This window comes from Prunus mume, linkage group LG5, assembly GCF_029339155.1.
Source record: "Prunus mume cultivar Tortuosa linkage group LG5, ASM2933915v1, whole genome shotgun sequence".
NCBI lineage: Eukaryota > Viridiplantae > Streptophyta > Magnoliopsida > Rosales > Rosaceae > Prunus > Prunus mume.
In genome coordinates, this window is record NC_142702.1 from 2,719,585 (window position 1) to 2,780,532 (window position 60,948).

Below are 60,948 nucleotides of genomic sequence, written 5' to 3' on the forward strand. Positions count from 1 at the left end.
GCGTCACCACCGAGGCTTAATTCCAGAAGTGACGCCCAAACGGATGGTGTGGCTCGTACGGACCCAAATGTTCCTGATGCGAGGATCATCATGTTCTGGCCATTCTACTTCTCTGTGGGCTTTCTATTTTCGATGTCGAGGTTTTTCAAGAGAGTGTTCCACGCCATGGAGTGTGCTCCTAGTTAGTGTACTCCAAATGTCTACCGAGCAGTCATATGCTTTGACAACCTAAATCGCTTCTTTAAGTTGGGCTTGACCTTGTGGGAGTTTTTCTACTTCTTCAAGGTGTAACGTTGTGAGAAATATGCCCACCTTCGTGCGCAAGGAGAATCTATTCGACAACCTTAGCTCTGATGACCTTGTGTGGAGTACTGATGTGCTAGTAGTCAGCAAAAAATGGGAAGACGAAGGAGATAACTATCAATGAGTTCCCATCAACTACTTCCATAGTATTTCATTTGAATTCTTTAATGTGTAGCTAATTGACTTATGCCTTTTGCCTGCAGAGGATGATATCAGCAAAAAACTTGATCTCGAACCGAACATAGTTAACTAAGCCATGAACATCCATACGAAGATTTGTGAATGGCGTTGGTTATTGAGCGAGTACCGAAGGAAAACAGGTGGTCTGCCCCCAACAAAAGATATTGAGAGGTGGAAACTGCATGGCCCCGACTCGGATGATTTGCTTGACGAATAGGAGAAGTCTTCAGTCGAACTCCTTGGAAAGAGGAAGGTTGCTCCCAAGCTTTCCAAAGATGAAGTTGCCACCTCATAAGCAAGAAATGTGTCTCTATTAAGAAAGAAGTGTAGAGTTCCTTTTATTGTGATCAAGTATTCTTCAAAAGAGATCATGCCTACTTAGAAGACTAAAGCGAGAACTGCTTATTCATCATTTGCAACGATTAAGCACCTCGTAGGTGCAGACAACAATAAGATTGGTGGCATACAGAATATTCGGGACATTCTGCAAAGACATTTGATCAAGACCTTGTTCATTTACAGAGAAGCAAAGGGCTACTGACTTTCCTCATAGGAGTTCGAGTTGCCTACATCAATCAAGGGATGAGGATCTAACTAGGAAGGCTACTCGTCTATCTAGCAAGTGTGTGTCATCCGTTGAGTTATGAGAAGTCAAGCATGGATTTGATCCAACGTCATTGACTCCCCTATAAGCGAGGTTGGATGTGGCTAAGAAAATGAATGAGTCGTCTCATCATGGAAAAGATTCAACAACTGCATGAGTTGCTGGTCCAAAGGTTGACAAGCCTGGCTCTGCTGGGGATGCGTGTATGTCTGATCTTCTTAGGACGAAATTTTTATTGAGGTCGTCAGCTTGCACCAAACTAGTCGATCATATACATCAGGCTAGTGATCTTGCTGCATTCTTGACCTTTTCTCCAGAGAAGTAGAAGGAAACAACTACCGTTTTGCTTCAAAAAGGAGTGATTTTTGTTGTGAAGGCTATCTGGAGCTCATTGTTGTTGCCCCTTCTTCTGCTCAGCTCGAGGAGTTGGAAAAGAAGAATGCTGATTTGATTGGCATGCTCTCAGCCTAGTAGACTCCCCATGAGATGAAGATGTCTGTCTTGAAGAGGGACATTTCCCTGATGAAGAGTTCGTTTGGTAAAAAAGATTGTGAACTCGACTCTTCTGCTACTGCCCTTCATGAGCGAAAAAATGACTATCTTTGTCTTGAGTGCGAGTTTGATGAAATGACCCATAATTATGATAAGTTGTTGGCCAAGTTCGACTACTTTCACAAAGTTGCTAAAGAATCCAAGTTTGAGGTCGTCGTTGATGCGTACAAGTTGGGCTACTTGGATTACAAGAGTGTAGCCACTTCTTGTCATTCTATCGAAGATGAAGATGTCGAGCTATTCTGCCCTGAGATGCCCCCTGCTCAAGATGAGCAGATTAATACTATGGACATAGAGCCAGTTGAAGAGTAGGTAACTAATGAGACTGCGCCTGATGAACTTGATATTAAGGAGGACAACGCCACGAAAGGCGTAGCTAGTGAAGTGGCGGCTGAGTCCGTGGAGCAGATGGCTGCAACATGTAAGAAGACGCCTACAACTGATGAGCTAGTGACCGCAACTGATGAGCAAGTAATCAAGCTAGATGGAGTCGCGGAGGGCATAGCTAACTAGGCTGAAGTTGAAGATGGTGCTGACCTTAAGTCACCTACTGGAGTCTTACAGTAGATTAAGACTTGTTTATCTTTTCATGCTTTGTAGGTTTTTTTTTTCTTTTCAATAATTAGTCTTGGTTGACCATCTTCTTTTTGTTGAACTCTGGCTAGTTGGTCATTTTGCTATGAAAATTTCAGTTTTTTCTTTAACCAAAATTTGTGATAAGTTTTGTGAACTGCTTGAGTGGCCTGCTGGAGTCTTGGTTGGGCATCTCCCTTAGGATGCTTGAATGTTTACCCACTACTTACTTAAAGGGTGATCTTTTGCATTTCCCTTAGGAAGCTTTGGATGTTGGCCAACTTGGCTTGCTTCTCCCTTATGATGCTTTGGCTATGTCTTGTGTCTCCCTTAAGACGTTTTGGACGTTAGTATATGTCTCCCTTAGGACGTTTTAGATGTTGGCATGTGTCTCAATTAGGACGCTTTGGCTGTTGTCATACGTCTCCCTTAGGACGATTGGGATATTGACCTGCGTCTCCCTTATGAAGCATTGGTCACTTTCCTGCATCTCCCTTAGGATGCTTTGGATTTTCTTTTTCTCAAACACTTCTTTGGATGAGAAACTGAACTTGCATTGATGCTTTTGTGATTACATCGCTTTATTGAATGAAATAACTGGATGAACTACTTGCAAAACATCAAAAGTAATCATTCTTCTAACCGAAGTGGAGAGGGCTTAGTTGCCTGCTGGGAACTAAGTTGGAAGCTTCACAGGTAAGACCTTCAGAGGCGATAAGCATTCCACTATCTTGGGACTTTTCTCCCCCCAGGGTGTCAAGTGTATAGCTTCATTTGCCCCTAGATCAGCTGATCATGTAAGGGCCTTCCTAATTGGGCTTCATCTTCTTCGACCCCTGACTTTGTGTTGAAATGAAGGCTTTTATAAGCACAAGGTCCCCAAGTTGGAATGGGTTAATTACAATTTTGGTCACTAGGCTTTGCCCGATTTTAATTTAGGTCACCATACTTCTAATTTTTCGATTTTGGTCATCACATTTTGCTTTGTTAACAAATCAAGTCCAATTGGAAACTTCGTCTGTTAAGATGCACTTAGTGCATGTGTGCATGGATATTATTGCCTTTTTACCTTAGCCCCTTAATCAAATGACGTTCTCGCGGGTGATTCTCCCTAAAAAATATCTAGGGTTCTGGGATTGGGGGAAAAGGGTGGTTGATTTCGAGGTGGGAAGGTTCAATTCAAATTCGCAAGTAAGAAGCGTACAATTTCTAGAATATTTAGGAGTTGAATTGGGTTTGATTCGGCTCTGTTGCTGTCGGAGAGTGTCGTGAAGAAGCATACATGGTAGGTTCTAACGGTGTGGACCCAAAGAAAACTTCAATTCATCCAGGTCAGTTTCTAAGTTAATATACAATTTTATTGGTGTTGTGGGGTTGGTGTATTGCTGTATTTGGTGTGATGTGGTAGTACTTTATATGCATTCATCACGTTTGAAATGGACTGAGCATGGTGGATGAATAGTTTATGGTGGAAAAAGGATGTTGCTTTTAGAGACTGTTGTCTGGTAGTGCTTTAGGAATATAATATGAATTTTTTTTTTGTCAGAATATAATATGTCTGCTATTTTTAATTATATGTCAAAAATGTAAATTTTTTCAGATGATGGATGCTTTATTATGGAGTTAAGATATGCTGGTAAATTCATGAACAATGGAAATGATTATAAAGGAGGCACAATAGATATTTATGATAATATTGATCCAGATAGGTTGTCTACAACATAATTAAAGGATATTGTGAAGCAAAGTGGCATTCAAAATTGCATAGGATTTTGTTACGCTTTTCTTTATAAGGGAGTACATGAAGGGGTATTAGGGTTGAATTCAGATGCTGAAATTTTAGATATGTTATTTGTTAATGTGCCTGACATTATTGAGGACAATTACAGCTAATCACAACAAACAGAATATGAGCAATTCTTTAATGATATTCCAGATGAATGCTTCAGTCAAGTTGATGAGAATTTTGTTAAAACACAATGTAAAATGATGTGAATGACGGAGGTAAAGCTGCTAAAGGGAAAGGACCCATGTATGGTTTAGATTTTGTTGAGGTTGTTGATGTTGATGATGATGAGGAAGATGATGTTGATGTTGATGGGTATGAAGAAGATGATGTTGTTGAGGCTAGTGGTGAGGCTTCACTTCATAGTGTTCCCATATATGAAGACAGTGGTGACGAGTCTAACAAAGAAATTTATGATGAGGAAAATGATGCAGCTCTTGAGGATGATACTATGTTTATGCACAATATGTTAGAAATATGCCTTTAAAGCCAACTAATTATGTAATAGTTATAGTTAAGGGCATCTTCTATAAAATACATATTATGTTATCAATGGGCAAGAAAGGTTGTTTTATACATTAAATCATCTTATATTATTTTTCAATATGTAGAACAACCATAGTCCAAGGAAGACACAAGTGGATTTGAGAGCTATGTAATGAGATCGCATACATGGAGACTCATCATCCCTAAATCCTGAATATGTTCCTGGTCAAAGGAATATTGATTGGGCGTCAATATTCTGCAAAGACCAGTACGCACAGTATCGTCTCTATATGTGGGAAATGGCAAGGTCTCAAGTCATTAAGTGTGAAAACACATTGATATGTGTGTAGGTGTTTGTAAAAGAATAAGTACACTGAACGTGATCCAACACATGAGTTACAGCATGAAAGTCTTTACTCACAAGTCAAAATGGAACTCATAAATTGCAATGGTGCAATCTAATCCTTAGACATGAGGTATCATAGATGTTTTGTAGCACGTTGTTAATCTTTAAGGGCACTATACGGTCATGCTAAATTAGGCATAACTTAAAGGTGCTCATCAGGATTCTCAATAGAGTCATGGGAGCAAATGAATGTACAACAAAGAATCTCTACTCTCAGTAAAGGAGAGAGAATACTTCAAGATATGATTGATCAAATCTCTGCGCAGAGTAGTGGATAAAACTTGAAAGAAGAAGTCTTCAAATCTTATAAGGATAATCATATAAAAGGAATGATTCACATAGGATATTGACAATCTGATTCCATAATCTAATAATGTGAATAAGGAGTATTGACATAAGAGAAGGATTCAATTGCACGGTCATTCCAATTTGAATAAGTTTTTTCACAACGTCTCATTTAGCTCGGATAACCGTGACCTGGTGCTAGGTTACAACCATGGTTTGTGGATGTCCTAAAAGGCTTCAATTAACCTTTATTAATATGAAGAACTAATTGTGGAATTTAATTCGTATATCATCTCTGAAGAGTTGAGTCAACCCACTACCTTGCTAAAGGGAACCTACGGATTTGCATACCTAAAGAATGTGATTAGAGGTACAAATGAGGAGAAATGAAATGAGGAGACACAAGTCAATGGTTGATAATCAAATGTCAAACTCAACGGTCAAAAGTCAACATGTTGACCGGAGCAATTGACCAAAGTCAAATAGTTCGACCAGGTCAATTAAGTAAGACTATAAGTATAATTTAATAGTTAAATTGTAATTAAAAGATTAATTATAGAATTAATATTGACATATATAATTATTAGATTGGGCTTTTAAATATGATTTGAAAGGAAAGGGACAAAATAGCCCAAAAGGCTATTGGGTCCAAGGGATAAGTGGCATAGGATGACATGACCCATGGACCAAATAGAGCCCCAAATACCCACCCAATTACCTTTTGTGTTGTCCTATATAAGCTAAGTGTTGGAGAAAATCTAGCTAGGGTTTTTGGTTTCCTACTTTGGTTGATGAGTGATTATCTTTGTATTTTATCTTCCATAAACCAAAATTTGTTCCAATCAAGAAGTAGCCTAGCATCCATACTTCTTGGTTGCCTTCTCTTCATCTCTAGGAGCATTTGGTGTGGTAAGGTAAAGGACTCCAATCTTGGAGCCTTAAGGTAAAGAAGTCAAAATCAAGACAAAGAAAAGGCATTTCCAACAAAGTTGTTCATTCTTGAGAAATCAAGAAAAGCTCATCAAGGGTCAAGACCTATTCCCTTTTTCCCTTTTCCATTTGTGTTCAAAGAGATGAGGCTAAGATACTTGGTTCAAAAAGCAGAATTGGGAGATGATGTTATTCTAGACGAATCTTTCCACGTTAGCTTCTTTAGTAGATGATAAAGCTTCGACCTCGATCCATGTAGTAAAGTAGTTGGTGGTGAGGATCATCATGCCTTTTTTAGCAAGTGTTGACAGCATGGGACCCACCAAGTCAATGACCTATTGCATGAATGACCATGGGCTATTTTGCAGATGATATACTTCAACTGGTAAACTTGGAACTGGCTTGTAGCGTTGGCATCAATCCCATCTTAGGACATACTCCATAGAGTCATGGCGCATAGTAGAGCAGAAGTAGCCTATATTGAGGGCCTTCAGGGTGAGTGACTTGCCCCAGCATGATTTTCACATTCGCCATCATGGATTTTACAAAGCACTTCGAGAGTTTGCTGGTACTTTATGCATGTGAGATGAAGACCAGAACATGAACAAGTTTGTTGTCCTTCATGTAATATCTTGCAACTTTCTGCTTGATTTTTCTAGCCTTGGACTTCTCTTTTGGCAATTTTTCATTCACCAAGTAGTCGAAGATCGGATCTTGCCAGCAGGGATCCTCATCGATCTTCATTGAGTCGGTCTGTTCTACATCTTCAATTCTTGGCTGATCAAGGTGCTCAATCGGGATTGAGCTCCTAAATTTGGTGTCCAACGATGATCCTAGGCTTGCCGGTGTATCTGCATGTGTATTCTCTGCTGGGGAAACTTGTTGGACGGTGAAGATGGGGAATGCCTTCAAAAGCTTTTGGACTTTATCGAGGTACTGGATTATTCTTGGGTGTTTTGCCATGTACTCTCCTGAAGCTTGATTGGTGATTAGTTGGAAATCTGAATAGATGGCCAAGCCCTTGATTGACAGTTCTTTTGCTAAGCACAATCGAGCGAGTAATGCCTCGACTCTACTTCGTTGTTTGAGGTTGGAAAGCCCAGTGTAATGGCTTGCTCAAACAAAGTTTCGTTCGCGGTAATTATGACGAGGCCCGCTCCAGCTCCCTTGTAATTTGACACTCTGTCTACGTGCAACCGCCACATGTCCTTGGGTAGGTCAGGTTCCGAAGAGAAGGTCTAGTGTACTCTCGAACTTTCCTTGTTTATATTGACCCGATTCCCTTCTTTGGCTAAAGATGAAATGAATTATGCAACGAATCCACTAAAGTGTAAGCTTTTATAGCAATATTTGGCAAGTAGAGGAGGTCATACCAACTTAATTTGATAGCCCATTTCATGAGTCGCTCAGAAGCACTGGGACTATGAAGAATCTATCTCAAAGGAAATTCTATCATGACGGTGATCCGATGAGCTTGGTAGTGGGGTCTTAACTTGCTTGGGGAGGAGACTACAATGGCCAAAATAAGCTTCTCCATCTTTGGATAGCGAGTCTTTGCATTGAGGACAACTTTGAAAGTGTAGAATATCGAGATTTTGGGCCCTCAATTCTTCTCGGATGAGAGCTGAGCTGACCGTTGATTTGGACATTGCCAAATAGATGAACAAGTCTTCGCCTGGCAATGGCTTTAACAATAAGGGAGGTGAAGTGAGGTATGACTTCAAGTCTTGGAAGGTTGCTTCACACTCTTCATCCCACTTGTCCTTTTATCATTTCTCCTTTGTTGTGGCATGCGACTTCATGTTAAGGATGACCTTGATTTGATTTGGATGTGCCTTAATGCCCCTTTGGATGACTAAGTATCCCAAAATCGGCCAGATGAGACTCCAAATGTACACTTGCTCAGATTCAACTTCATGCGGTATCATGCGGTATTTTCAAGGCATGCCAAAGGCTTCAGCGAGGTTCTTGACGTGATCTGCTCATTTGGGAGCTTTGACCAGCATGTTATCTACATAAACCTCTATAGTCTTACCAATTTTCTCCTGAAAATCTTATTCACAAGCCTCTAATAGGTTGCTTCGGTGTTCTTCAGCCCAAAGAGCATGACTTTGTAGCAATATGTGCCTCTTTCAATTATGAAAGAAGTCTTCGCTTTGTCGTCCTCATGCATCATAATCCGATTGTAGTTGGAGTTGGCATCCATAAGGCTGAGTAGCTGGCTGCCGGAAGTTGAATATACGAGTTGATCAATTCTTGGTAATGGAAAGTTGTCATTTGGGTATGGCTTGTTAAGATCGGTGTAGTTAATGCACACTTTCCACTTGTCTTGGTCTTTCTTTGCCACTAGAACAATGTTGGCCAGCGATTTTGAGTATGAGACTTCTTCGATGAAGTAAGCAGCTAGAAGCTTGTCAATCTCGACTTCAATAATGGCAACTCTCTCGGGAGCGAAGTTGCATCTTTTCTGCGATATTGGTTTATTGGCTAGGTTTACATGAAGCCTATGACAGATGATCTGCGGGTCAATGCCAAACATATCATAAGGTGACTATGCAAACATGTCTTTGTTGTTCTAGAGGAAGTTGGTCAGCCCCACTTTCCATTTTGGGCTTAGGCGTGAGCCGATCTAGGTTTTTCTTTATAGCTTGTCAGGATAAAGGGGTACTAGCTCGACATCCTTTTTGGGCTTCCATCCTTTTTTTGAAGAGGCCTCCAGGCAGATTCCCTTATCTCGATTCTGGCTCTTTGATTGCTATTAAGGAATGACAATATTTTTTCTCTTCTGCTTTGTTAGGCTTACGATAGTGAAATGGGTTTGCTTGCTTTTTTTCAACTCTTGGCTGAACATCTTCTCCCCATCGCCGATCACTGTTGATCGCCTGACACCGCCATAGGGAGTGGTAGCAGATTTTCTGATGTGTGGCAATCCATGGTCTGCCTAGGATGTCATTGTAGGGGAGACTTCATCGATGATCATGAAGGTTTGCGAGCTGATCACCGATGGAGAATAGACATGCCCATCTGCTAGATAACTGAAAGTTGTAGGATATTGGATACGCTACCCTCGTCCACGTGAATTCGGCCTATCACTACTTGCGCGATTTGGATTTTGATGACGAGGGCGTCATTGTGCAGTAGATTAAGCATGATCATGTCTTTCTTTTGGAAGTCGATTACGGGATCGTTTTCATTTGTTGGACAACTGGTTAAGACTTGGTTGTTTAATCTTCCTCTTTATCTCTTTGCTGGTCAACCCAGATTTAGCAGAGTCAGCCAGGATTGTATTAATCCTTACGACTTTCTGTATAGGTTTCTTAGTTGCATTGCAATCCTTAATCTGCTAGATAGCTTTCTTTTGCCGCAAACTTTGTGCAGTGGCCTTCTCTTACAAGCTTTTTGAGGTGTATCTTCCAAGACCGACAGTTAGCCGTGTTATGCCCATGTGCCCATGTATCCCTCTTATCATGATTTTCCTTCAAAGGTGGTGGCCTCCTAAGCCAAAGTTTGTCTTTCACGTGGGCCAGGATTTAAGGTGTCGAGATTGTGAACTTTGTATAGCTCTAATATGTTGGAGCGCCTATTTGGGTTGCGCCTTGTGTTTTCCCCTATGGTTTCTACTCATGGATCTATCATTCCTTTAACCTGCTTCCTTTGGCGGTTGGTCGTCTTGCTTGGTAGATTTTTTGGCGGTGATCTGATTGTCATCCCATAGAGTGTAGAGTTCTGCAGTTGCGAAGATCTCGCGAGTCCGGTGGGAGAGATGGTCAGCTCTTGGCATAGGTCGTGCTCGGCTGACAAGTCCTTCTTGAAAGTAGAGGATTCGATCTGATAATTGCATCCCACAATGTTAGCTTTTTCCGCCTTGAATCTTTTGATGTAGTCTTGGAGAGACTCATCATGTTTCTTGCGCATGTTAAATAGATGGTCAGAGTTCTTCTTGATCCTCCGGTATGTGTTGTACTCTTTTGTGAAGACGAGTGCTATCTCTCACAAAATGTTGATTGACTTGGACTGTAAGGTATGGAACCAATCTTGAGCTACTCTTAGCAAGGTCATTACAAACATCTTGCACATGAGCGCATCTTCAGCGTTATAGAGGATTATGGCACTCTTAAAGTGCTTGAGATGGCTCTCGAGATAGGAATCCCTTTTGAAATGCATGAAAGATGGAATTGAGAATCGCTTTGGCAGCGCCGCCTGCTCAATCTTGTTAGTGAACGGTGAGGAGTACAACTGGTCTACCTCTTTACGTAAAGCATCTTCCAAATATCCTCCAATCTTCAACCTTCGAAGTTGGTCATTCACGAGGTTCTCGACATCCTCTACCTGTAACGCTCACAATCCCTGTTGATGTTGTCCATAAAGCGGGCGTCACTAGTCTACTTCCTTATTACCCCTAGTGCAGACCTCCTCGGTTGTCTTGCCTATGTGGCGTATTGGTGGATTGAGCTTGCAAGGGACTTCTTGTGGCTTGTTGTCATATACTGGCTCTTCCAGAGCGGGCCAGTAAGTGTCTTTCTTTGCTTACTTCCTGAGGAGGGTAGTGAGGCTGATCTCCTTGAGGGCCCAGGTGGGCATGAAAATCTGATCGCGGGTCCAACCTCGTGTGTACATTGCTCTTTGGAGCTAATCTTGAATCGAGACTCGATCTACTTTTGCCTGGGCTCGCAAATGCTTAAGGTCTCGGACCATGAGGTGCTGTCCAACCAAGTTGTTTTGGTCATCTACTCTTTAGGTCAATTGGTTGAATCTGAGACTGAGGTCTGCTTGACTACTAGGATCAATATGAGATAATTGTGTGGAGCCCAATTGTACGTTGCTTAGGGTTTCGTTAAAGGTGTGCGTGGAAGCAAATATCAAGCGGAGTAGGAAATGAGGGAATGGTTGCACTTGCTCTAAGATCACGCTATAGTCGGCTGCGTTGCCAAGATGGATGTAAGTGGCAACATCAACGTGGGTTGTGGTAATGTCATGGTGGTGTGCATCAGATCCGTGAAGCCGTATGGATGACGGCTACTAGAACTGGCCGCAAGGCGATATGAAAGGATCGACTGTGGATGGAGCCACACCTACGGCTTTGGGGCCGTGGAGAGGAAGTGTGGTCCTGGCCGTGGGGATGTGCGGAGGAGGAATGGTGCTGTAATGACCCGGTCCTAAATAATTTGGCGAATATTAATTTATTCAAATAAAAGGATCATTTTGCCCCTAGAATATTTTAGGAGGTTTAAAGTTGACTTTTTGACCGGGAAGGAATTTGGAAATTTCGGAAGTACTGTTGCGTAGAGCATGGTGAGATGAGTCTGTAGACACGTAGTGGGCTTGAATCGGAGTTGTAACGAGAGAGATACGATCAAAATACCCTCAGTGGCATAACCATAAATATTGCGAAAAGGGTTTAATAAAATTGACTTCTCTCTCTCTCTCTCTCTCTCTCTCTCTCTCTCTCTGCGTCCCTATCTCTCTCCTCTAGTTCGACACCACCATAGCCGCCAGGTTTTGGCGGCGTTCGCTCATCCAGCCACTAAAGTTGACGGGGCCAGTACCAAAATGATCGGGCAGCCGTCCTCTTCCTACCCCTGCCCGGTCCCATCGCTAGCAGATTGAGATTTTGCCGGAAAATCGAAGAGAAAAGCTCGATTTCACCCGATACTTCGCCGGCTTCGTTCTCCGTCGTCCGACCTCCATTTTTGGCGATCAAGGTATGGAAATTCATCCCTTCTGAATGATCTAGGTGATGATTAGGTAGGATTGCATCGATTTTGAGTAGGTAGCTTGATTTTCGATTTAGGGTTCGGTCGGTTTTGGGATCGCGATTCCGGCCACTTCCGGTCAGTTTTTGGGGTATGCCCGAGAACAAAAGTGACTCCAAATAGGGTGTTCTACCTAGGGTAGGAGTCTTGAGCCATGATTATGTGTTTTTCCAGCGATGGGTTATCAATTTGGACACCCACGCGATACCGGCGCGTGTGGCGGCACGTGGGCAATGTAGAAAAAGGGGCTTTGGGTCCCGATGTGGTCTCCTGGTTTTCATGAGCGCGTGGGTTCTTTCGGATTCTAATTCGGTTGACGTTTGAACCCCGAACGGATTACGCATATTGTGGGTTATCCGGATTCGATAGGTTCGGACCGTTGGATTGACTCCAATTTAATATATGTTGATCTAGGTATTCCTAGGCTCATGTAGGATTCGACGGATCAAGAAACGGAGTCCCGGATATTCTGGAAATGCCAACCCTAGGGCTAGGGTTTCAGTGACCGTCCGATCATGAGATCGTGAGCGATTCGACCGTCCGATCTGAACCAGACTTGCAGGACATGTGTCCTAGACCCTGTAGAACCTATAGGAACATTCAGATCGGAATTTGGAGGTCGTGGGCCCCGCGGGCTCGTTTGACCTAGGGTGGGTAGTTTGACCCCGGGATTGACCGTGAGACTTCCTAGGTAGTGTTACCTTCCTAGGAAGATTAAAATGACCGTAGTGATATGTCTTGACCGTTAATCGAGTTATGTAGATATTGTGGATTTAGGATATTAATTGATGAATTTAAATGGGGGAGTTTATGGGATGCTATATTGATTGAGGTTTATATAAGATTAGAAATTAGATATATATTTAATTGTGTGGATGTATATTTAAAGGTATAAAAGAGTATAGAATGTCAGTTTGGAGTGCTATATGCACTACCCTATGTACCTCCCTGGCGTGTTGATAGACCCCATACGTGGCCGGGGGCGTCCCACGTATGAGGAGATATGTGATATTGTGTTGAGGTCGCACGTGTCGTAGGAGTAGTCGGCGTTGTTGCACCCCATACGTGGCCGGTGCGTCCCGACGTATGAGGGGAGATATGTGATATTGTGTTGAGGTGTCGAGGAGTAGCCGGCGTGTTGACAGACCCTATATGTGGCCGGGTGCGTCCGACGTATGAGGGGAGATATGTGATTGTGTTGAGGTCGCACGTGTCGAGGAGTAGCCGGCGTGTTGATGCACCCCATACGTGACCGGGTGCGCCCCGGACGTATGAGGAGATATGTGATATTGTGTTGAGGTCGCACGTGTCGTAGGAGTAGCGGCGTGTTGACATACCCCATACGTGGCCGGGTGCGTCCCGACGTATGAGGGGAGATATGTGATTGTGTTGAGGTCTCACGTGTCGAGGAGTAACCGGCGTGTTGCGGACCCCACGTGGCCGGGTGCGTCCCGACGATGAGGAGATATGTGATATTGTGTTGAGGTCGCACGTGTCGTAGGAGTAGCCGGCGTGTTGACATACCCCATACGTGGTCGGGTACGTCCCGACATATGAGGGGTGATATTGTGATATTGTGATGAGGTCACACGTGTCGTAGGAGAAGTCGGCGTGTTGATGACCCTATACTTGGCCGAGTGCGTCCCGACGTATGAGGGGATTATGTGATATGCTTGTGAGGTCACACGTGTCGTAGGAGTAGCCGGCGTGTTGACAGACCCTATACGTGGCCGGGTGCGTCCCGACGTATGAGGAGATTATGTGATATGCTTGTGAGGTCACAAGTGCCGTAGGAGTAGCCGGCGTGTTGAGCCACATACGTGACTTTGGATGTTCTGGCGTATGGGGAGGTTTTTTGAGTTGTGTTTGAGAGAAAAAGGGGTTTTAGAGAAAGAACTACGTGTGGCTTGATCCTCAAGAAGGATACGAGGCAGCCTGAGTTACTAGGTGCAGAGCGAGCCTAAACTTTAGCCTCGTATAGTGAGATTTGTTCGGACCTCGTTGCTGGTCCGGGAACTTGGTTGAATTGAGGCTTGTTCGGTGGACTAAGTGAACGGATTAGATTTGGTTAGGTACTTTGTCAAGTTTGGTTCGGACCTTGTCGTTGGTCCCGAAATTTGGATGAAAGTGAGATGCAGTCGTGTTAGGAGGTTGGAGCCTCGTATGCTAATTGATTTGGAAAAATTAAATGATATAAATTATTTTTGGCTTGCATAAGTGCATTTGATTATATTATTGGGCTTAAGGAATGTGTTGGTAAATTGTTTTGAAGTATTTGAAGGCCAGAGGCGAAGTAGCTGAATTGCATGTTGTTATCTTGTGCATGCTGCCGGATGGGATATATAAATTGTGATTTTATGCAGGTTGAACATTTGGGTAATGTTCAATTTACGGAGACTCGAATTTTCGCAGAAAGTCTCGTGCCCTACTCCTTTTGTAAAAGGAAGTTACAATCTAGTGAGTGGGCCCGACATTGGGGTGATGTCGGGATTTTCACAGGATTCGTCTCTAGTTCCGGAAATTCGGGCAGGTCCTGTGTGCTCACGACTAGGGGTCGTGAGGTGGAGCTATAGCATTGACCCTGAGGCCGTGGGGACGTGTGGAGGAGGGCTGGTGCTCACGACCAGAGGGCCGTGAGGTGGAGCTATAGTGTTGACCCTGAGGCCGTGAGAAAGATGGCTTTGGCTCGTAGCAGATTGAGTCACCACGAAGGCCTTGCTTCTCGTGCGCATTCTTCTGGCCATGGTTGTTTGGAAGGCTTTAGTTGAGTGATGAACGGAAGGAAACAAATTCTCTAATCTGAGAAAAAAAAGTCTGAAGATGAGTGACAACTTATTGGAAGTTGGTGTTGTACTACACCAAACAACTTCTTAAAATTCAATCATATCCCAATTAGTCAGTGTAATATAAAAAGGTTAATTCAATCCAATCCAGTCTAGCTTACCAAACAGAACCGTAGTTCTTTCTTTGTTGTTTATATAGTGCCTCTTTAAGTGGGCTATTTTAAAATAAAAGTTGTGAAAAAGGACAAAAATAACTCTAGATTGGAACAGATGAATTAAAAAACTTAATAGAAGGGGGCACATTGACACGTTTTAGAAGATTAGGGGCCCTCAAAATCAATTTGAAAATTTGGAGGGTAAAGTGGAATTAGGATAGTTTAGGGGGTATTGCTTAAACAAACCATAAAATTTTCAATTTCTTTTTCAGTCAGATTTTTTTTTATAATCAATTATATAAAGCTGGGACAAGTTTGCTCGTTAAGAAAATGATACAAAGTATATATTTTTAACAATTATCAGATAGGCAAATAAGGTCTAACCAAGTGGCAAATGGCCTTAACTTGTAGACCAGAGGTCTCATGTTCGAATCCCTACGAAATTATAGTTGTGTGTGTGAGAAATTCCTCTCCCTTGTGATTTAAACCGTCTCTTGTACTGAAAAAACAATTATCATATACAAACTCCACAGCTTGGCTCACAGATACAACATATAGTATACTTCCAAATCCACATAATCCCCCAACAAATCGCCGCCCTCTCATTCCCATCCCATCCATCTCTCAAATCTTTTTTCTACGCCTTCCCCATCTGATTCATATCATATCAGTCAAAAAGAAAATGAAAAAATTTGGACCCTTCTTCTTCTGCTACGTGGTTTCGCTTCAGCCATCAACAACATGGACAGTGAGGAAATATATGACGCTGCTGGAGTTTTCATTGGAGTCCTCGCCATAATCTTACTCATAGTCTTGATCTTTTGCTGCAACCGAAGGCAATCTCCCGTTGACCCGTCTGACCAGGACGAAAGCTCTGCAACCATTGAACAAGGCCTTGATGAAGCCACAATCTGCATTGATTCCCTATCTAAATTCTCTGATTCATAGTAATAAGACAAAAATATACCGACCACATATCCATAGCCCTCCATTAATTAAACCCATTCTCATATATAAGACAGGTCGACTCCTCAAGCAAGGTTAAACCCATTAATTAAACCCATTCTCATTTATTTTGAATGATAAATAAGAATTAAGTTTTGTTGGTACGTATTGCTTGTGGTGCTATCAGGGGATTGTAAGCCCAAGGGAACATGCAGTATCCAAGCTGCTTTCGTCGGGAGTCTCTTCCAATTAGAAAAAAAAAAAAAAAAAGTTAGGTCACCTACGTCCTTTCTCTCTTCTACATTGTGTTTAGCCATTGTACGAGTTCCCTAGCTTACAGGTTTATTTATACTAATTTCTGAAATTTTTGGTTTTTTCTTTTCTTTTCTTTTTTCAATTTTTTGTTGTTTAAATTGCATGTTGACGTCACAACGACGTCAGCATTGGTTAGCTTACTCAGGCAACAGCCTAGGCAAGTCTTGCCTTTGGGCTTATCCCGGTTGGTGGAGCCCAGCTCTTACCCTGGCAAGACTTGGGTGCAGGAAATCGGATTGGGGGCCTAGTGGGCCTCTTGCCTAGGCTTGGGCCTCCCAGTGGAACTGCTCTTAGTTGAACTCTTCGAACTTCATTCATGTGGTCAGAAATTCGAAACATCTATGCACCTAATGAATATTTATGTAAACTCCCCTCCACAATTGATTGTACTTATAAAAAAAATAATAATAATAATAACAAAAAGCATGTTAGAGGCATATATTGATTGATGAGTCTCCAAAACATCATAACTGAGAAAGGTTCTATTATCACCAACCCCAACTCATGCAACTATAAATCCCCCTTCAAGTTGTAGTGTCTTTGTGTCACCCTCCTGGCGTTAATTCTCAAGAGCTCACATTTTAGCTTAATCAACATTTGAGCACTTCATTTGGTATATGAGTTAAATTGAGCTTAGTTTGTGATAGAACCCCACACTATTAGCAAAATTGATATTGTCCTCAATTTAATCATCTACAAAGCATAGAAGGTGTGGAGTTTTATCACAAAAAGTCACCGGTGATATTAGTAGAGGAACCATTCATTATATGTTGTATTTTAGTTGCAAGTAAGTAAGCTTCGTACTCAAACAATCTTTGTGTCATTGTCCCCTGCTCTTTAGGGTATTCTAGCATGTGCATTTGCTGAGAAAGACTACAAGAAGGCCGCAGCTACCGCAACCAGGGTATTACAGGTACTTCAGTTTGTACACATAGCAGCAGAGGCTATTTATCTATAAACCATTCATGACTTGAGGTTTATAATTAACCTACTATTTCTTTTTAACAATTTCGTTACGTTCCACATTTGCGAAAACAATCAGCATTTTAATTTGTGAAAGAATATTTGTGCAGATGAGCTTTATCCTTGGTGTGGGGCTTACTTTTGTTGTCGGAATTGGTTTGTACTTTGGAGCTGGAATCTTTTCTAGGGATGTCAATGTTTTGCACCTTATAAGGATTGGCCTCCCGGTATGTAATTTTAGCTCATCTAAAAGCTTTCTCTTTCTCAATATATGTTTTTGAATGATGAAAGAATCTTAAAACTAAATTGTTTTCTTTCCATCAGTTTGTTGCAGCCACACAACCGATCAATTCACTGTCTTTTGTCTTTGATGGAGTGAACTTTGGAGCATCCGACTTTGCGTATTGTGCATACTCCTTGGCAAGTCTCTTGTAAACCATTTTCCACACTAAAAATGATACTACAAGTTTTGCAATTGATGTTTCTAAATTCTCTTTTCACATATTGTGTTACTAATTCTTCAAACCAAATTCTCTGTTCCTTCTCAGGTTCTGGTGGCCATAGCAAGCATTGTATCCTTGTTCCTTCTCTCCAAATCCCATGGTTTCATTGGAATTTGGATTGCTTTAACCATCTATATGGCGCTGCGTACATTTGCTGGTGTATGGAGGTAATTATCTGTTATGAACTTACTTTTCTTTTATCAACAGGAGAGAGATTCGAATTTGAAACCTCTTCCAACACTCGGCACATAATTAGTATCATCACTAGATTAGAATGTAGTTGGTAATTAGAAAATTGATTTTGGACCTTACACACTTGCAGGATGGGGACTGGAACAGGGCCTTGGCGCTTCCTCAAGGGTCGATCACCACCAAAGGTTTCACGAGTCTAGTAATACAGGAATATTTAAGACAGTGTACTCCCATGATTAATTTTTTGCCTTATCATCTTTTCCTTACTGTTATTAGTATACAGGCATAAAAACTCAACTTTCAGTCTGCAATTTTTCCTCCTTTTTGTATCATGGTGGTGACCTGTCCAGGATGTTTGGTGGTTACATATTATTGTACTATATAGTCTATAATTTCACATAGTCATTGTATTGTTTGGTGGTTACATATTGTTGTACTATATAGTCCATAATTTCACATAGTCATTGTATTTGCTGCCCCTCCTCTTTCTTTGGGGTAGATGGATTGATAGGAATGAAATGACAACCCCCAGTTTTTACTCTATGCTTTACCAATGGAAAAAAAGGAAGCAAATATATAGTTCCTTCCTTCCTCCATCTCGGTATATCATTTATATCATCACTAACTCCGAAAACAATTCTCCCTTGGAGATGCTCTGATGGAACTTTTGGCATTCCAACCAGATTCAGTTCTAAAATGAAATTCAAGCTATTATTACCCATAAAAACTTATTAAAATGAGATTTGGCTCCTCACTTTGGTTGCTATCAAAAATAACGTCAAGGTGCCAGCCTTCAAATCCTTGTCAGCATTAACTCTTGGATCGTAACATTATATGATGTCAAATTTTACCATTAAAACTCCACCTAGCTTTTTAACATCTCGGTTGGAGATGTTTACCTATTATTTCTACACACCTATATTCCTGACTTTCCCACCTATATCCCTAACCCTAATCGGGATTTTTTTTCCTTCATTTCTTTGGATAGTTAGAGATGATAATGGCTATGCCTGCCACCTGCCAGCATCACCTGTCTCAAGTTTAGGTCTTACCTCCTTCATACACTACTAAAGAACAATAATAATAATAGAGTTGAGGCAATCGAGTCTCTTTCATCACGTGATAAATTTTACTTCCTTGATTACTTTGACCAACTGATCTCTTGGGAGAGAGAGAAGCAGAATCATATCTACGAGGAAGGATCCTAGCTACAAATCATATTGAAAGGACCATTAATTCTTTCTTTATGACTTTTGCTGAGACTTGAGAAGACATATGCTCCTGCGCTTATATTTGATGATCAAGACACTACCGGGGCATTGTAGAACCAAGGGAGGTTCATGCAGCCGGTTTCACAGGGGACCACAATTGGTACAAAAGTACAACAGATTACGTAATCAAAGGTCTTGCAAGTACAATCAAATAATATATCGGAGTTGAAAACACCAGTTTCTTCTTCTATATGTACTTTGTTATGACTCGTTTACGGTAGCTGGTTCAACTTTGAACTCCTCGAATGGCTGGCTTTCGGGTTTTAATAAGAAAAAAATACTGAAGTTTCACCGACTTTGGAAGGTTCTGTATATATTATCACCGACTTTGTTTAACAAAATGGCGTGACACTAATTTGTCTCAATCTATCACAATCTGTCACGTAAATTTCTTTTGTGTCATGTTGACCACCTAAACTATTTTCTAATTAATATGAGATGGATTTGGTGGAATAATCCGATAATCTGGTTAGGTTCCGAATCCGTTAACCCGTTAAGTTAACGAAACAAATCTAGATCTGTTTGGGCATAAATTCCACACGCTAGCCCAATTTATTATTGGCCCATATCAAAAAGCAGGGATTTGGGTTTTGTTTAAAAAATCAGAGATCAGCCCAGACGTTTTTTAAGAAGCCCATGCTTTTTGCGAAAACAATTAGCAAGGATTAATATCATAGGTTAAAGATTAATTGCCATTAAATGGTGATTTAATCTGGACAAATTAGTTTATAATTGATTTCAGGATTAGGCCCAGCTTCTAATCTCTCCAAAAAAACACAAAATTGGATATTCACCGTTGATCTCAATTCCAGAGTTCAAATCAGCAAGTTTTTATGGAAAGATCTTTTTCTATCTGAAAAAACCCACGTGAAGCTGACAGTCAAAGTTTTCAACTAGGCAGAGGAAGTGATGGGGAGTTAATGAAAAACAGGTTAACCAGAAGAACACTCTCCACAAACCATTTAAAGTACCAGAAAAGAAAGGGTGGCCAAGTTTCCTTTCTATGCTCATGAAAGCTCTGTATCAGAGAGGATGTGCTTTTCAAGAAATAAACAAGAAACAGGAGAGTGGTTTGCCAGAAAAAGCAAATAGACCATCATAAGAAACTGACTGTTGATGGTTCTTTTTTGCCAAAATAATAACTCCCCTTTTTTTAGAATTGGAAAAGGAAAATCCTTTTAAAAGATATGCCCATTAAATATTAAAGATTAAAACCCTCATTCAAAGTTCTCTATAAATATGAGAGGAGGTGAACAGGTTTAAGGCCAAAAAATCAATTAAAACAAAAACTCTCAAGTTATATTGACAAACTCAAAGCAAGATCATTCGATCTTAAAAGTCTTTAGACTCTGAAGCAACCAAGTCATTTGGTTTGAAAATTCCCCCAGCTCCTAAACAAAACAAATAGAACTCAGACTGACTCAGTTCAGTTCAGAGAAGCAATTCACAAAGGAAACGAGACTTCTTTCGTTACATAAATTTGGTTCAAGATAAGCCAAATCAAGCAAAATAGGTAGTGTAGTGCAGCTGTGTCAGCAATCATCAATCCAGCCACTTCCACCTCTGCAAATCTCAAACATTAGTATCAATTGCCAACCAAACCCATCAGTTGAAGGTGCTGATGTTCAATCCAAAGATAGATACATCCAATCCAAACCTAAGTCACAGCGTGTACCCAAGCATAAATCAAGACGTAACATTCTGTTGTCCTTTCGGACGTGGCAGTTCTTTTTTAAGTTGTGTAATAGGCAATTCTTCTTAAACAGTTTGATTTCTTCTTAATATTCATTTTGGTCAGAACTACTAGTTTTTACTGTGAAAAATTCAGAAGTGCTCACCAGTCTAAGGCAAGAAAAAAACTTACTTGGGAGATATTCTTCACCCAAATTCACAATCACTTGTTTAGAGTCGGTAACTTAGGGCGCAAGTTGTCTAGTTTTTATAAGTCTGTTAGGGTTTTTAATCGCTAATAAAGGGCACGCTCGCACACCAAAGAAATTGACTTGTTGACCACCAATGGTTTTCAAGTCAATGGGGAATTTTACCTTATCATCACAGGACTAAATCAAAACGGATGAACAAGATCTTACCTAATCTGATTCGATTTGATATAATAAATATTTTATTTTTACTTACTTAATATATATGCATGAACGTTTTGTAAATAAATAAAAAATATTTTTCAACTATTTGGATATATGACATAAAAGAATTCGGATTGGATTATGATATTAGATAATCCAACAAATCATATGTGGATCTAGTTGTGAGTGATCCGTCGAATTTTCAGATCGGATCGGGTTGAATATTTTTTGAAATCGAGTCGGATTTCAAGTGCTCCGCTTCAACTCCGACCTATTTACAAGGTAACTACTTTAGCTAAAAGCCCCTTGCTAATTCTTACCAATTTAATGAAGTGACACACCAACAAATATTTTAATTAATTTAATTGAAAAGCAACTTATAAGAGTGATTTGATTTCTCATTTACTCAAACATTCAAATATTTTATAGAAGAGTAATGCTATTTAGACACACAAGATTGATCATATTAGCTGACCACCTTATGTGGCAGCTAATGTGTATATGCCACGTCAATTAAATGTGGCGAACTATGTTTTTCTTTTTTCCTTTTTAAATTAAGTAATTTATATTTTCAACTTTTCTTCTTCTTCGTTGTATCTCTTTGGCTGCCCTTCTCCTTCCCTTTTGGCCTTTGCTCATCCTCTTGCAATCTCTATGACAACTCTGCCTCCAAAAAGTGACGTGGCACAAACAACTTATATCAATGGCAGCTGATGTGTAGTTGCGATCTCTATGACCACCTTATATCATGGGCAACATTACCAAGTGGTCATATGGGCATGTCTGAAATTCTTAAATGGGTCAACCTTGTCGGTTGTATACCTCTAATTCAAATTCCCATTTTATTCATGGAGTCGTTCTATGGTGAGAGTGTTATAGATGGACCATAGATGTGGACCTTCATATTAGTCACGTGATTAATCTAAATAGTAACTCCACTTAAATTTAATGAAATGATCATGTGGCTATGTTTTTGTTACTCTTACAATTGGGTCTTAAACAACCCATCTTCTTGTTGTTTGGGTCGATCATTTAAGCTCAGTGCACTTATATTTGGTTCTTTCCTCTCTTCATGGGTCAATAGCTCTTCGACTTCAAAAGTTCTATCTTACTTCATGAGTGCGACTTATGCTTTGACCTGCCCCAGCCCAATTACATGAATTATTGACCTGCCCCAGCCCAATTACATGAATAAGTACTTTACAATAATTCATGAATTGAAGACTCTATAACATCATTAAACTTGGATATAATGCATGAAACCCTTCTCTTGGTTCTACAAATTCAAGTTGATTAATTGAATTTAAAGCAACCAAAAATATAAACATTTAAAAAAACAGTGGAAAACTTAGAATGGTTTTGTTTTGTTTTTAAAAAAAATAAGGAAAATGGAAATTTATATAATAAATCAAGATTACAAAACTTAATGCTAATGGATATGCAGTTTTGATTGTTTGTTAATCAGTGTATTCTTACAGAAAATTTGGGATAAATCCAAAATTTAGAACATAAGTTGGGACGTCTAATCCTCGTATTTGTTGTCATTGATATAAGTTGTTTGTGCAAATATCTCACGGGAGAATATTCTCAAGATTCTTCCACCATTCAAGCTTCCTTCTCTTTCTTCTTCCTCAATTCCTGTAAAATAGATTGGAGTCAACGGACCACACCCGATGGATGTTGGCCAAAGGCCCTCCGATGCCTAAGTCATTTAAATGAGCTTTAGGAAGATACGAAAATAATGGAAAGGTTGGAGTTTTCTCTCACGGAGAGAGCCGAGTGGTCGGAGCAGTGTGTGTGGTGGCAGGTGGCCGTGAAGGAGAGAGAAAGAGATGAATTTTGCTAGGGTTTCAGAATTACCTCTTGTGTGTTGTGTAGCCATCTATTTATAGACTCCTTGCTTGGCTAAGGTTTGAAGAATAATCCTTTATTTAATTAGGATTATTCTTACCAAAAAATAAATTATAGGAATAATCAAGGAGATTTGGTGGATTGATTTGGGAAGATAATTCTATCTTAAATTAGGGTAATTAAGTTGACCTAAGGAATTTCCTTTTTCCACGTGTAACCATTCATTGGTTGCCGAAATATGTGTTCCCAAATATGTGCTTGGACTTCCTTAGTAGGTTGAGCTGCTTATGTGAGTTGGGCTCCTAATTGGAGTAGGCCTTTGATTCCTTCTTGACCAAGGATGCCTAACCATCATATATACAAGGCTCCTCTTCATATCACAAAACTTTTCTTCCTCTCCTTCCTTGCTTGTGAGAAAGATCTTGGAGGAGAGAATTGCTTGTCGAGGAGACAAATTTCCGTGCACACCAAGATAGGTCACACTTGGTTTTTTTAATTTTTCCTTTGATTTTCTTCACGATTAGGATCGGTTGACCTTGGTTGGTCGGTTGTTGTCATTATGCCGCAGCCCCTTTTTTATTTATTTATGTTGTGCTGCGTCGTGGGCCAAGCCTAGTGGCTGGATAAGGTGGAATGGTGCTAGCGTGGGCCAGGCTGCACTAGTGCCGCTTCAAAGGCCTTACTTCTTAAGTGGTGGCATTGTCTCGTGCTGTGAAGGTGCTTCAGCTTGGGCCGTGCTGGCTACTAAGGCCCCGTAGGCCATTGATGTTTTTTTTACCGCAAACTAAGGTTTTTGATATAACCATTATTTTATACATTTTTATTATCTTTATCTTAGATTCTTGCTATGTTCTTGAGTGAGTTTAGTCAATTTTTACTTAGTTTTGTATTTTACTAGGTTTGAAGAGTAAAGATGGAAAAGCAAGCAAAAGGAGCAATTTTGGGATTGAAATATAATGTGCTGTGCAGAACAGTCAACTTGACAGAATATACTGTACTTCCTCAGAGCTAACCAGATGTTGAGCCTTATATTGTTGGAAATATACGGATGTTAGCTTTCTGTAGAATTTTACGGTTCGTGATTTGGACTTGTGTGGAGAGAGTTGTGGCCGTTTTAGTACAGACAGTTCGGGCAGAATGTGTTCTGCGGGTTTTGCAAAATAATCCCTTTGAAGTCCAATCCTTGGAGTTTAATTTGTGTCATTTACACTTGGGAAGTGTCTACAAGGATGTGAAGTTATTTTCTGAAGTCTGATCCTATATTTAGTAGGATTTTGGATGCCAACTCATCAAAGACAATTGAAGCCAAACTAGGAAAACATAGTTACCAAGTCAAAAGAGGATTTGTTCCTTATTTAAAGAAGACTAGAAAATAGGGTTCTTTTAGGCTGGAAATTGAGAAGAGTCAAAGAGTCACTGCCATCGTCAAGTTCTCAAGCATCGTCACAATCCATAAGCTTTATTTTATGTTTTCTAGTTTTTCAATTATGTTTTCTTTGAACATGAGTAACTAAATTATTCTTTATGGCGAGGATGACGCCCGAGCATGGATAGTTATGATGTTTAATGATATTTAATGGATTCTAAGTTTCTTTTAGATGAATGTTTAATCACTATTTTAATTGTTGCTATTTGTTTAAGTTCTTTGATTGATCACCTTAGGGCTTTGCATCTAGTAAATTGGAAGATGAATTTGAGGCAGAACTCGCAATATAATTCAATTAGCTTCTTGTGATTAAGTGTGGTGAATTACATTATTGCTTGACGAAGAATAATGGTTTGCATGGTTCCCTTGTTTTCTAGAACGTAATGAATTCAACTTGTTAAATTTATGTCTTAACCAAGATAGATTGCAGGATTAGGTATATGATCTTTGTCTGAACTAGAAAAGAATCTTACACTTAAGGAAAACTATGGTTTAAGTGCCTGAAAAGGACTTAGATACGGGAATTATCATCTAAAGAATCGAAGGAATCTGTTGAATGCATTGAAATCTAACTTGGATTGCTTGTGGTTGATTCTGAAACCCTAGACCTTCATCATCCTTTTTCAATCTTTAAAAGTCAACATTTTAATTCTTAATTGCCTTGATTAATTTCTTGTTTGTTTCATAAACCTTCACAACAACAATCTCTACAAATTTACTTGCGTGTTAGTTAGATTTAATTTAGGTATTCGAGCATTAGATTAATTTGGAATCCTCGTGGGAACGATATTTGGACTTGTCAAACGCTATACTACATCAATCTTGTGCACTTGCAAGGCTAGACCAGTTTTTAATTTGCATTTTGACTGGTGAATTTCTTCCTTTTGCCGTTGTTCAACCATCATGTCATCTAACAAGGGAAGCCGGTCATCAAGTTCACAAGTGCCTATGTATTTGTGGGGCAGTTCTCGTTTTCATAAGAGGAATTTTGTGGCGAACTTGCATCTCGTCACTACCAAGGCTCAGTTCTAGAAGTGGCACACTAATTTTTCTTTTGCCATACACAATAACATGCATGTCAAGTTGGTGGAGCCTTCAATGGACGGTGCGACTCGTATGGACCGAAATGATCCTGATGCGAGGATCATCACATTCCGGCCATTCTACTTCTCTTTGGGCTTCCGATTCCTAATGTTGAGGTTTTTCAAGATAGTGTTCCATGCCATGGAGTGTGCTCCTAGTCAATGTATTCCAAATGTCTACAGGGTGGTCATCTGCTTTGACCACCTGAATCGCTTCTTTAAGTTAGGATTGACCTTGTGGGAGTTTTTCTACTTCTCCGAGGTGAGATGCTACGAGAATATGCCCAAAATGGGAAGGCTTGATCATGTGTGGAGAACTAACGTACTAGTGTTAGCAGAAAATAGGAAGGCAAAGCAGATAACGATTCGCAAGTCCCCACCACCTATTGCCCTGGTATGTCATGATCTATTGATCTGCTTCAATTTCATTTGAATTATTTAATGTGTGGCTAATTGACTTATGTCTTCTACTTGGAGAGCATGAAATCAGCAAAAAACTCAATCTCGAACCAGACATGGTGAAGGTCCACAAAGCCATGAACATCCTTGCAAAGTTTAGTGACTGACGTTGTCTATTAAGTGAACACCGAAGGAAAGCAGGTTGTTTACTCTCGGCTGAAGATATTGAGAGGTGGAAACTGCATGGCCCCAACTCGGATGATCTACCTAACTAATAGGAGGAGTCCTTGACCAAACTCCCAGGAAAGAGGAAGGATGCTCCCAAACTTTCCAAAGATGAAGTTGCGACCTCACGAGCAAGAGATGTGTCTCTGTTAAGAAAGAAGGGTAGACTTCATTTTGCTGTGATCAAGTCTTCTTTGAAAAAGATCTCGAATGCTGAGAAGACTAAAGTAGGAACTGCTTCTTCGTCATCTGCTAGGGTTAAGCACCTCATAGGCAAGAAGATTGGTGGCATACGGAACATTCGGGATATTCTGCTCATATCTTCAATTGAAAAGCTCAAGACCCAGTACATTGGTGGCAAAGATGTCTGCCCAAGACCTGGTTCATTTGCCGATTTCGAGTCGCCTGCATCGGTCAAAGAATGAAGATCGAATCGAAGGCTGCTCCTCTGCTTGGAAAGCGTGCGCCATTCGCCGAGTTACGAGAAGTCAAGCATAGAGCTGATCCAACGTCATTGATTCCCTTGAGGCAAAGATGGCTAGTCGCCTAGCTCTGCTATGAATGCACGCATGTCTGATCTTCTCAAGAGGAACTTTTATAAAGCCCGTCTGCTTGCGCCATATTGGTTGATCATATACATCAGGCTAGTGATCTTAGCTCATTTTTGACCCTTTCTCCTGAGAAGCAAAAGGAAACGGCTACCGCTTTGCTTCAAAAATGAGTGATTTTTTATGTTGAGGCTATCCGTAGCCCATCTGTTGTTGCCCCCTCTTCTGCTCAGCTAAAGGAGTTGGATAAGAAGAACACGTATTTGACTGGCATGCTCAGCTAAGTAGACTCGCCATGAGACGAAGATGTCTTTCTTGAAAAGGGACATGTCCTTGCTGAAAAGTTCGCTTACTCAAAAAGATAGTGAACTCGACTCCCACAGTTATGTGAAGACCCGTATTTTAAAATATATATAAATATATATTGGTTATATTTTTAATTATCTTGGTACATATATGTAAATATTGTTGTTGTAATTTTATACTAATTATTATACTACTACAATAATAACTTATATATATATATAATTGTTTTTACGTGTTATACTTTTAGATTTTCTTCTTAGTTATTAAAAAATAGTAGTAATATTAGAAATAAGTATATGTATTGCTTTTAAACTTTATCTCTTTGTTTCTTGTTGACTAAGTTGAATGGCCTAGATAATTTGTACAAACACACTTTAGACTCCAAATGTCATTCTATTGAGGTGACTAAGCTTTATTTAGCATGAGGTGTTGGCAATTTGATGACAGCTATCCTAAGCTTAGAGATCAAGTTCCCACGTGGTCATCACCTCTCCACTGATTAGAACAATTTGAAACCTCTTGAGTATTACTATAAATAGGACACTTCCTTTGTTTTTTGAAAGCATTTTTACCTTGCATGAAAGTTCATACAAAGAGAGAAAAACGTAGAGGGAGAGAGCAGTGAGGAAATTCTTGGAGGAGGTACTTAGCTTGTGTTTTCTTAATTTGGAGCTAGCTTTGAAAACAAGGTAGGGGTTTCTTGGGGGGCCTTTTTACAGAGATTGATTTAATTAAATTTTGTGAACATTATATTATGCATGGTACTGTTTGATCTACGTTCCTTGTATTTGGTGTTTATGTACTCTTAACTGCTTGAACAATGTGAGCATGATTATATGTACATTTATGATATTTAAATGAATACATTGTTTTTATGAGGTATGTGAACAGAAGAACTATATAATGTCATGGAAATTATTTGGAGTTCTTGGGTTAAAAAAATAATGGTGGAAAAAGAGGGTAATGGGAATATTCTTTTGTGTAGTTGAGTCTAACTCTTGTGTACCTGTGTCTCGGGATCCCACAGTGCACATGGTTTTTATTGGGTGATTCGAGATTGGCAAAAGGGAGTTAGACAAGATGACTAACAAAAGGGGAATTACGGGATAATTGAGATGGATGTTAGTTCATATAAATGGGCATTCGGGACCAAGTGATATAGGCATGGTATGGAACGTGCAGGTCTGCTTGTCCAGTTATATGAATTAACGGGATTAGATGAAGAGCATTCATGCATTGTTATTATTAATGTGAAAAGGTTTATGTCCCTACTGAGCTGTGGTTTCGCTCACCCCCTAATAGATTTTGCAGGTACCGAACCTGAAATCTAGAGCTTGTGATGATTTTTGGCATGTCTATAGAGTGTATTATAGTTTGTGGATGAATAACGAGCTAATCTTTTAGTGAACTCTCAAGTAGTTCTAACTTGTAAAATAATGTAAAATTTTTACGGTTTCAGATGTTATCATTTCTGCGTTTCTGCTAAATATTCTATGTGAAATATTTATTTTATTTATTTAAATGTTTTCTTCACATTTTAGTTATAGTTTTTATTAAATTCTATAATTAAGGTTGAATCACGATTTAACCCAAGGTTTTTGTAAATCCGAGGGTTGGGACGTGACAAGTTATGATAAGCTGTTGGCCAAGTTTGACTCATCTTGCAAAGCTACTGAAGGATCCAAGTTTGAGGCCATCTTTGATGCATACAAGCTGGGCTACTTGGATTACAAGAGTGGAGCCGCTCCTTGTCATTTTATCGAAGATGAAGATGTTGAGTTATTTTGCCCTAAGATGTCCCCTGCTCAAGATGAGCAAATTAATACTGCGGACATAAAGGTAGTTGAAGAGCAAGTACCTAACGAGGCTGCAACTGATGAGCTTGCAGTTGAGAATGATGACTCCATGGAAGGTGCAGTTGGTGAAGTGGCGGTTGAGTCCATGGAGCAGATGGCGAAGCAAGTGAGCAGACGATCGCAACCGATGAGTTGGTAACTGCAACTAATGAGCAGGTGATCGAGCTAGATGAAGTAAGGCATAGCTGACTAGGCTGAAGTTGATAAGGGTGCTGACCTTGAGTCACCTGTTGAAGTCTCAGAGTAGATGAAGACCTGTTTATCTTTTCATGTTTTGCAGCTTTGTTTTTCTTTTCAATAATTGGTCTCGGTTGACCATCTCATTTTTGTTGAACTTTGGCCAGTTGGTCACTTTTCCATATTCGCCATCATGAATTTTGCAGAGCACTTCGAGAGTTGACGGTTACTTTATGCATGTGAGATGAGGACAGGAATATGATCTATGAACAAGTTTGTTGTCCTTCATGTAGTATATTGCAACTTTCTACTTCATTTTTCTAGCTTCGGACTTCTCTCTTAACAAATTTTCATTCACCAAGCAGTCGATGATAAGATCTTGCCAGCTGGGATCCTCATCGATCTTTATTGAGTCGATATACTCTACCTCGTAGATGCTTGGTTGATCAAGGTGCTTGACCGGGTTTAAGTGCCTGAATTGGGTTTCTAGAGCTGATCCTACGCTTGCCAGCACATCTGCATGTTCGTTCTCTGCTCGGGGAACTTGTTTGATGGTGAAGGTGGGGAATGCCTTCAAAAGCTCTTAAACTTTATCATTCTTGGGTGTTTTTCCATGTACTCCCATGAAGCCTGATTCGTGATCAACTGGGAATCTGAATAGATGGCCAACCTCTTGATCGACAGTTCTTTTCCTAAGCATAGTCGAGTAAGAAATGCCTCGTACTCTACTTCGTTGTTTGCGGCTGGAAAGCCTAGTGTGATGGCTTGCTCTAACATGGTTCTATTTGGGGTGATTATGACAATGCATGCCCTTGTGATTTGACGCTCCGTCTAAGCGCAACTGCCACATGTCCTTGGGTGGGTTAGGTTCGACGGGGAGGTCTCGTCGCTCTCAAACTTTCTTTTATGTTGACCCACTTCCTTTCTCTCTGATGATGGAGTGAATTCTGGAACAAAATATGTTAAAGCCTGAGCTTTATATAACATCTTCACCAGTAGAACTGGTCATATTGACTCAATTTGATAGCCATTTTGCGAAGTTACTGAGAAGTATCAGGATTATGAAGAATTGACCTCAAAGGAAATTATGTCATGACGATGATCCGATGAGCTTAGTAGTAAGGTTTTAACTTTCTTGTGGATTCTACAAGGGCCAAAATGAGCTTCTCCATCTTCGGATAGCGAGTCTCCATAGTATTGCCAATCTACTCCTTGAAATCTTGTTCACAAGCTTTTGGTGAGGTGTTCCAGCGTTCTTCAGCCCAAAGGGCATGACTTTGTAGCAATACATGCCTTTTTGGATTATGAAAGAAGTCTTCACCCTTTCATCTTCATGCATCATAATCTAATTATAGCCGAAGTAGGAGTACATGAAGCTGAGTAGCTAGTTGATGGAAGTTGAATCTACGAGCGGATCAATTCTTGGCAGTGGAAAGTTGTCCTTTGGGCATGCCTTATTGAGGTCGGTGTAGTCGACATAAATTCTCCACTTGCCTTGGTCTTTCTTTGCCACCCGAACAACATTGACCAGCCACTTTGAGTAGGAGAATTCTTCGATGAAGTCGGCAGCTAGGAGCCTGCCAGCTCCATTTTCTCTTTTGGGTTTAAGCGCGAGCTTATCCATATTTTTCTCTCTCGCTTATTAGGATTAAGAAGTACTAGCTCAACGTCCTCTTTGGACCTCAATCATTCTTCAGGATAGGCCTTTTGAAGGATTCCCTCGTTGCGATCCTAGCTCTTTGATTGCTATTAAGGAATGATAATCTCTTTTCCCTTTTGCTCTACTAAGCTTATGAGAATGAAATGGGCTTGCTTGCTTTCTTCAACTCTTGGGCTGAACATCGTTTCGTCATCGCCTGATCATTGTTGATCTGCCTAACAATGCCCACGGGGATTGGTAGCGAATTTTTTGATGTGTGACAGAAGTGATGGGGTTGATCTTGTCAATCCATGGTCTGCCCAGGATGCCATTATAGAAGGAGACTTTATTGATGATCATGAAGGTTCGCGAGTTGATCACTAGTGAAGAATAGACATCGAGATTTACTATTTCCACGGTAACCGAGGTTGCGTCGTCGAAGCCGGTTAGTGACCTTGCTGATTTTTTGTTCTTGGTCAATATGCCCATTTGATGGACAATCGAAAGTTGCAGGATATTGGATGCGCTGCACTCGTCCACGTGAATTCAGTTGATCACGGCTTGCACGATTTGGATGCTCATGATGAGGGCGTCATTGTGCGGTAGATCAAGCTTGATCATGTCTTTCTTCTAGAAGTCGATTGCGGGATTGTTTAAAATTGCTAGACAGCTGGTTAAGACTTGAGTGACCTTAGTTGCCTGCTTAATCGTCCTCTTTTTCTCTTTGTTGGTTAGCCCATAGTCCTCGGGGTCGGCCAAGATTGTATTAATCCTTATGACTTTCTATGAAGGTTCATTAGCTGCATCGCGGTCCTCAATCTGCTGGAAGCCTTCTTCGCCACAAACTCTATGCAGTGGTCTTCTCTTGTAAGCTCCTCGAGGTGCATCTTCGACCGGCAGTTGGCCGTCTCATGCTCATGTGTCCCATAGAAGGCGCAATACTTGTTGGTATCCTTCTTATCAGAATACCCTTCAAAGGCAGCAGCCTCCTCAGCAAGGGTTTGTATTTTACTTGGGCCAGGATTTGATGTATCGGGATTGTGAACTTTGTATAGCTCTGATCAGCTGGAGCACCTACTTAGGGTTATGTCTTGCGTTTTGCCCCATGGTTCCTATTGTTGGATCTCTCATTCCTCTAACCTACTTTTCTAGGCGGTTGGTTGGCTTGCTTGACAGACTTTTTGGTGGCGATTCGATTATCATCCTAGTGCGAGTGTTGTTCCGCGGTCAGAAAGACCTCTGCAAGAGTCTGGCTAAAAGGGATGGTCAGCTCGGGGGTCGTGCTCGGCTGACACACCCTTCTTGAAAGTAGAGGATACGATCCAATCATCGCATCCCACAATGTTAGCTTTTTCCGCCTTGAATCTTTTGATGTAGTCTTGGAGAGACTTATCACGTTTCTTGCACATGTTGAATAGATGGTCAGGGTTATTCTTAATCATCCTGTATGAGGTGTACTCCTTTGTGAAGACGAGTGCTAACTCTCTAAAGTTGTTGATCGACCAGGACGGTAAGGTATGGAACCAATCTTGAGATGCTCCTCGTAAGGTCATTGCAAATACCTTGCACATTAACGCGTCTTCAGCCTTATAAAGGATCATGGCACTCTTGAAGTGCTTGAGCTAACTCTCAAGGTCGGAATCCCCTTTGAAAGGTGTGAAAGATGTTGTGAAATTGGTGTATCTCATTACTTAGAGCGTCTTCCAAATCTCATCCAATATTCAAGTCTCAAAGCTAGTCATTCATGAGATTCTCGACATCTTCTGCCCGTAACACTTGCTATCCCTATTGATGTTGTCTATGACGTGAGCGTTGCTGGTCTACTTCCTCATTTCCTCTAGGAAGCCGACCTCTTCGGTTGTCTTGCCTATGTGACATATGGGTGGACTGAGCTTGCCAGGGACTTCCTATGGTTTGTCGTCGTGTACTGGCTCTTCCTGAGTAGGCCGGTAAGTGTCTTTCTTCACGTATTTCAATAGCAGGATCGTGAGATTAATCTCTTTGGACCTAATCTCAAACCGAGACTCGATCTGCTCTGGCCAGGGCTTGCAGAAGATTGTGACATGCCTGCCATCGAGCAGCTCGCGCTTGTCCTTCTCCCTACTTGCTAGCTCTTGCTCTACCTGACTGGGACCTCTCGAACCCCTTACTGGTGCGTTCGTCCATCCTTCTATCTACACCATTCAATCCAAGGCCAAGGTCTCAGACCAAGTTGATCAGCCTGAGGAAATGTCCAACCAAGTTGTTTTGGTAGTCTACTCTTTGTGTCAACTGGTTGACTCTAAGACTAAGGTGTGCTTGGCTGCTAGGATCAATGGGAGAGAATTAGGTAAATCCCAATTGCAAGCGACCTAGGGTTTCGTTGGAGGTGTACACATGAGCAAACATAAAGCGCAGTGACAAGGGAGGGAATGGTCGCACTTGCTCCAAGATCACGCCGTAGTCCGCATCATTGACAAGATGGCCATGAGTGGCAGTATCAACGTGGGTTGCGGCATAGACATGGTGGTGTGCATTGGATCCAACCGTGAGGCCGTATGGATGATGGCTACTAAAATCGGCTGCAAGGCTGTGTGGCTGTAAGGTTGGGGTGGCCACGAGGCTATGAGGCGGTGCGGCGGGATCAACTATGGATGAAGCCACGCCTACGGCCATGGGGCCGTAGAGAGGAAGTGTGGTCCTGGCCATGGGGTCGTGCATAGGATGACCGATGCTCATGGCCAAGGGGTCATGAGTTGGAGCCGTAGTCTCGATCGTGAGACCGTGAGGCGGATTGAGTCGTCGTGGCTGCCTTGCTTCTCTTGTGCATGCTTCCAGCATAGTTGTTTGGAAGGCTTTGGTTGAGTGATGAACAGAAGGAAACAGATTCTCTATTCTTAGAAAAAGAAGTCTGAAGATGAGCGACTACTTATTAGAAGTCTGAAAATTATTTTTTTATTATTATTGTACATCGATTTTGTTGTAATTAATTTGGGAATGAGAATATTAAAAAAAAAATTAAAAAAATGGTAGTCTAGGCTAATCTCAATTTTGGTGTTATACTACACCAAACAACTACTTAAATCCAATCATATCCCAACCAGTCTAGTATAATATAAAAAGGTTAATCTAATCCAATCCAATCTAGCTTACCAAACGAGACCATAATTCCTTTCTTGTTGTCCATATAGTGCCTCTTTAATGCAAGTGGACTATTTTAGAATAGAAGTTGTGAAACGGGCAGTTTTAGCCAATTTCATTTGAATGAATTACGGTTGAAGTGGGTCAAACAAAATCCTAACTTGAATGGACAAATATACCCCTCAATTGGAATGGATGAATTAAAAAACTTGATGGAAGAGGGCACATTGACACGTTTTAAAAAATTAGGGGCCTTCAAAATCAAATTGAAAGTTCAGAGGGCAAAGTGGAATAAGGATGATCCTTCGATAAAAAGATTCATTCCCTTTTTATGTGGAAAAGGCCCGTATCAATAATTATGATTTTACGTATGGACAATTCCTCAATATTTTGTTCATTCGCAAGAAAATATTTTCTTTGTGTGGCGGTAAAAAAAAAATGCTTTTTTGGAGACAGATACTATTTCACAGTTATTGGGAGAACCCAAGTACTCTCTTTCGAATCCAGGAAATAGCTCTCAGAGATACCATAAATTTTTCCATTTCTTTTTCAGTCAGAATTTTTTTTATTATCAATTTATATAAAGCTAGGACATGTTTCCTTGTTAAGAAAATGATAGAAAGTAGGGGTGGTATTTTAAACCGAAAAATCGCAAAACCAACCTACAATTTACCGCAATGAAACCGCAATCACGGTAAACCGAACCGCATTTGTGGTTGCGGTATTTGATTTTCAAAACTTGCAGTTACCGCAAACCGCAAAGTATAGCCGCACGGATGATGAGGTTGAATTCTACAAGGAAATGGAACATATGACAACTTGTAAGTAATTAGTTTATTTATGCTAATGTTATTTATGCTTCTTCTTATAATAAAATGTACTAAACTATGTTGTTTTATTTGTAGATAACATTGGTGCTTAAACAATACAACGGGGTTCTTCAAATCCACTCACCATCAATACTTGAGTTTGTAACATTGGTGCATTGCATTTTTCTTTTAGTTTGTAACTTTAATTAACTTTGAATTGGATTTTTCTTTTTTGTTGTAACTTTAATTCATTTTGATTTGCATTTTCCTTTTGGTTTGTAACCTTAAAGGATTTGGAATTGGAATGCTTGAGAAGTTTAACTTTAATTGGAATGCTTGGAATTGTAACTTTAATTTTCTTAGGTTGTGAATGCTTGAGAAGTTGAGGACATTGTGAATTTATATATGCTTGAGAAATTGAGGTTGTGTATTTATTTATTTTGGTTGTGAATATATATTTTTGTGAATGCTTGAGAACTTACGGTTTTAAACCGCTAATTCGCAATAACCGACCGCATTTTGCGGTTTACCTCAATGCGTAAACTGCAAAACGCGGTCGGTTTGCGGTTTCAAAAATCACCAAATCGCAAATAGTCGGTCGGTTTGCGGTTTGAGTAAAAATTCGCGGTTACCGAACCGCAATCACCCCTAATAGAAAGTATATATTTTTAATAATTATCAAGTAGGCAAAGCGGGTCTAGCCCAGTGGAAAATGGCCTTGACTTGCATACCAAAGGTCTCAAGTTCCAGTGGAGAAATCCTCTCCCAGTGATTTAGACTATTGCTTGTACTGAAAAAGAAAAAAAAAAACAATTATCAGATACAAACTCCCCAGATACCAGCTAGGTCAATTACCAGATACAATATACAGTATACTTCCAAATCCACATAATCCCCACAAATCGCCTCCCTCTCATTCCCATCCCATCCATCTCTCAATTATTTTTTCTAGGCCTTCCCCCAGTCAAAAAGAAAATGAAAAAATTTGGACCCTTCTTCTTCTTCTGCTACATGGTTTAGCTTCAGCCATCAACAACATGGACAGTGATGAAATATATGACGCTGCTGGAGTTTTCATTGGCGTCCTCACCATAATCTTACTCATAGTCTTGATCTTTTGCTGCAACCGAAGGCAATCTCCCATTGATCCGTCTTACCACGACGAAAGCTCTGCAACCATTGAACAAGGCCTTGATGAAGCCACAATCTGCAGCTACCCGAAGCTGCTTTACTCTGAGGCCAAGCGGCGAATGGTTGGCTCGGTTTCAGCTCCTTCTTGCTGTTGCATATGCTTGGCAGACTTTGAAGACAAAGACGTCTTGCGATCTGTACCTAATTGTGGCCATTTCTTTCACCAAATTTGTGTAGACACATGGCTGCAGCTACATCCGACGTGCCCAATTTGCAGAAACTCGCCTCTGGATCCATCTGCAGTTTTGGTGACTTCTGTTGAGATATAAATAATAGTGGATTGTTGATTAGATGAATTGGAGTTTTGGTTGGTTTTCTGTGAAAATTCGATACCCATGTATTAGTTGTAAACATTTATTTCTTGTTTAAGAATATTTTTGTGAACACACTGATAAACAATTGACTTGTCCATTGGCGTTGATCAAATTACATCTCTCCTGTTCTAGTTTTTTGACAAATTTATAAATAAACCCAATTCTAGACATGTATTTATAAAAAAACCCTAACACTATTTAAACATAGAAACACACCCAAAATCAACCCCAAAATCAACAATTGTATATTTTTTGGGTGTGTTTATAAATGGGTTTTGAATGTGTGTAATGATGGGTTTTGGGTGTGTTTATAAAGTGTTTTGGGTGTTGGGTTTTTTTATAATTTCAGCCCCCATTTTGGGTGTTTTAGTTAAACCCCCTAGTTTTTTCGACCCCAATGTAGATTTGACGGATATTTCATGATTTGCTGTTTTTTTTTTTTAGGATCAGTAAGTGAAGTTGAAATTTTCATTTGGGGATTTGCATCTTATCCCTTCAATTATTTATTTATTTTATTTATTTTTTTATCAAATAGATACTTCATTAGATAAACTTCACCAATAGTAGGGCGTGGGCTCGGTGTGATTTGGTTCCCAACAGCCCACCAAAGGCATTGAGAGTTTTCCGGCACCAACGCCAAACCACCAACTCTGGTTAACCAGAGTCCTCGATTAACCAATCGAACAGTTTGGGTTGGCTTGGTTTAGGTGTCGATCAACGACGTCGCTGCTACACCCTCCGCACGACAAGGTGGTGAGAACCAGACGACGAGGCGGTGAGAACCAGACAGCGATGAAGTCGAGGCAGAGAAGCGGTGATGAAGTAGAGGGAGACACAGGCCAGATCGAGGCTTCAGATCTCCTAAGATGGAGAGAGGCAATGAGACAGAGTGACAGAGGAGAGAAGAAGAAGAAGAAGGTGAGAAGAAAAAGAAACAATAATAAATAAAGAAGGAAGAAAAAGACGAAGAGAGAGAGGGAAGTGAAACTTTGATGAAGAATGAGGAAGATAAGTTAGGGTTTGAGTTGTGCACTTTTGTTTTTTTTGTTTTTTTTTTTTTTATTACTTCCTTGGAACTATATACCGTTATATACATTTGTTATATGGAATTAACACAACCAAGTTTTGTACTTCAGTGGTTTGAGGACTTCACTCCAACATGGAAGTACGGGGTAATCGGTGACTTGGAAAATCTTAAATCATGTTAGGTGATTTGCAGCAACCTCTGTCAAAGATGTAGATCGAAAATTGTACAAAACTTTAGAAAAATATTTTTTTTAATCAATAACTTCAAAAAAATATTGGATAAAAAATACTTGTTTTCCCATGTTTGATAAGTCCATGCATGAGAAATGGTTGAATGAAAGTGGTACATGGGAAAATAAGGGGAAAATGTAACCCTCATCCCCCCTTGGGTTTCATTTTCCCTTCTCATGAGAAAGTTTGGGAAAACAAGCCAACATTAAATGGACACTTTTCATGACCATTTGGTCCCTATTAGAGCACTTCCACCAGTTGTGCCATGGCGAAGGGCAAGGGCAAGTAAGGGCAGACGCTATTCATGTTTTGTTTTTGTTTTTGTTTTTGTTTTTTATTATTTAATTTTTTTGTATTTAAATTGGTCGCTGACGTCAACTTGCTCAAGCAAGTCTTGCCTTCGCGCTTGCCCTGTTTCATGGCCCACTTCTTGCCTAGTGAAATCTAAAAGTTCCATAAAATTATATTTGTATGGACTTTTTAAAAGTTAATATAAGTCTGAATTGAATACACCCAAACTTGTAGAAACTCTTTTAAAGTTCGTATAAATCCAAATTTGTTATAAAACTAGAGGAAGAAAATATAGAGAGAAGTGATATGCTAAAGATAAAGTTTCACCATGTTTTTCTTCACTTAATCTTTGGTAGAACCACCAATTTATAGGCTTACAAGATAGGAGATTGAATACCATCATTTACAATATACCTATAGGTTACAAGCACTAATTACAAATACTTAGTGCATAGGTTACATAAAATCCAACGGTGGAATACTAAGAGGTATGGTGGTCATCCACCAACTCATGCATTTACAACAAAATTGAATACACCTGAATTTTTAAAATATCTTTAAACTCTCTATAATCCTAATTGAATACACCCTCTAAGGAGAGTAGTTGATATGATTCCAATACATTGATTCCCAATATAAATTCTATGATTCATAGTAATAGGACAAAAATATACCGACCGCGTATGTATAGCCCTCCATTAATTAAACCCATTCTCATATATAAGACAGGTCGACTCTTCAAGCAAGGTTCACGCACCTACGTCCTTTCTCTCTTCTACATTGTGTTTAGCCATTGTACGAGTTCCCTAGCTTACAGGTTTATTTATACTAATTTTTTTTCCTTGCCTAACCGGTACTAGATTCAACTTTTAAGTCTTGCAACTACAAATTTGTTTCACCCATTTATTATATGTGGATTACGTGCCATTTTTAATATATAATTGGCAAGGAATCTTTGCTATATCAGGAACCTTTGTTTGATCTTTCAATAGGACCTAAACTATGCTGTGGTTATTGTATATCAGCAACCTTTGTTTGCTCTTTTTTTCAAAAAAATTTGGTATTTAAATTGGTCGTTGACGTCAACGTGTCCAAACAAGTCTTGCTTTCGTGCTTGCCCAGTTTCAATGGTGTCCACTTCTTCCCAAACATCCATCTAAACCACCTTATTTCGTTTCTCCTTTTTATGAACATGGTTTTTTTTTTTTTCCTTTTTATTTTGTCGATATATTGGTTATTAGTTTTATATAAAGTAAGTTCTTTAATTCTCAAGACATTTAATTATCACAAGACACGTATCCTGTATGCACTCTCTAATTCGCCTAAACTTTGTTTGATTCTGACTTGTTAAAAGTATCCCACCTGAAATGACGAAATCTAATTATATATATAAACTATGCTGCGGTTATTGTATAGTCCTATAGGGAATATAAAATCACAGATTAGGCATTTTAAGCATTGGATGTTTTCCTTTTCCAAGACATTTGGAATGTTACTTGCCAGCTTCTCAATTTTTGTCTAGATTGGAAGGTTCAGATTTACAGTCTGCAAAATTACATACCAAACTTAATTTTTGTCTAGATGTGGAGCCACTTGAGGACGCCCCCCTTCTCCCTTCTCCCTTCTCCCTTCTCCCTCCTCCCTCTCACTTTTCTTCATTCCTGGCACCACTTGAGAACGGGGCATGTGTAAATTATAGCTTCTGAAGTATCATTATATATATGTCTCTTTTTTTTTTGTCTGTAACTTTGGTTTTCAATATATGTACGCATCCGGACATGGATTCTCCTTTTTTTTTTTCTTTTTTTTTGGGGTTGGTTGAGTATATTCATTCATCCATTTATATTCATTCATCCATTTACGAATGTGAAGATTGAAGAACGAATGTTAATTACGTCTCGAAAGTTAAGTGAGAAAAAGAAACATTCATTTTGCTTTTTTCTTTTCTTAATCTTGTAATTAATAGTATAATCCAGATATAGATTTAGAGGAAACAATTACCAATTGAATGAAGCTTCAAATATGTGAAATTGTTACAACTATATTTATCAAGTCAAGGAAATAGAGGGATTTTTATATTTTTTTGGTCAGGAAGTCAAGGAAATAGAAGATATTAATGCATTAATGCACACAAATGGGGTTGAAGGCTTGAAGCATGCTTTGAATGAAAAGCAAGGGGCATGCTGGATATTAATGCATTAATGCATACTAAGGGGGTGTCTTTGGGGAATGTATATTTTTTTTCCTGGAATTGGGATTGAAGAAGAAGAATAGAAAGAGGTTGTTGGGTTTGTTTATCTTTTTTAACTTTTTGCTTGATTTTTGAATCTTGATTGAATTAATAATTAATGGGTATTTTAGGAATAATGGTCCTAAATAGTGCATGTCATAGCAAGTTTTGTGTTGGTTTTCCACCCGTTGTCATGACAACACAAGGGCAACCACTATTCACATGAAATATGAGGAGAGGAATTTGTATAGAGTTTTGGTGTGGGAAGTGAAGAATATGACTATGTCAACATTAGGTCAACTTGCCCAAGCAGCATCCCAAACAAGCCTTTGTTCGAGTTGGTGGAGCCCAGCTCTTGCCCTGGCAAGACTTAAGAGCTGAAAACCAAATTGGGGGCCTAGGGGGCTTCTTGCCCGGGCTGAGACCTCCCGGTGAAACTGCTCTCGGGTGAGCTCTTCCATCTCTACTCATGTGGTCAGAGGTTCGAAACGCCCAGGCACCTAATGAGTATTGTGTAAACTCCCCCCTCCCACAATTGATTGTACTTATTAAAAAATTTATAAAAAAAAATTTTAAAAACGAAGCATGTTAGAGGCTTGTATGTAATGATGAGTCTACAAAACATCATAACTCAGGAAGGTATCACCGACCCAACTCATGCAACTATAAATACCCCTTCAAGTTGTAGTGTCTTTGTGTCACCTTCTAGGAGTTAATTCTCAGGCGCTCACCTTTTAGCTTCTTCAACATTTGAGCACTTCATTTGGTATATGAGTTAAATTGAGCTTAGTTTGTGATAAAATCATCATACACCACTAGCAACACTGATATTGTCCTCAACTTAACTATCTATAAAGCCTAATAGGTTTCGGTTTTTATCACGAAAAGGCCTCGGTGATATTAGTAGTGGAACCATTCACTATATGTTGTATTTTATTTAGTCAAGTTTCCGATGTGGGACTTATATTCTTCAACATCATAAACATTTTGAACTTGCAGTATCAACTTAAACATGGCTGAGGAGCAAGATTTGCGTGCACCAGTGAGCAAGTGGAAGATGCCTGTTGGCGTTTTCTTCAAAGATGCAAGGTGCAGTTTCAATTTTACAATGTTTAATTAGTGCTTTGCTCTCTCTCTCTCTCTCTCTCTCTCTGGAGCCTTTGCTGTATCAAATTAAGGTTGGTATGGCCTTCCCTTCTCATTGATTATTAATATTAGTATATGGTTTCTTTGAAATAATTTACTGCAGGCGGGTTTTCAAGTGGGATATTCTTGGTAAGGAGATCCTAGATATTGCATTACCTGCTGCTCTGGCTACAGCTGCTGATCCTATCGCTTCTTTGATTGACACGGCATTCATAGGTCACATAGGTACGTACGCTTGCTTTTGCTTTCTTGATTTTTTGAAGCACTTAAATTTGGAGGCTTCAATTTTTAAGACAGTTTTGTTTATATTTATGTCTGCATGTTCACAATAAGATACAATTGTGTATGGTGTTTGGCAATATTGACTAGCTAGTTGATATCGAAATATACGGAGTGATGTCTGTTTCAAGTGGAGCGACTTAAAAACATGAATTTGGTTTTGTCTAGGTCCGGTGGAACTTGCAGCAGCAGGAGTATCTATTGCCCTGTTCAATCAAGCTTCAAGAATTACTGTATTCCCATTGGTCAGTATTACAACTTCCTTCGTTGCTGAGGAAGACACTGTTGCAAAAATGAACATGAAATCAGAAAAAGGTGAGCAATTGCAAAAGGCAGACATGCTTGATGACTTGGAAAAAGGGGCTGCTAAACCAAATGGTACAGCTAAAGAAAATGGTAAGCATCTGGGAAATGGAAAGATGGAAGAGGCTTCTGCTGAGGATGATAAGCATGTGGCGGCAGGAAAAGGTGCACCTGAGGCGAAAGGTGAGAGCTCAGACAACGGATTACTTGAAAGCAGTGAAGCAAACAAAGCCATAGAGGAAAATGTTAAGCTCGAGAAGGCAGAGAAGGGTGCTGCTAAAAACAGTAATCCACTAGAAAATGGTACTTTCCTCACTCATTCTCTAGCTCTCTGACAGATACGCAAATTGAAACACAAAGATCTAATCATCTTGAATAATTTTATCATTGTGACATTTAGTAATTGTGATTTCTTGATTTAGGTTCGAGAACAACAGTTGACGAGCTCCCTTCTGATCTTATGAGCACCAATAAGAAAGAAAAAATCAAGAAACAGAAGCGACATATTGCTTCAGCATCGACAGCACTCATCTTTGGGACAATACTTGGCCTTTTGCAAGCTATATTTATCATTTTTTCAACTAAAGTTCTTCTGGGTGTCATGGGTGTGAAATCAGTAAGTGATTTATATTTCTTATACTAATAATAAACAAATGAAGATGTATACAATTTGAAGATATGGAAACAAATCAATGAGAAAGAAAAATTGAAACAAACTTTCTCCCATATGATCTCTAGAATGTAGAAACGTTTTTTATATACATTTTGTAGGTAATTAAACATTTAGGAGCTCCCAATCAACTGAACTCATTAACATTTTTTTCACTTTAAAGATCATTATTGAATGATGGAAATAATTACAGCTCTTCTTATGGAGCAGGATTCCCCTATGCTAGCCCCAGCACAAAAGTACTTGAAAATTAGATCGATTGGTGCACCTGCAGTTCTTCTTACATTGGCCATGCAAGGGATCTTCCGAGGTTTTAAGGATACCAAAACTCCTTTATATGTCATTGGTAGGCCAAAAAACTTACTGTATATAAGTAAAAACCTGTAGTAATGACCAATTCTTCTAACTACTTCCTCGGGTTTATTTGTTTCATTTGGTCGTATCGCAGTTGTGGGATATGGAGTTAACATTGCCTTGGATCCACTGCTCATCTTTGTCTGTGGCTTGGGCATCAGAGGTGCAGCTTTGGCACATGTTCTTTCTCAGTGAGTAGTGTGACCCTTGTCATGGTATTATTTTTATTGTTTCATATGTACAGCTGCTATTGAAGTATAGCTGTTTGTAACTTTAATATGTTATTTGATGCATCTTTGCTAAGATTAATTTTTTTTAATTCGTTTTAGATACTTGATGGCACTGGTACTCTTCATAATCTTAACCAAAAAAATTGATCTCTTACCTCCAAGTATTAAAGATTTGCAGTTTGGTCGGTTTCTGAGGAATGGTAATGAGCTCAATTCTTATATCACTTTTGTACTTGCATAAATGTTACCTCCATCCCTCAATAATCCAAAATTGGGAGTGGAGATTCAGTGAATATATTATTCTTACATACATACATATATAATTCTTACTTGGTTGGCTTCTGTATAATTTTTCTTTATGCTTGGTTACAGGTACTCTGTTGTTGGCAAGGGTGGTTGCTGTGACCTTCTGTGTGACCTTGGCAGCATCGCTGGCCGCCCGGGAAGGTCCAACTCCTATGGCTGCATTTCAGACTTGCCTGCAGGTTTGGTTGACATCATCTCTTCTTGCGGATGGCTTGGCTGTTGCAGGGCAGGTATTTCTTTTTTCTTTTTCTCCATTTGAACATATATCATCTCGAGTTACTTACAGCTATTTTAGTTGCAAGTAAGTAAGCTTCTTACTCAAACAATCTTTGTGTCATTGTCCCCTGCTCTTTAGGCTATTCTAGCATGTGCATTTGCTGAGAAAGACTACAAGAAGGCCATAGCTACCGCAACCAGGGTATTACAGGTACTTCAGTTAGTGCACATAGCAGCAGAGACTATGTATCTATAGACCATTCATGACTTGAACTTCATAACTAACCTACTATTTCCTTTTAACAATTTCGTTACGTTCCACATTTGTGAAAACAATCAGCATTTTAATTTGTGAAGGAATATTTGTGCAGATGAGCTTTATCCTTGGTGTGGGGCTTACTTTTGTTGTCGGAATTGGTTTGTACTTTGGAGCTGGAATCTTTTCTAGGGATGTCAATGTTTTGCACCTTATAAGGATTGGCCTCCCGGTATGTAATTTTAGCTCATCTAAAAGCTTTCTCTTTCTCAATAATTTTTTTAATTTTTTTTTTATTTTTATTTTTTTTTTGGAATGATGAAAGAATATTTAAACTAAATTGTTTTCTATCGATCAGTTTGTAGCAGCCACACAACCGATCAATTCACTGTCTTTTGTCTTTGATGGTGTGAACTTCGGAGCATCTGACTTTGCGTATTGTGCATACTCCTTGGCAAGTCTCTTGTAAACCATTTACCACACTATAAATGATACTACAAGTTTTGCAATTGATGTTTCTGAATTCTCTTTTCACAAATTGCGTTACTAATTCTTCAAAACCAAATTCTCTGTTCCTTCTCAGGTTCTGGTGGCCATAGCAAGCATTGTATCCTTGTTCCTTCTCTCCAAATCCCATGGTTTCATTGGAATTTGGATTGCTTTAACCATCTACATGGCGCTGCGTACATTTGCTGGTGTATGGAGGTAATTATCATTTATGTACTTACTTTTCTTTTATCAATGAAGGACAGAATCAAATTTGAAACCTCTTCCAACACTCGGCACATAATTAGTATCATGACTAGACTAGGATGTAGTTGGTAATTAGAAAATTGATTTTGGACCCTACATTTGCAGGATGGGGACTGGAACAGGGCCTTGGCGCTTTCTCAAGGGTCGATCACCACCATAGGTTTCATCAGTCTAGTAATACAGCAATATTACGACAGTGCACTCCCATGATTAATTTTTTGCCTTGTCATCTTTTCGTTACTGTTATTCGTTACAGTCATAAAAACTCAACTTTCTATCTGCAATTTTTCCTCTTTTTGTATCATGGTGACCTGTCAAGGATGTTGGGTGTTTACATGTGATTGTAATCGTCTATAACTTCACAGTCATTGTATTTGGGGAATGAAATGAGACAGCCCCCAGTTTTTACTCTCTATGCTTTACCAATAATAAAAAAGGAAGCAAATATATGATTCCTACCTTTCTGCATCTCTCTATATCATTTATGTTAGTTATTTTGCAAAGCCAGCTCTGAGCTGGTAGAAAGATCCCATGCAATAATTCTAATGACACGCGTGATAACACTTCCACGTGGCATTGCATATTATTCCTGTTGCAACTAAGTTTTTCTCCTAAGCGAGGGTAGGAGATGCGACTGCCATGGGCCCCGGCTCAATGGAGCCCCAATTTTATTTTTTATTTTTATTTTTAAATTTGAGGTCCTATTTGTTATTACCACTTATATAGATAACTGCAGTATTGTTGATAGGTTGACTCCAGCACCCATGGTTTAGTGGTTTTTTAATTTCAATCTAATCCAGGTTCAAATCCTAACATAACATATGTGTAGTGTGTATGCATTTAGCATATGTGTGTATGTGTTTAGTAACAATAGTAACCATATGTGTTGTGTGTACATTCTCTCTCTTTTTATCTCTCTCATCGCATGATAAGTTTCACTCAATTACTTTGACCAACTAATATGTTGGGAGAGAGACAAGCCGAATCATTTCTACGAGGAAGGATCCTCTTCCTAGCTACAAATCCTTTTGAAAGAAGGATAATTCATTAATTCTTTATTTATGACATTTGCTGAGACTTGAGAAGGCATATGCACCTGCGCTTATATTTTCAAACACAAGATCATATTATATACATGAAAAAATCTAACCCTAATATTTTCGCTCGGCTCTTTTTGCCCTTGCTTATTTTTATCTACTTAATGAAGGGACACGCCAGAAAATATTTTAATTCTCTCGCCTTCGCTAATTCTTACCTACTTAATAAAGGGGCACACCAAAAAATAATTTAATAGATTAACTACAATAAACCCCCCAAATTATGGGAGAAATTACAAATTCATACCCAATGTATATTGATCGGTTTGACTAGTACACAAACTTCACGAGACCTTTCAAAATATCCCTTTGTAACTAATTCCGTCAGGAGAGACATTAAATCATGACGTGGTAGATGTATTCCCATTTTTATGTTGATGTGGCATAAAAAATTAATAAAAATGAATTTCTTTTATATAAAAAAAAACTTATTTTTATTTTTAAAAAAACATCTCTCTCTCTCTCTCTCTCTCTCTCTCTCTCTCTCTCTCTCTCTCTCTCTCTCTCTAACCCAGCCACTAACCGCCTTCCCACTACCCAGTCTCCACACCATCGCTCATCTTCTTCAAGTGTTAAGTCCGCTTTGTCGCCACAAGATCTCCCAAACCTCATCTCCCTCGGCATCTGCTCTGACTTCCTCTCCCCCCTCATCTATTGGAAATTTAGAAAACTCAAAGATGAGATAGAAAGCTATATTAAACTGAAGTATATTCATTGACTGAAATGCAAATATAAATACACGTTCAGAATACCAAACCAACTAAAAACATGGAACAACTAATCCCATGATAAACAGACTCCTAAATAGATGGGATACTACCAAAGACCAAGTAAAACAAACTGACTTCCTATAGAATAAGAGTCCACAATTCATTATTCAAAAAACACAGAGAAAAACAATAATAATACAACTTAACACCATCCTTTAAACTGAAGTAAGCAGACAATCAGTTTAAAGAAAAAAAAAAAACACTTTAGTTCTTGTGCATTAAAAAAAAACTAACTTCACCCAGCAATATCCTTAAAGGAGCAAATGCCTAGCAATTCTCTCAGCTTTACAAACACAGGAAACTTGAGAGGCTTTGTTAGAATATCTGCAACTTGGTCTTCACTTCTGCAATAAATCATATCAATGACTCCATTGGTGCAGAGATCACGCAAGAAATTATATCTCACATCAATATGTTTACTTCTTCCATGTAAAACTGGATTTTTTAAAAGTTTGATGGCTGAACTATTATCACAAAATACTGGAATAGAGCCCTCTTGACAGCAATGTAGTTCTTCAAGCATTCTCTTCAACCATATTGCTTGACATGCACAAGATATTGCAGCAACAAACTCTACTTCTGTTGTCGATAAAGTGACAATCTGTTGCTTTTTTGAGGACCATGAAACAGCTCCTGCACCTATCATAAAAACATAACTAGAGGTGCTTTTTCTATCATCCAAGTCTCCAGCATAATCACTATCAGTAAAGCCTAAAATGGTACTGATTTTCCTCCATTCTTGTACCAAATTCCAAAGTCAATAGTGTCTTTCAAATAACGCATAATTCTTTTAGCTGCAAAGAGATGAAATTCAGTCGGACTTCCCATGTATCTACTGATGAGACTCACTGCATGCATCATATCAGGTCTAGTTGCTGTTAAGTACATGAGGCTGCCCATAATTTGCTTGTAAAAAGTGCTGTCAATTTTCTTTCCTCCAGGACGCTTCAATAGCTTCAATCCATATTTAGTTGGAGTAGAGACAGAATTGCAATTCTTCATCTCAAATCTGTCCAAAATCATTTGAGCATATTTCTTTTGTGAAATAAAAACTCCTGCAGCAATTTGCTCTACTTCGATTCCCAAAAAATAATGCATCAATCCAAGGTCACTCATATCAAACTCTTTCATCATGGATTGCTTAAAAGCATCAATCATTGCCTTATTATTTCCTGTGTAAATCAAATCATCTGCATATAGGGACACAATTAGAAATTTACCTCCATCTCCATTTTTAGTAAACAGTGTGTGTTCATATGGACATTTATGGATGCCTTCTTTAGCAAAATAAGCATCTATACGACTGTACCAAGCTTAAGGTGCTTGTTTCAGTCCGTATAATGCCTTATTTAGCTTGTACACCTTCTCCTCATTTCCTTGCTGCACATACCCAGGAGGTTGCTCAATATAAACCTCTTTGTAATCAACACCAAACTTTTGCTCGTAGCCTTTTGCCACTAAACGTGCTTTATGCTTGTCAATCTCTCCTTCCTCATTCAACTTTGTCTCGAAAACCCACTTGACACCAATTTTTTTTTGCCCTTTTGGAAGGTCTGTCAACTCTCATGTGTTATTTTTCTCTATAAACTTGATCTCTGCATTGATGGCTTTTTGTCACTTTTGTTCTTTCATAGCTTCTTGAAAACTTATTAGATCACAATATGAAAACAAGGTATAATGGGCAATAGTGTCATCATCACCATCAATTTGAACAATATCTCTAACCTCATAATGTTAGAAATGTGCCCTAAGAGCCAATACATTTGATGTAATCTCCTTAGAATACATTTCGTATATGATAAAAAAAATGGCAATCTTATTTTGTTATCTTTTACATTGTGCAAAGAAACAAATGTCCAGGATGTACTAAATAAGATATAAAGTAATCTAAAGAAGTTTAGATTCAGGAGACCTTTAATCTCTAACTGCAGTATCTCAAAATTTTCCTAATCATAGGGTTATCAAATGGGCATTGATAAACCATCAAGATTTGCACATATTATGTATGCTCAATAATGAGGATGGTTGGTCTCAAACCATTTGTGTAGTTGACAGTAATACAAGTATGTAGGTGCTCATTAGTGAATGAGTACACTGAACGCGATCAACTGTAGTTCTCGTATAGAGCATTTATCTATATGTCAAACGAGAACTCGTAGTTGCAATAATGCAAATTAGTCCTTAGACCTGAGGAATCATGGTTGTCTTGTGATGCGTTATTGATCTTTGATAGCTCGCAAAGGCAAGTCGTAAAATATTTTCCTTATATTTTATTGGGATCTCTCAATTTATCATGGAGGCATGTGAATATACATAAGGAATCTCAACCTTTGATACGAAAAGGAGAATGTTTCAAGATATGATTCATTGAATCTTTGGGCGAAGTACTTGAACATGATTTAGAAAGTGGTTTTTATTCATGTTCTATCAAATCACATGAGGTTAATCATATTAGGGGTTTGACATAATCAATCTGTACCCTAATGATATGATTGGAAACATTGTATAAGATGGACCGTATTGCATTGCAATTCCAACTGAATAGGTTCTTCATCTATTCTAATTAGCTTGGGTAGCCTTGATATATTGCTAGATGTCACTCTTGGCTCGTGGAAGTCCTAGGATTGATTGTGATCGATCCAAATAAAGGAAGAATTAAAAAGGGGTTTTAATTCCAGTTGGTTAGAAAAAGTTCTAATATTTTCCCACTGCCTTGCTAAATTAGAACCTAATGGATCGCACACCTTAAATGGTTAACTTTGAGTAATACAAATGAGAATGAGGAAATCAATTTGATTGATTTGATGTGGATGATTTACTACGTGTAAAAACGTATTTGGACCTCGGTAATAGTTAAAAGGAAGCCCAAATGGTTGGATATCAACCCCAAGGGCTTAAGACACATAAATATTATGGTTTAAGTGTCATAAGGCCCAATTTTGGAAGCCCCATGGGGTTTGGCCGAAAATGCTTAAGTAGATGTGTATGGGAATTGTTTCCACAAGCTCATCAACATACAAACACAATCCAACATCAACCAAATAGGTTTGGGAGATCAAAGAGAGATAAAAAGTGAGTTTTCAAGAATGAAACACTATCATCTTTCAAGGGATTTAGATTGAAACCAAGTCTTGGGGATCTTGCACTAGCATCCTTGAATTCCCAAGATTCTTCCCTCTCATCTCAGGGTTCCATTGGTGTGGGGACTTAGAGGCCATATTAAGAAGGAGAAAGATCAGAGAGGAAATCAACAAAGGGAAATCATCAAGAGAAGACCAAAACACAACTTGGTTCATATTATAGCTTCAAGGATAATTGGAACTTATCCTTTTCTCTTGTACTTTCATTTATGAAATCATATCAATGTTCATGGCTTAAGATACTTGGAAGAAGTTTTGTTTTTGAATTTAAACAACCACCATATTCTTCCGCTGCGATTAATTTGATTAAATGCATGTTTAAGATTCAAATGAACTTCATAAAAATGTTTTAAAACCAACACATAATTCGTCATCCATGCTGGTCGCTTCTTTGAACATTGAAGACATGGCTCGCCTTCATTTGTTGTGATTGTAGGAGACCTTGGGGAGGTGGTATGAGTTGAGTGAGTGGTAAAGCTGCTAGTTATTTCTTTTTCTTGTTCCTCATCAAAGTTAATTGGAATCTGCTACTATCTTGAGCTAATATTGACCCAATTCCATGTATTTTCTTCATCAAACACAACATCTCGACTGGTTACAATCTTCTTTGTGAATGGGTTGAATAACTTGTAAGCTTTGGAGACTTCGCTTACGCCAAGAAACACGCATTTTTCATTTTTTTCATCTAACTTCTTCCTTTTCTCATCTGGAATATGAGCAAAAGCAATGCAGCCAAATATTCTTAGGTGATCAACAACTGTTTTACGACCAATCCATACCTCTTCCAGTGTCATATTTTGGACAGTGAACGTAGGACTTCTATTCAAAATATGAACACTCCAATTTACTACTTTCGGCCAAAAAGCCTTTGGAACGTGACTCTTTGCTAGCATACTTCAAACCATATTTAGAATGGTTCGATTCTTTCTCTTGGATAAACCTTTTTGCTGCGATGTATAGGCTGTTGTCAACTGTCTACAGATGCCATGTAGAGCACAAAAGCTTTCAAAGTCTTTGGAGTTGTACTCTCCACCACGATCACTTCGAAGAACCTTAATAGTTCTCCCTGTTTCGTTCTCAACAAGAGCTTTAAAGCTTTTGAATGCAGTCAAAGCTTCCAATTTTTCCTGCAAGAAATAGACCCAAGTTTTCCTACTAAAATCATCAATAAAGGAAATAAAATATCTCTTTTTTCCATTGGATACCGGATTGATGGGTCTACAGATGTCTGAATGAATCAGCTCCAGCAGATTACAAGCTCTCCAAGCCTTTCCTTTTGGAAATCGATCTCGATTATGCTTGCAACAACACATTCTTCACAGACTTGTAAGGGACAATTGATTTGAGGAAGGCTAATCACCATTTCCTTATCATGTGAGGTCTTCAAACCTTTAAAATTCAAATGACCAGAGCAATAATGCCATACCCATGTCGGGTCTTTCACCTTGTAGAGAAGCAAGAGTGAACATCATGCTTGATATGCGGAGGGAACATACGATTTGCTATCATCTTGACTTGAGCAATGGCACCCTTCTTCCGATCATTAATCAGACAAGTGCCTCCCTTGATAGTGATTACATATCCCTTTTCTTCGAGTTGACCCACACTAAGCAGATTACTCTTCAAATCTGAAACATAGAAAACATATGAAATAGTTTGAAGCGTATTTTCTTTGGTTCGAATTTTGACATCACCTTTCCCGATCACCGAAATTATGGAATTGTCCCCAAACCTTACAATGGTTCGAAAGCTTTCATCAAGAACAGAAAAAACATCCTTGTTGCCACACATATGGTTGCTACATCCCGTGTCTAAGTACCATAAATTCTTATCAGCTTCTTCCTCGATATGACAAGCCATTAAAAGGGTTTCTGCTTCTTGCTTCTCTACAAAATTCGACTTCTCCTCATTTTCTTTGTCTTTCGGAAACTTAACATTCAGAACGATAATGACCAAAATTGTGACACCTGAAGCATTTAATGTTGGACTTGTCATATTGTTGTCTTCGTCCTCTCCCTCTACTTTGAGAGTTTGAGTTGTGAGAATCATCGGCCTTCTCAACATATGCACCATGTGGTCTTCCTCCATCTCGATTTCCTCGACCTCTGCCTCTCGAACTTGAAGATTCATAATGGGTTGCAGCATTTAAAGCTTGCTATTCTTTGGTGTTGCTCCGGTTCACCTTTTGCTCATGAACTAGCAACAAACTTTGCAGCTCATCAATGGTAAGTTCATCAACATCGTTTGATTCTTCAATGGTGCAAACAATATAATCAAACCGTGGGGTCATCGAGCACAATATTTTCACCACAATGGCCACATTTGTAATACTTTCACCATTCATCTGCATCTTATTAGCAATTGACATAGTTCTTAAGAAATAGTCTGCGACAGATTCACCTTCTTTCATTTGTAGAGTCTCAAATTCTCTACAGAGTGCCTGCAGCTAGGAATGTCTCACCTTTGTTGAGCTCTGGTTCTTTTTCATGGATTCCCAGATTTGCTTGAAAGTGGTTTTCTCAAAAATGGTTTCCAAAATTGTACTATTAATTGCCTAAAATAAGTAGTTCTTCACCTTCAGGCCCTTCAGCTTCATTTCATCTTGTCTCTTCTACTGTGCTTCTGTCAATCCACCTTCTAGTTCAACAATTCCCGTTTCAATGAGAGTCTAATACTCTTTGGATCTCAGAAAATTCTCCATTAACATGCTCCAATGGTCATAATGACCATTGAAGCGAGGTATGGCTGGCTACACGAAGTTCTCTTGAACCTTGTCGGATGCCATCAATCCTTGCTGCTACAAGTCAAGAAAGCTGCTGCTTTTTGGAGAATTTAAGTCAGGCCCAATGGGGGCTCTGATACCAGATGTTGGAAATTTAGAAAACTCAAAGACAAGAGATAGAAAGCTATATTGAACTGAAGTATATTCATTGACTGAAATGCAAATATAAATACACGTACAGAATACCAAACCAACAAAAAACATGGAACAACTAATCCCATGATGAACAAACTCCTAAACAAATGGGATACTCCTAAAGACCAAGTAAAACAAACTGACTTCCTATAGAATAGGAGCCCATAACTCATGATTCAGAAAACATAGAGAAAAACAATAATAATAAAACTTAACATCGTTGCCCTCTAATAGCAACATCTTACAGCTCTTTAGCAAGTCCGATACCACTGAGGAGCTCCTCCGCTTCGTCCCCTGTCCCAAGGCCAAGGGGGCCTTCTCATCTCACCACCTCCGTCATCGGCATCCCCCTCTCCATCGTCTACGACATGAATGTGCATTGGCCCTTAGAGAGAGAGCTATACCCCTTCAATTTGGCTCTGATCACCTCCACTGCCATCCAAATGGTCTTTGGTGACATGACTCAAAAGCAAAACATGCCATAACCCATGAGCAAAAAGATAAACAAATCAAAATGAATTCTGAGTTCCTAGTAAACAAGAAAGGACAACAATTTATGTACTTCCCAACGCAAAGCCTCACCCCTATATCTTAAACTAGCAAAAAGTCATGTCATTTCTACCAGGCTCTCAAGAATTCCGAGCACAAACAATTATCCACTCGATCACTGAAAACCCAAAAGCCAAAGCATATTTCCTGAAAATCAAAACAGCCCAAAAACTTCATGTACCTTATGTCAATTTTCTAGATTTCTTAATCTATATATATATATATATATAAAGCAAAAGGCAGAGAATGGTAAAACATTCAAAATACCATAAAATGCCCTTGATTAATGCAAACATTAAGAATTGAAATTATTAATTAAATGAGGATAATATGGTAAATTCACACTTTTTATATTAAAAAATTTAAAATTAAAAGAAAAATCAAATAATGGATTTTATTTTTATAGAACACAACTACTCATTATCTTTTTTAATTCGAAAATAAATTTTAATTTAAAAAAAAAATCTATCGCAGGCGCGGAAGTGCGTGCAAATAGGCTAGTTTAAAGAAAGATCAATTATGAGGAATAAAATCATTGAATGAAAGACATGGCTTCAATAGCCTTACAACTTGAAACTAACAGAAAGATAATAACGTGTAAAATTCCATGACCAACAATACCTAATATTATGGGATTCTCCTAGAGAAACGTTCAACAAGCAAAGACCCTTTTGAAGGCTTTCAAAACCTAAATAATTTCCATAAACCTTAGGGGTTTATTCAACAGAAATATCAAATGCTTTAAGCAAACTAACACTTTAACATCCTCCCTTAAACTGAACATGGTTGAATATTCAGTTTACACATGAACTTGATCTAACTCCAAGCAGGTTTCGTATCTTTAAGAAAGCCTCCAGCCAATCGTTTAGTAAAAATATCAGTTACTTGCCCTGGCTTCTACAATGAACCAGCTCCACCACTCCATCCTTAGTACGATCAAGAAGAAAGTGAAATCTGATGTCTATGTGCTTACTCCTTCCATGCATTACAGGATTCTTGGATTACTTAATAGCTGAACTTTTGTCACAAAAAATCTTAGTAGCCTCCCTCTGTGCGTAGCATAACTCCTCAAATAACCTCCTCATCCACACAGCTTGACATGCACAAGAAGCTGCAACTATGAACTTAGCTTCAGTTGGTTGATAATGTGACAACAGGTTGCTTTTTTGGGGACCAAGCCACAGTAGCAGAACTTAGTATAAAAGCATATCCCAATGTGCTCTTTCGATCTTCCAAATCTCCACCATAATCACTATCACTGAATCCCACTAGACTTGGTTTTGAACTTCTCTTATATAACAAACCATAATCAAGAGTTCCTTTTAGATACCTCAACGCCCTTTTTGCTGCTTGAAAGTGAAGCTCTGTAGGTGACTGTGGGAGCAAATATTTCAATTTCCAATCATAAGACGCCACGTGGATAAGAAGACTATCTCCTAGGTCAATTAATTAAGTTATTTATTTGGCAAGATAATTGACATCAAAAATAGGGATATTATCTTTATTATGGGATATTATCTTTATTTAAAAAAATAATATCACTAATTAAGATATTATCCTTATTAGGAGATTTGATCCCAATCAAATCCCTAATGGACTCCATCTCTACAATATGGGGAAAGAATAAACTCCTTCCAAATAGAGTTTATTCTTTGCACAACCCTAGCATTCAAGGAGCCTGTAAATACACAGCTACATCAAATATTCAAGGTACTTCTAAAATCCAAGAAAAATACCTCTCCACTCTCTCTCTCTAACTGACGGCGCCACCACCGCCGCCGGCCACACATCTCTCCTCTCTCCATATTTTACATACACGGCTCTAGCCACCACACACAGCTCAGGCCGCCCAGTTTTCACCATAAATACATCTTTGTACCCTTTTTTAGCTATTGTTTCTCCGAGATTCAATTGACCTAACTTAGGCATCGGAGGGCCTTTGGCCAACACCCCCCGGGTGGTCTATTTACTCCGGTCTTTATTACAAAAACAAAATAAGAGAGAAAAGAAAGATCAAAGGTTGAAGAATCCACAAGTGAATATTCTCCCGTGAGGAATTTTGCACAAACAGTTACTCCATAAATCTGCTAATAAGGCTCACAACAAACATTAAATATGGTTGTGTGGTAGTTAGGTACATCAGACTTCCCACCATATGCTTGAAATATGTGTTGTCAACCTTTGTGCCATTAATGTGTCTAGTCAACTTAACTCCTGGAAGAATAGGATTCTGTACTGAATTGCACTCACTCATCTAAAACTTATCAAGCACTTCTTGAGCATACTTCTTTTGCCCAACAAAAATCCTATAAGTTGTTTGCTTAACTTCCATACCTAGGAAATAATGCATCTTTCCTAGATTTGTCATCTCAAATTCAACAATAATATCCTTCTTAAATTCAACAGACATTGTCTCATCATTCTCAGTATTTATAAGATCATCTACAAGAGACATATTATTAAAATTTTACCTTCATTTCCATGCTTGATGAACAAGGTGTGTTCGTAAGGACCCTTCTTGAAGCCCATCTTTGTGAAGTAGGACTCAATACGACTGTACCAAGCTCGAGGAACTTGTTTCAGTCCATATAAAGCCCTCTTTAATTTGTACACCTTATGTTCTTCTCCCTTCCTGACATACCCTGGTGGTTGATCTACAAAAACTGCTCATTTAATTCTCTATGCAAGAAAGCTGACTTCAAGTCTAGTTGATTAATACACCAATTGTTTTGAGCTACCAATGACAGCACCAATCGAATTGTATCATGTCTAGCCACAGGTGCAAAAACTTTAGCATGGTCTATTCCATATTCTTATGTTAACCCTTTGCCACTAACCTGACTTTATATTTGTCAACTTCTCCATTTTCCTTAAGCATCTCTTGTATATCCATTACAATTGCTTCAATCTCTAAGTCCATAGCTTTCCTCCATTTTTAACTTCTCATAGCATCATCAAAGGTGATTGGATCACTGTAAACAAGCAAGGCTAGTTGAGCAATATTTTCTTCGTTTGATAACTCATCTCTACTCACATAATCACTCATCCAAGTAGGAGGTCTTCTTAATCGTGGTTCTCTGATTATGCGCTCTTCTTAGTTCTCATCAGCTGAACCTTTTGAGTTAGTGTCTGTAACTGAATTCTCATATGCTAAGCCTTCTGATTTAGTGTCTGCTAGCTGAATTCTCCTCATTCCCTTCAAAATTCGCAACTATCTCTTCAACTCCTTCATTTGTCTAGTTCCAACAAGCTTTTTCATCAAAAATTACATCTATGCTGACTATGATCCTCTTGGTAGCTAGATTATACAACTTGTAAGCCTTACACTCATCACTAATCCCAAGAATAACACATGGCACACTCTTGTCATCAAGTTTGCTTCTTAGCTTATCATTGACATGAGAATAAGCTAAGCATCCAAACACTTTGAAATGAGCAACTCCTGGTTTGTTCCTACTCCAAGCTTATTTTGGAGTTATATCCTTCACAACTAATGTTGGACATCTATTTAAGATGCGAACACTCCAATTCACAGCTTCAGGCCAAAAAGTTTAAAACACCTTTGTTCTTGCAAGCATGTTAGGTACCATATTTATAACAGTACGATTTTTCCTTTATAAAACTCCATTTTGCTGAGGAGTGTAGGTTGTAGTTAACTATCCATGAACATCATTCTCCTCACAAAAGGTGGTGAATTCATGTGAAGTGAATTCTCCTCCACGATCAGTACGTAATGCTTTAATAAACACCCCAGCTTATTTCTCAACTATAGCTTTAAACTTCTTAAAACCAATTATATCCTCAGACTTTTCAGATAAAAAGTACACCCAAGTCCTCCTACTAAAATCATTAGTGAAAGTTATAAAGTACCTATTGCTGCTATTGGAGATAAGATTAACAAGTCCACATATGTCCGAATAATGGACCAAATTAAGGATATATGAGGACTCCCAAGTGCTCTTCTGAGGAAAAGTATCACGGTGTTGCTTCCCAATCATGCATTCTTCACAATTTTTTTAGGAAACTTGCAGCCTAGGTAATCTAGTATCCATATGCTTTTGTTCCAAAGTTTTCAAAAGAGCACTTGGGAGTCCACATATAATGCCACAGCCAACTTGCATTGTTGAGAAAGAAAAGCACTTGCCACAACCAGCTTAAATGTCCATACATATAATGCCACAGCCAGCTTGCATCCTCTTGAGTGGTAGATTTGAAGCACTTATAATCATCACATGAGGCCTTTGTTTGCAACGGAAACATCCTATTTTGACCCATCTCAACTTCTATTATTAAACACCCCCCCTAAAAAAAAATTACTTTAATGTTGATGTTTCCTCTCCCTTTAACACATAGGCTAGAATTGTCTCCCAGCTTCACATTCTCTATGAATGTTTCATCAAGTGTTGTAAAAAACTTCTTGTCTCCACTCATGTGGTTATTGCATCCAGAATCAAGATACCATAGCTTGTTGGTGGTAACTTCTTGCATATTTACATAAGACATGAGTACCATCTCTTCTTCAACTTCAATAAAATTTGCCTTGTTGTCATGCCCTTTATTAGGGCACTCATATTGAAAATGCCCCAATTCATGGCAATTACAGCACTCAATAGTCGACTTATCAAATGATCCTTGTCTCCATCTTCCTCTTCCACGACTTCTGTAGCCTCCATGACCCCTTCCTCTCACATGTGAGTTATTTTGTTAACTCACTTTCAGAACTTGTTCCTCCATTACATGGCCAGTAATTTTTTGCTCATGCACAAGCAAACTGCTTTGCAATTCATCAATTGAGAGTTCAGCTATCTCGTTAGATTCTTCAATGGAACAAACCACATAGTCAAATTTTTGTGTCATTGACCTTAGGATCTTTTCAATCACCACTACATCACTCATCCTTTCTCCATGGATTCTCATCTTGTTGGCTACTGTGAGCACCCTTGCAAAGTAGTCATTGACTATTTCTCCCACCTTCATGTGAAGCATCTCAAACTCTTTACGAAGCGCCTGCAATTGTGCACGCTTAACTCTAGTTGTGTCTTGATACTTCTTTTTCATCGAATCTCATATGTCTTTTGTTGTGTCCTTTGCCAGGATTGTCTTCAAAATGGCTTGATCTTGGCTTGGAAGAGATAATTCTTGGTCTTCAAGTCCTTTAGTTTCTGATCTTCTAAGGCCTTGAGTTGAGTTTCACTTAGAGTAGTTCTCTCAGCATACTGTGTGATCTCATTCTCCACCAAGCCCCAATACTCTTTGGAGTGCAACAAATTCTCCATAAACATGGACCAATGATCATAATTCCCGTCGAAACGTGGAATAATTGGTTGCGCAAAATTACTTCCTTCTCCTACCATTACTTCTTACTGTTGCAAGTCAAAAACTACTGCTTTCTTCGAATGTTCAGGCTCCAGTGAAGAGCTCTGATACCAAATGTCAATTTTCTAGAGTTCTTAATTTAAAAAATGATAAATTAGGAGGAATAAAATCATTCAATGAAAGATATGGCTTAAATGGCCTTACAATGTGAAACTAACAGAAAGATAATAATGTGCAAAATTCCATGACCAACAATCCCAAATATTATGGGATTCTCCTAAAGAAACGTTCAGCAAGCAAAGACCATTTTAAAGACTTTCAAAACCTAGCTAATTTCCCTAAATCTTAGGGATTTATTCAACAAAAATATCAAATACTTTAAGCAAACTAACACTTTTAACACCTTAACATCGTGCTCGTGAGTTGTATTGGTCCAACATGGTGGTGGAAGAGTAATAAGACTATGCGAAAAGTAGATGAAAACATCTATCAAATACCAATGCCATATCTCATACACATTCAAATTAGTCCCTCCTTAGACATGTTTGTCATCTCCATAAACAGCCAACAGCCATGTTACGGCAGTGGCACACAATCACTCTCAGCCTATTAGGTAGCAGAGAAGTAGTTGACGCAGATTGAAGGGCAATCGAGGCATTGTTGAAAATGTAGTGAAAGGACTCGAGCTCTTCAAGTATCTTGATTGGGTACTGTTTGTACCCATTTGGTAAATGGACCAAAAATGGTCTAAAGGTTTAAAAGAATATTTTAAAAATAAAGCCAGGCCCATTAGCATTTGTCTTTTCTTAGAGGGTCATCCTTTTCCCAATAGGCCTCTTTGAATGAATCAATAAGAAGGCCCAAATCATGAAAATCATACCTTTATCTCGCACTATAGGTTAAAAATCGGTAAGCGTGTTTTCTAGGCCACGTGAGAGGCCGAAGGGGATTATCACATTTAATGACGACTTGACCTTATTCTCTCCCAGCAAGAAAACAAGTTGTATTGAAGCCTCCAAAACCAGAAAAAGATCAAAATTGCCAGCCAGGTTTTCAGGTACAAAGAAGTCAAATCAAGAAAGCTCCACAAAGAAAATTAATAGTTCCTGCCAGAAGTCCTCCATCATTCCCTCTATGAACCGGTTAAGATCAATAAACCAGTAGCTGACCTTGAAACACAAGCCAAAGGTCTTGTTGTAGTTTCCATCATTACGGGCTCCTTCCGCCTCTATAAATAAAGAAAGTCTACTTAAGAAGAAGGGGACTCCCTCTCCAAAACCATATGCAACGTCTCAAAAAACACTTGAAAATTTTCAAGATAACAATCTGCCTACTTTCTCTCTAGATAACCAGTTGACAACTCATGCGCGTGTCTCTCGTTATCATTTGGCTGGATTGAGAAATCTCTGGTATCTCTTTCTTCACTTTGTAATTCAGACTCAAAGATAATTTATGCATTAATTGAAGAAGTTTCTGTTATTTAGCTTACGCTCAAAATATGTTGCAGAAAACTCTACATAAATAAGTTCACTTAATTATCTAAAAATGAATCATGGACTATTCTAATACATCAAATTGGAGTCCCGGCTTTTTCCTTTAAAAAGTTCTGAAGAATTAGCGTTCGGACCCGAAAGGGAACAGGGGCCCGAATGAAATAGTAAAGGACAAAAGGGATAGGAAGTTAAGTTGGGCCCGAATTACACCACTGGGCCCAAATTAACTATTGGTCCAGCCCGAGGAAGATAAAAATATTGAAACGGGTTGATAAAACCCAGATAGGGTCTTACTAACCACAAACTTGGTCTTTCTCTCTTACTTGTTCAGGTACTGCTCATACTTGTCATGTCGATATTCACAAAGGAAAGAACATTGAAGTCCTCTTAATTGAGGCATAGAAAAGAATCAATCTAGGCTAGTATCCCCCCTGGAGCACAATGGCTTGATAAAAAGTCCAGAAAAAGACCCGAGTTCCATTCAAAACTAATCATTCATAAGCACCATACCATGTCTATTAGGCTGGTTACATACCCAATAGTGACACGCCTACGCAACATCACAGATTAGTGCTGAGAAAAGTTAATAGATAGGGCCTCGACCAGGCCCATTCACTTTTGGCAAACTAATTCAACTTTCAATTTTGTTCGGAAATTGAATGAGTCCTCTCTGCGAGTCAAGAGACACCATCCGATCAGGGCATTGGTGTTGATCCAATATCCTCTCCGTTCCTCAGAGTAGAGTTGACCTCCGTAGGTTGGCGAAAAAGAACGGTGGACGGAAAAAAATACCAACAGGTATGAAATCGGCATGAAGGGTTGGGTCAGGCCGAACGATGGCGGGCTTGGACATTTTGAAGAAAAGGATGAAAGTTTGGCTTTTCGAGGAATTAGCCTGAGGAAGTGAAGAAGAGAGACTAGGGTTTTACAAACGATATAGGCGCAAAGATGAGGAAGAAGCATTGCACAGAGAGAGAGAGAGAGAGAGAGAGAGAGAGAGAGAGAGAGTTTCATATGGTTGTTATGTGGATGCTACGCGAAGACGAGGCTGCCAACCACCTCGCCACCAAATCTGAAAGCATCTCATCTTCAAGGTCCGATCTTGCTTGTGGGGGAGGCGGTTGGTGGCTGGGTTCATAGGGCTGAGAGAGAGAGAGAGGTTTTTTTTTCATTTTTAAAAAATAATAAGTAATTTTTTTTAAGGAAATCCATTTTCTTATTAATTTTTTATCCCACATCAGCATTAAAAAACGGGATCACCATTGCCACGTCATGGTTTAACTCCTCTCCTAACGGAATTAGTAACGGATGGTGTATTTTGAAAAGTCTCATGAAGTTTGTGTACTAGTCAAACCGGTCAATA

At 39.1% G+C, this 60,948-nt stretch overlaps 3 protein-coding genes and 2 pseudogenes across 8 annotated transcripts; 3 read left to right on the forward strand and 2 right to left on the reverse strand.

Annotated features, from left to right (window-relative positions):
* Positions 1–10,458: 10,458 nt before the first annotated feature.
* Positions 10,459–18,103, forward strand: LOC148916636 (protein DETOXIFICATION 43-like). The gene is made up of 6 exons (XM_089052247.1): positions 10,459–10,869; positions 16,898–16,969; positions 17,130–17,246; positions 17,344–17,439; positions 17,568–17,689; positions 17,845–18,103. Exons 1-6 carry the CDS (start codon positions 10,459–10,461, stop codon positions 17,912–17,914), a joined length of 888 nt encoding a protein of 295 aa, XP_088908373.1. The 3' UTR covers positions 17,915–18,103.
* A 17,441-nt stretch (positions 18,104–35,544) lies between these two features.
* Positions 35,545–35,967, forward strand: LOC103330488 (RING-H2 finger protein ATL70 pseudogene; annotated as a pseudogene).
* A 4,835-nt stretch (positions 35,968–40,802) lies between these two features.
* Positions 40,803–44,728, forward strand: LOC103330489 (protein DETOXIFICATION 43-like). Of its 6 annotated transcripts, none has more exons than XM_016794141.2 (13): positions 40,803–40,879; positions 41,040–41,161; positions 41,384–41,821; positions 41,941–42,134; positions 42,399–42,534; positions 42,637–42,733; positions 42,872–42,972; positions 43,145–43,308; positions 43,434–43,505; positions 43,666–43,782; positions 43,909–44,004; positions 44,134–44,255; positions 44,409–44,728. In XM_016794141.2, the coding sequence occupies exons 1-13, from the start codon at positions 40,803–40,805 to the stop codon at positions 44,461–44,463; spliced, it is 1,791 nt and encodes a 596-aa protein (XP_016649627.2). In that variant the 3' UTR covers positions 44,464–44,728. The 6 variants fall into 6 exon arrangements, with proteins under 6 accessions (XP_016649627.2, XP_088908804.1, XP_088908805.1 ...); XM_089052678.1 differs by having other exon boundaries at positions 41,384–41,683; XM_089052679.1 differs by having other exon boundaries at positions 41,384–41,667; positions 41,964–42,134.
* A 1,677-nt stretch (positions 44,729–46,405) lies between these two features.
* Positions 46,406–47,172, reverse strand: LOC148916637 (secreted RxLR effector protein 161 pseudogene; annotated as a pseudogene).
* A 4,293-nt stretch (positions 47,173–51,465) lies between these two features.
* Positions 51,466–57,834, reverse strand: LOC148916638 (uncharacterized). The gene is made up of 3 exons (XM_089052248.1): positions 57,490–57,834; positions 57,094–57,342; positions 51,466–51,654 (listed from the first exon to the last, which is right to left on the reverse strand). The coding sequence occupies exons 1-3, from the start codon at positions 57,832–57,834 to the stop codon at positions 51,466–51,468; spliced, it is 783 nt and encodes a 260-aa protein (XP_088908374.1).
* Between the last annotated feature and the right edge of the window lie 3,114 nt (positions 57,835–60,948).

Excerpts from the sequence above, each read along its gene's own strand:
- LOC148916636 (XM_089052247.1), top strand. The coding sequence starts at position 10,459 with ATGTTGTCCATAAAGCGGGCGTCACTAGTCTACTTCCTTATTACCCCT. Across the intron at positions 10,870-16,897 it reads TGGTTGAATCTGAGACTGAG|GGTATTCTAGCATGTGCATT; the intron begins GTCTGCTTGACT and ends CCTGCTCTTTAG. Across the intron at positions 17,247-17,343 it reads TTATAAGGATTGGCCTCCCG|TTTGTTGCAGCCACACAACC; the intron begins GTATGTAATTTT and ends TCTTTCCATCAG.
- LOC103330489 (XM_016794141.2), top strand. The coding sequence starts at position 40,803 with ATGGCTGAGGAGCAAGATTTGCGTGCACCAGTGAGCAAGTGGAAGATG. Across the intron at positions 41,822-41,940 it reads CAGTAATCCACTAGAAAATG|GTTCGAGAACAACAGTTGAC; the intron begins GTACTTTCCTCA and ends TTCTTGATTTAG. Across the intron at positions 44,256-44,408 it reads ACATTTGCTGGTGTATGGAG|GATGGGGACTGGAACAGGGC; the intron begins GTAATTATCATT and ends CTACATTTGCAG.
- LOC148916638 (XM_089052248.1), bottom strand. The coding sequence starts at position 57,834 with ATGAAAAAGAAGTATCAAGACACAACTAGAGTTAAGCGTGCACAATTG. Across the intron at positions 57,343-57,489 it reads TGGAGGAACAAGTTCTGAAA|TGCCCTAATAAAGGGCATGA; the intron begins GTGAGTTAACAA and ends TTTCAATATGAG. Across the intron at positions 51,655-57,093 it reads GAGGAAACATCAACATTAAA|ATGAATGGTGAAAGTATTAC; the intron begins GTAATTTTTTTT and ends AATAAGATGCAG.